The sequence below is a fragment of the Trichosurus vulpecula genome, chromosome 6 (assembly GCF_011100635.1).
Source record: "Trichosurus vulpecula isolate mTriVul1 chromosome 6, mTriVul1.pri, whole genome shotgun sequence".
NCBI classification, from domain to species: domain Eukaryota; kingdom Metazoa; phylum Chordata; class Mammalia; order Diprotodontia; family Phalangeridae; genus Trichosurus; species Trichosurus vulpecula.
The window spans coordinates 36,887,934-36,960,022 of NC_050578.1; the positions used below are offsets into that span (position 1 = coordinate 36,887,934).

A 72,089-nucleotide genomic window follows, 5' to 3' on the forward strand; every position below is an offset into this window, starting at 1 on the left:
ATTGCTAAGGGATATTTTTAAAGAAACAAATTAAGAAAAATCATAACATATTTGAGTGATAATTATGATCATTCATTTAATAGAAATGGTTTCATATATTCCAAAACATCAGTGGACATGTCACCTTGTCAGTGTAAATACTTCTACCAGTGATGCAGCTAAGAAGCTATCAAACTGGGAACTACTGTTCATGTTTTTTATTTGTTTGTTTTTTATTTTGTTTGTGTGTGTGTGTATGTGAATGAAAAGTCATAGTAGCAATTTTTATGCTTTTTTTAAACTTTTATTTATGTTTCTTGAGAGGCTACCAATGAGTATCACTGAAGATGTCAGTGAACATCTAGAAATGCAGAAAATAAATTTAATCATTTTTCCTGATAATAGAACCCTATTGTCTCCAGGAAAAATATCCCCAGGTTAACCATGCCTGGTATTATGGTATGTCCAAGTCTTTTACAATGTTAGTTGCCTTTTGTAGGACATGTACCTCCTAAAATGGGCACCTGAGAATGAGAACAGTTCTTTGAATATGGTACTCCTTTGACAGCAAAGGGCAATGGAATTATCATATTCTGTTTTGGTTTAGCCATTATTCTATTAATCTAGGCTGGATTTGCAGTGGCTTTTTTTTGGCCACTGTTCAATAGGATTATTGAGTCTCGTTGAATTGTACTTTACCAAAATCTCTTAGTATTTGTCAAATAAGTTGTTATTGAATTCATCTCCCTCAAAATCTAAGTCAAGGCTTTTATGCTCTCTTTCCTCTTAAACTTCATTTTTATATATTCAGAATATTATTCTAGGATTTTAGTTTAATCTGAATTCCAATATTGTAATTCAATGTGCTCCCACTTGCTGTCATTTGAAAATATCGACAGAGTCATATTCTTGAACTAAGGACTTCCCCTCCAAATCAACCTAGCTCAACTTAATCAACCAATTACAAGTCTTTCCAACTATATTATCTTCTTTTCCACCTTTTCTCCATTGCCACCCTGCCCAAGCCAGGCATGTATCACTGCTGAAATTCAGATAAACTATTTTTATAGCATTCTTAGATCTAGCCTAAGTCCTATAAGCCTTTGTCCATTGGTATAGCCTAATGCGGGGATTCTGGAAAGTAAGTTTTTAAATGTGGATTTAAAGACAACCATTAATCATTATACCTATTTATGTATGTATGTGCATATACATACACATGCACAAATTTACATACCTAGATGCATAAGTACATATATGTACATAAACAGACATTATAAATGCATATTTATATGTACACATGTGTTAAGATAATATTGTGTGTTTATAATTTTTAATACTTAGAAAATTGCATATAATTTAAAATAGAATTTTTTATGATGTATTTTTTATGATGTACACACAATCTTTTCACAATTTGACCTCTATTTTTTAATATTATTTTTCTAGTAACACAATATTTGTTGATTGTTATAATGGCCAAAATGGGTAGTAGTATATCAAATGATTAAAAAAGGAGATTAGAATTTCTATGCATGTAGATGTTTAGTAAGATTACATTGTATCAATATAAAATAATGTCTTACCTCTTGTGAAATTTATAATTTTAAATGTATTTTAAATGAATTATTTAAAAACATCATTTTTTAATATCATGACTCCTTTTTAGCATGTTTATTTTGACTCCTAAACATCATCAAAGTATTTTTAAAAAATATAACTATTTGATAATTTGGTCAAAATCAGCATTAACTTTAGCATTCTCTAGATTCCAAAATCTTCCTTTTACTTCCTTTTGAAAACCAGTCTTCTAAGACTTCTTCAGTTCTCCCCACTTTTTTTTTTCCAAAAGATTTCTCATAATAACTCTGTAATCACACCTACAAATTCTTTTGAATATTGGGAAATTAAATTTGCCTAGACTTGGCGTTTTCTAATAATTCAAAGCAACTTGGGGCTCTTTTACCTTTTCACCTGTTTGGTACTTCACTTCCCAATTTACCACGTGACTACCATTTTCTTTAAAAAATAAAAAAGAAGAAAATTTGAATTGATTCATTCTGATTTCTCTTTTCTTTTAATTCGTTAATATGATACTATCTTTCTGAAGACATTAATCTATTTCTTCATTGTTCTTTTTGTCTATTATAATGTGTTTTATTTACTTAGTGGAGAGAATCAAAGTTAAATAACTTGCCCAGTATCACCAAGCTATTAAGTGTCTGAGGCTGGATTTGGACTCATGTCCTCTGATTCCAGGGCAGATGTTCTACTTACCACATACCTTGCTGCTCCTTAAAATGTGCATTTATAAAAGCAAAACAAAATACTTTCTGACTTTGGTTAAGATAGTCTGATATACCTTACATCTTTTCCAAATCCTATTATCCTTCATTATCTCAGAAACAAACAAACAAAAAACAAATAAGCCAAATAAAGTGAAAGAACTGCAGATAAAAGAAGGGAAAGGAAAGAAATCTTCAGGAAGATTTTTTTTAACAGAAAAAATGAGTATGAAGAAATGAGCAAATAAGTGAAAGCTCCTTATGTAATAAAAACAAAGATAGTATGAGGCAAAATAATGACTGAACAAGTCTCTAGATAAGAATTACTTGAGAATAACTAAGACAAGAATCTCTGAATACAGAACTGAATGGTTGAAAGATGTTCCAAGTCATTGAGAAGCTTAATAAAATAATTTAAGGATAAGATAATGAATGAAATTAGAGCATTTAATAAAAAAAATACTTAAAAAAGTTAATGGTTTAGAACAGAGGGTAGACACATTTAATCAAATGGTAGACATCCTGAAAAAAGAAAATGAATTTAAAAAATAAACAAAAAAAATTATATCACAGTGAAAGGTAGCAAAATTGGAAGAACAAATAAAATTTCCATAATCAAACAAAAAGCCAGACCATATTTCACAAAATCATAGAAATAGACTTGTCCTACACATATTATGAGAAGAGGGCAAAAAAGAGATCAGGAGAATGCCTATAACACCACTTAGAGAGAATCCAGAGGTGTAATACACCCAAAAATGTGGTTGGAAAGTTCCAAGGCTCATAGGGTAATGGCAGTAGTTGCCCACAATTAGACTTAAATATAATGTCACCTATACAAAGGTTACATTTCATAGATGAGAACACTAGAGACCAGAGGTGAAGTGTCATACACAAACTGACATAATTAGTAAGTGTCCAAGATGGCTTTTAAATATGGTCCCTGGACTATGAGTTTAGCACTTCAATTTCAGTGCAAAAATTTTCACCTCACCTCAATGTCTTGCTGAAACAAAATTAAAGCACAGAAATACATAGGAGGAGACAGCTTAGATTCCAAGGAATTCCCATCAGAACAGCTCAGAATGGTTTGTACTCAATTAGAAAGGATAGAAAATAATGTAGTATTGTAGTATTTAGTATCAAAAAATAAACAAAAGAAAATTATTTTCATCTAAGGGGTAATGTTTTTTTTTAAAGTTCAGTATAATCTTAGAGGGCAAATTATATTTTTCCACACATTTAGCACTTCTAAGTATTCTTTTTGAGAAAACATAACTTGGATAAAAGTTCAGAAATACAAATACAGTTATATACATTATACACACACACACACACAAATAAACATAAACTTAAGAAAGCTTTTACAGAGTTTGAACAGCTTGGAAAAACAAGATGATGATCCAAATACATACAGAAAAAAGAAGAAAACACTATTTTCTCTTCAGACAGAGGCTCTTAAATGATTTTTAATTGACTGGTTTGATAGGATTTCTATGTTCTCTAAGGATCAATGAAGAAACAAACAAACAAACAAAAAACAGTCTCTGGGCTTTAGAGTCCAGAATGAAGTATGCCAGAGAAGCAAAGGAGAAGGGAAGGAAAGAATTTAGAATTTCTTATAACCAGATGACTCTAGAATAAGATAATTGACAGAAAGAGATGGGGGTTAGTCATGATTAATCAAGGGAATGTGAAAAAAATATATTGACTGAATAAATAAACATAGGAATAAATTGAACCAAGGAGGATACAGATGGGTATTTGCATTGAAGGACAGAGTCAGAGAAGGCATTATCTTAAAAAACAACAACATACTACTGAAGGATGATTGATTCTCTCTTTACATGTACACACACACATACACACATTTCTCAATATATCTGTATATGTCCCTCACTGTATATGAAATATGTATAAATTATATAAAATTTATAAATAAATTGTGTAGGCATATGTCTATATATTACATAACATTGTATATAAACACATAGCTGTATGTATATGTATAATAAATGTATATATACACACATATATCTCTGTATGTGAGTGTGTATAATATGTATAATAAGTAAATAGGTGTATGGGGGAACTCAAGTGAACTAACATCTCTTGTGTGAGGGTGTGCTGAGCCCTTTTCAGCACTGCTTATGCACTTTTGTGTGACACTGGACAAATCATTGAACTTATCTGAACCTCAATTTCCTCATTTGTAAAATGCCAGAACTAGAACACAAAGACTCTAGCATCTTTTCTAGGCTTAGATTTTATGACTCTATTATCAACCAATATTTATTAAGCACCCACTATGTGCCAGGCACTGTGTGACTTTGGACAACTCACTTCATACAGTTTCACCCTGTAACCAAAGGTATTAGTATAGAAAACCTCTAAGGTACTTGCCAGTTCTAAATATACGGCTCCGTGATTCTGAGATAAAAAAAAAATTGAGCTGTAACTAAAAACAACCCTAGAAAAAAAAAACGGGGGAAAATCATCTAAACAGATTTTTTTTCTAAAGTAGAAAATTGGGAAAAGGCCAAACAAATTGTAGCATATAGATGCAATTTTATATTATTATTTTTATGAAAGGATCTATCCATAAATGGATGGATAGATAGATAGATATGGATATATACATATATATGAGTCAAAGAAAATTGATATATTTTTAATTTATTTAATATATTTAGTTTTCAGCATTGATTTTCACAAGAGTTTAAATTACAAATATTCTTCCCATTTCTACCCTCCCCCCCATTCCAAAATGGTGTATATTCTGGTTTCCCTGTTCCCCAGTCAGCCCTCCCTTCTGTCACCCCACTCCCCTCCCATCCCCTTTTCCCTTCCTTTCTTATAGGGCAAGATAAATTTCTATGCCCCATTGCCTGTGTATCTTATTTTCTAGTTGCATACAAAAACTTTTGTTTTTGTTTTTGAACATCTGTTTTTAAAACTTTGAGTTCCAAATTCTCTCCTCTCTTCCCTTCCCACCCACCCTCCCTAAGAAGTCAAGCAATTCAACATAGGCCACATGTGTATCATTATGTATAACCCTTCCACAATACTCATGTTGTGAAAGACTAACTACATTTTGCTCCTTCCTAACCTATCCCCCTTTATTGAATTTTCTCCCTTGACCCTGTCCCCTTTTGAAAGTGTTTGTTTTTGATTACCTCCACCCCCATCTGCCCTCCCTTCTATCATCCCACCCCCCCCCCCTTTTTATCTTCTTCCTTCTTCTTTCCTGTGGGGCAAGATACCCAATTGAGTATGTATTGTATTCCCTCCTCATGTCAAATCTGATGAAAGCAAGATTCACTCATTCCCCCTCACGTGCCTTCTCTTCTCTTCCTACAGAACTGCTTTTTCTTGCCACTTTTATGTGAGATAATTTACCCCATTCTATCTCTCCCTATCTCCCTCTCTCAATATATTCCTCTTTCATCCCTTAATTTGATTTTATTTCTATTAGATACCTTCTTTCATCTTCAACTCACCCTGTGCCCTCTCTCTCTCTCTCTCTCTGTCTCTCTCTCTGTCTCTCTCTCCATACATACATACATACACATTCACTTACACATATATATATATACATAAATATATATATATATATATATATATATACACATATACATATTTCCTTCAGCTACCGTAATACTGAGGTTTCATGAATCATACACATCATCTTTCCATGTAGGAATGTAAACAAAACAGTTCAGCTTTAGTGAGTCCCTTATGATTTCTCTTTCTTGTTTACCTTTTCATGCTGCTCTTGATTCTTGTGTCTGAAAGTCAAATTTTCTATTCAGCTCTGGTCTTTTCACTGAGAAAGCTTGAACGTCTTCTATTTTATTGAAAATCCGTATTTTGCCTTGGAGCATGATACTCAGTCTTGCTGGGTACGTGATTCTTGGTTTGAATCCTAGCTCCATTGACCTCCGGAATATAGTATTCCAAGCCTTTTGATCTCTTAATGTAGAAGATGCCAGATCTTGGGTTATTCTGATTGTGTTTCCACAATACTCAAATTGTTTCTTTCTGGCTGCTTGCAAAATTTTCTCCTTGATCTGGGAGCTCTGGAATTTGGTGACAATATTCCTAGGAGATTTCTTTTTGGGATCTATTTTAGAGGGGATCGGTGGATTCTTTCAATTTCTATTTTGCCCTGTGGCTCTAAAATATCAGGGCAGTTCTCCTTGATAATTTCTTGAAAGATGATATGTAGGCTCTTTTTTTGATCATGGCTTTCAGGTAGTCCAATAATTTTTAAATTATCTCTCGTGGATCTATTTTCCAGGTCAGTGGTTTTTCCAATGAGATATTTCACATTGTCTTCCACTTTTTCATTCCTTCCATTCTGTTTTATAATATCTTGATTTCTCATAAAGTCACTAGCTTCCACCTGCTCCAATCTCATTTTTAAGGTAGTATTTTCTTTAGTGGTCTTTTGGACCTCCTTTTCCATTTGGCTAATTCTGCCTTTCAAGGCATTCTTCTCCTCATTGGCTTTTTGGAACTTTTTGCCATTACAGTTAGTCTATTTTTTAAGGTGTTGTTTTCTTCAGTATATTTTTCAGTATTTTTTTGGGTCTCCTTTAGCAAGTCATTGACTTGTTTTCCATGGATTTCTCACATCCTTCTCATTTCTCTTCCCAATTTTTCCTCTCCTTCTCTAACTTGCTTTTCCAAATACTTTTTGAACTCTTCCATGGCCTGGGACCACTTCATGTTTTTCTTGGAGGCTTTTGAGGTAGGCTCTTTGCCTTTGTTGACTTCTTCTGTCTGTATGTTTTGGTCTTCTTTGTCACCAAAGAAAGAATCCAAAGTCTGAGACTGAATCTGTGTGCATTTTCGCGGCTTGGCCACATTCCCAGCCAACTAACTTGACCCTTGAGTTTTTCAGTGGGGTATGACTGCTTGTAGTGTTTAGAAAACTATGTTCCAACCTTGGGGGGATGCACCAGCTCTGACACACCAGCACTCCTCCTTCCCCAGGAACCCCCAACCTAGACTGGACTTAGATCTTCAGCAGGCTGTGCACTCCTGCTGTGATCCACCACTTAATTCCTCCCACCAGGTGGGCCTGGGGCTGGAAGCAACTGCAGCTGTAGTTCTGTAGCTTCCCCACCTCTGCTGCCCCCACAAACTCCTTCCACTCCTGCAGCTTTTCCCACTAACCTTCTCCGCAGTCCTTGGTGTTTGTGGGTTGAGAAGTCTGGTAACTGCTGCGGCTCACTGATTTAGGGCACTAGGGCATGCTCTGCCTGGCTCCTGGTCTGGTTAGTCCACGCTGCTCATGCTGGCCTCTGCTCTGCTCCACTCCACTCTGTTCCCAGTTCCGTGCGGAATAGACCTCACCCAGAGACCATCCAGGCTGTCCTGGGCTGGAGCCCTGCTTCCCTCTGCTGTTTTGTGGGTTCTACAGTTCTAGAATTGGTTCAGAGCCATTTTTTATAGGTTTGTGGAGGGACTCGATGGGGATATGGATATCCCTGCTTTCCAGTCGCCATCTTGGCTCCACCCCCGAGTCATAGAAAATTGAAAGATTTTTATGAAATGATACAGAATAAATAAAACATATATTCAATAACTTGCTATTGTTTAGTCACTTAGTTATGTCCAGCTCTCCATGACACAATGAACCACAGAATGCCAATGTTGCCCATGGGGCAAACAGGGGTTAAGTGACTTGCCCAGGGTCACACAGCTAGTAAATATCTGAAGCCAAATTTGAACTCAGGTCTTTCTGACTTCCAGCCCAACCCTCTATCCACTAAGCCACCTTGCTGCCCCAAAACAATAATGATAATATAAATGAAAACTATATGAAAAGGCAGCTGAAGAGCTGAAATTAAATGACTGATTTCAGTGCCAAATACCAAATTATGAATTCTCTCTTCTGCTCAGTAGGAAGATGAGAAATTACAGATCTAAACAGTGTAAAACCTATTCAACAGAATTATTTATAGACAGTTTATTTATGGATAGTTTACTTAACTATTTTTCTTTGTTACTGCAAGGTTTCAGTGAGGTGATAGTTGTGTATGTAAATGACTGTGGTATTAAAAAAATCAACAATAAAAGCTTTTTTTTTTTGATTAAGCCAAAGATGATGTAAAGAAAATTGAATACAATAAGTCTCTAACATGAGTCAAAATAAGAACTGTTCTTTTAAAGCAGAGTAACATTAATAAAATATTAGCTAATTTGCTTTCTTAAAAGATGGAGAAAATCTAAATTGCCAAGATTAAAAAAAATGAGAAAAAGGAATACATGCAGAGGAAAACTATAAATACTACTCATACACACCTGCAACTGATTATACGTGAGCAAATCTGAAAATTTAAGTGAAATGGAAAAACAGAGAAAAAAAAAATATAAAATACCAACTTAAAACAACAAGGGGTGGCAGAACCAAGAAGGCAACTGGCAAGCAGGGACTTGCTCGAGCTCTCACACAAATCCCTCCAAACACCTGTAAAAATAGTTTTGAACAAATTCTAGAGCTGCAGAACCAAAAAAATAGCAGAGGGAAGCAGGTCTCCAGCCCAGGAAGGCCTGGATGGTCACTGGGAAGGGTCTATTACATGGAGCTGAGAGGAGAGCACAGCCCAGTGTGGGCTGCGCAAGGACAGACCAGACTGGGTGTTGACTGGAGCACTCCTTAGGGCCATGAATCATTGAGCTGTGGCAGTTACTAGACTTTGCAACTCAGAAATGCCAAAGACCATGGAGCAGGTTAGTGGGAAAACTTTTAGATTTGGTTAGAAAGTGGTTAGGCCCCAGCCCTGAGGGTGGCAGAGGTGGTGCGGCAGCAGAGCTCCAACATCAGCTGCTTCCTGACCCTGGTTCACACAGTGGGAGGAATCAAGCAGCAGAGCAGAGAGGAAGTGCCAGGCTTGCTTTGCACTGCTTGGATCTGGGTCACAATACAGTTCTTGGGGGAGGAGGAGCGCTGGTGTGGCAGAACTTGTGGTGACAGTAGAGTAGAATTAGCTCTGAGAAGAGAAGCACAGCCTGGGACAAAGCTTGGGACAAAGCACTCTGTCCTCTATAAGCAGTCATACCCTGACAAAGAGCTCGAAGGTCAAGTAGTTGGCTGGGAACATGGTGAAAAAGGATGAAGACTCAGACTCAGACTCAAGAATCTTTTTTTGATGACAAGATCAAATAATACAGCCAGAAGAAGTCAACAAAGTCAAAGAGCCTACATCAAAAGCCTCCAAGAAAAATATGAATTGGTCTCAGTCCATGGAAGAGCTCAAAGAGGATTTGAAAAAGCAAGTAAGAGAAGTAGAGGAAAAATTGGTAAGAGACATGAGAAGGATGTGAGAAAACCATGAAAAACAAGTCAATGACTTGTTAAAGAAGACCTCTCAAAAATACTGAAGAAAATAACACCTTAAAGAATAGACTAACTCAAATGGCAAAAGAACTCCAAAAAGCCAATGAGGAGAAGAATGCCTTGAAAGGCAGAATTAGCCAAATTGAAAAAGAGGTCCAAAAGACCACTGAAGAAAATACCACCTTAAAATTAGATTGGAGCAAGTGGAAGCTAGTGACTTTATGAGAAATCAAGATATTATAAAATAGAACGAAAGGAATGAAAAACTGGAAGACGATGTGAAATATCTCATTGGAAAAACCACTGACCTGGAAAATAGATCCACGAGAGATAATTTAAAAATTATTGGACTACCTGAAAGCCATGATCAAAAAAAGAGCCTAGACATTATCTTTCAAGAAATTATCAAGGAAAACTGCCCTGATATTCTAGAGCCAGAGGGTAAAATAGAAATGGAAAGAATCCATCGATCGCTTCTTGAAAAATATCCCAAAAGGAAAACTCCTAGGCATATTGTCACCAAATTTCAGAATTCCCAGGTCAAGGAGAAAATACTGTAAACTGCCAGAAAGAAACAATTTGAGTATTGTGGAAACACAATGAGGATAACTGAAGATTTAACAGCTTCTACATTAAGGCTCGGAGTATGATATTTTGAAGTTTCATTGGAGATATGATTAAAACCAAGAATCACCTACCCAACAAAACTGAGTATAGTACTCAAAGGCAAAATATGGATTTTCAATAAAACAGAGGACTCTCAAGCTTTCTCAGTGAAAAGACCAGAGCTGAATAGAAAATTTGACTTTCAAACACAAGAATCAAGAGAAGCATAAACAGGTAAACAAGAAAGAGAAATCATTAGGGACTTACTAAAGTTGAACCATTTTGTTTACATTCCTACATGGAAAGATGATGTGTGTAATTCATGAGACCTTTTTCAGGATTAGGGTACTTGAAAGAAATGTACACAAATGCACACAGACACACATATACAAATATACACATATATATGTATATATGTATACACAGGGAGAGTTGAATATGAAAGGGTGATATCTTTAAAAAAAAAAAAAAAAAAACAAGTAGAAAATGGAAGCCCTAGAAAGAAATAGTGTAGGAGGAAAGAAAACTCCAAAGAACAAAAATTCTATTTCAGATGAATTAAGTAATTTATATCAAATATATTTAGATAGCAATTAACTCTTTCCCTAACTATAATATTTGAAAAAGCGAGGATAAAGCCCCTTGCCAAGTTACTTTTATGAAAGGAGTTTGCTCATTGGCCCAAATAAAGTGAAAATAAAATAGAAAAAAAATCTATATACCTATGCCATGAATAAATATTTATGTAAAATACTTAATTCTTAGCAAAAACAATTATAACAATATATTAACATACTCACTGACCAGGAAACAAATGTTTATTAAATGTTTACTATGTGCCAGGTGCCGTGCTAAATGCTTTACAAACCTTGTATCATTTGATCCTTATAACAACCCCTGGAGGTAGGTGCTATTATTTACATTTTACATTTGATAAGACTGAAACAGTCAGGGGTTAAATGATTCAAGGTCACAGAGAGTACAAGTGTCGGAGGCTTGATTCAAAATCAGGTCTTCCTGACTCCAGGCACAGTGGTCTATCCACTGCATAACCTAAGTGCCCCACACCTATAGACAAGCTGGATTTATATCAGCAATATAGGTATAGTTCAAAATTAGGAAAACCATAAACACAAGCACATAAATGGCATGTAATTAAATCAAAAAAAATAGTACACAAATTAATTCATGCTTTTAATGCTATACTAACCAACTTTTTTAAGTGAAACTTTATAAAACCCAATTAAATAATAATAAAATTCTTTGGAAAATTAATTCAGATGACTGAGAAGGAAAAAAAAAAAACTTTTATAAACTAGAACACTCATAGAAGTCTTGCCAGAGTCAAGAAAACCTGGTTTCTAATCCTGTTCATGATGTCTGTATGATTTTGAAGGGGGTCAACTTAAAAAATTCAGCAATATGACTGTCTTTCTGAGACTAAAAGTTGCAGGGGAATAGCAATTTTCATTTGTAGAAAGCTTTCCTATACCAGACTAGTAAAAACATAGGTAGTGCTGGAAAAAAAAAAATCACTACACCTATAGGAATAAAACTCCTTTCCTTAATTTTATCAGTAGTATTTATCTATTCAAAGCCAATATCTAACATTATTTTGTAGGAAATATCAATGGAAGCTGACTCAGTAAGATCAGGGGTAAAAAAAAGTGGGCTCACTATTTCCACTATTATTTGTCATATATTAGAAATGCTAATTGTAACAGTAAGACAAGAAACAAATGAAACTAAGAGAATAATTAAAGATTAAAAAATGAAAAGAATCTTCTTTTTTTTTTTTTTTTTTTTTTTTTTGCTTCCTTTAAAATGGAAGTTCTGAGAGGAGCAAGCCAGAGAAGGGGGCTAACAGGATGGATTAAATTTCCAACCTGAGGAATGTAAGAGTGGAGCCCAGAGAATCATGAAAAGGTTGTTTTTTGTTTGTTTATTTTGTTTTGTTTTGTTTTGTTTTTCACTTGCTTTTTAAAAAGGAATTTACTGAGAAGTTGTAATAAGAACAAAAGTTAAAAAAAATTCTCCACAAAATTATGAATTATAGACTTTCTCCTCTGAACACAAAATTCTTAGAGAGAGTGGGCTCAAACTTAAGGCCAGATGTAGTATGACATATGTAGATGCAAATTCAGCCCAATAGCACATAACTCCTAACCCAGAGAGTCCTTTTCTTCCTTTCATCCCACCAAGTTCACTTGGAGATATGATATAATGGTAGCTGAGTTTCTCCCTTCCCTAGCTAGGCTGACTCCTTTCTATCCTGGAAGGGAGTGTGTTAGTGGATGACTAAGTCCACTGATGGGACAAGTCCAGCTATGAAGCAGCTGCTTTATTGGCTCCTTACCAGATGTGACTATTGCTACTACTAGGTGTGTTGGACTCTGCTTCCAATTCTGGTTGCTGGTTGAACTTTTGACAGCACTTTTGACTTTTGAAAGCTCACAAGGTTATAACTGGTCATTCACCTAAGATCAGGAAAGAATAGACACAAAAGAAAGAAAAGCACCACCTGTTTACAGACATATGGTACCAGGATGTGTGTATATGTGGAGTGGGGATGGATTAGAGCTTGGTAACGCTAGCTGGAAACTCACAACAGTCTTTTTCACTCCAAAATTGCCAGAAAAGAGAGGACTGAGGATTATGGATCATCACTTTGGAATATTCCTGGAATTCTAGCATGGCAGGTAAATAAAAGTTCAAGCATGGATTGTGGTTGGGAGGAATCACAGCTTCTTCACATCTGTGGAGATCCACTGGAGAGATTCAGCTCAACAACTTGACTTGCTTGCTTCTATTAAATATTTGCTATATAATTGTATGGTACAGATAGGTGGTACAGAGGATAGAGTGTGGAGCCTGAAATCCGGAAGATCTGATTTCAAATCTGGCCTCAGACACTTACTAGCTGTGTGACCCTGGGAAGTCACTTAACCCTGTTTGCCTTAGTTACCTCATCTGTTAAATGAGCTGGAGCAGGAAATGTGACTCCATTATCTCTGCCAAGAAAACTCCAAATGGAGTCATGAAGAGTTGGCCACAACTGAACAACAACAGACAGTTGTATTTAGACATATGTTTCTATATTTCTTTTCAACTAGGTGTACTCTTTCATGGAGAGTTATGAATATCATTCCAAGATGCTGCTTATAAAATCATTTGACATCCTTATGTGAAAAAAATATGTTATTTTGTTCATTACCTATGCTCTATTTATTGTATAAAGACTCTCCCAAGTCTTAAGTATTACTTCTGACTCACTGCTATGGCTGTATTTCTGTGTATAAAAGGTGAATTAAGTTAAGGTTATTCTTTCTATGCCATAACTATCACCCTCCAAATATCTAATTTTGCAGTTTTCTGGGCTGTTTCCCCCCTCCTGCTTAAATTTGAGTTTTAAACACTTGATTAGGTAAATAATTATTTTGCCAAGCATATTCCTTCCAAGCTTCATAAGAGTTAATCCACCCCTTCCCAGGAATCCATATGTTGCTCGAAAAAGAGTGGCAAATTGATCTGTGAAAAGGAAAGGCAGCAGCTGTTGCCAATCATTCTGACAAGGGTACCAGCCTATTTCCCCTCTCATCCTGCGTGTAACAAGCCTATTAAAGTTAAGCTATCTCAGGCTTCTGGGCTGCTATTGCCCAATTGATATTCAACCACAGAATGAACTTATTCTTAGGGCAGAGAGCAAAGTGAAATCTCTGTCTGGAACAGAAGAATGGCTTTGGGGAGATTGACTATATATAGGATTTTCCCTATGTGTCTGTGTTTGTGCTTCATTTTATTATGCCTTTGCTACTGGATAGAATCTCCTTTGGTGGATAAAAGCTGTTGACAGTCTGGAGCCACAGCACATATCATAGACTTTAAGTAATGAGGATGTCATGCCATAAAGTAAGTAAAATCTGCATCCTTGACAATTCCTTGTAAGCCCATATCTATTTCCATGGCTGTGCCTATGCCACAATTAAAGGGCCCCAGGCAGTCAGAAGTCATAGGATACATGTACCATCATTCCTATTCCACAAGTCATGTTATGGAAAACAAAATCCTACTATTTGATAATACTAAAATACCCAAAGTTTTACATTTTAGGTTCTCATTTTTTTCTTTAAATGGTCAAATTTTAATTGAAAAAAGGAGATGGAACACATCTCCTGGACGCATAACTAAGTCCCTCAATTGCCTACTTGAGTCTTCAAAGTCACTGGGTACACGTTGATTTTGGTGGCAATGAAATGAAAGTTGGTGGCAGTTTGTGGGCTTAATGAATCTTGGTTAGGTTTTAGCCACATTGCAGGTACATCTAGGACATCAGCATAACTTAATTAGTCATGTCACACCTACACAGGTCTCATTGATATGCCTTAGTAAAGAGTCAAAAAACACAGCAATGTATGATTTCATTTTGGGGCAGGTTACTGATATCCTCACACCTTAGAGCACCTGGAATAACTTAATCTTGTATTATTTATTTTTACTCCTGTGAGGGATGATGCTATATTTTCTTTAAAAGGTCTGAATTTACATTCTGAGGAATGAGTCAAACTTATTGCATAGCTCCAAAAGTTCAGAATTTATTCCCTTTCCCCTTCTCCTATATGCCACATTTTTTCCCACTTGCCTGCCTGTGTTTTTCTTCCCATTCTGCTTTGTCAGAATTATTCCTCCCACCCTTAACTTTTTTAATGGACTAATAATCATCATAGGAATAGGAATTATACCTGTGATTTTCTTAGTATAACTTCTATTAGGTAGATAATCACATATCATCTTATAGCTAGGTGACACAATCAATAGAAAGTTGGAATAGAGGGCGGTAAGATCAAATTCAACCTCAGACACTAGCTTGTATACCCTAAGCAAATTCCTTTAGCTGTCTTGTTCTCTCAGGGACAGCTAGGTGGTGCATTTTGGAGTAAGGAAGACTCCTCTTCTTGAGTGAAAATCTGGTCTCAGACACTTATTATTTATGTGGCTGCAGGCAAGTCACTTAATCCTAATTGCCTCAGTTTCTTCATCTGTAAAATGAGCAAGAGAAGGAAATGGCAAACCACTCCATTATCTTTGCCAAAAAAATCCCAAATGGGATCATAAAGAGTTCGAGATGACTAAAAATACTGAACATCAACAGCACACTTTACATCTTTATCTCTGATTGGTTTGAACCCTGTGGAGCATGACACTCTATCTAAGATAAGCTGATCGCCTACAGTCTCTTCATCGTGCTCTTCGGCTTTGGATACTCTCCCAGGGGTGGGGAACCTGTGGCTTCAGGCCTTCTAGCTCCTCAAGTGCAACCCTTTGCCCAATGGTGGGATTCAAATAAAATGACAACCAGTTCTCCAAGACACTGAGCTGAGGTGCCGCTGCTACCACTGATGTGGCAGGTGCAGGCTCTGCCCCTGCTAAAAACTGGTTAGCTGAACTCAACCTAAAATTAGGTACCAGTTCTGTCAAACTGGTTCAAACCGGCTGAATCCCATCACTGCCTTTGACTGAATCCAAACTTCATACAACCAATCCCATTAATAAAAGGATTTGTTCTGTAAAACTTGGACTCAGTCAAAAGGCCACACTTGAGGACCTAGAGGGCCACATGTGGCTTTAAGGCCCCAGGTTCTCCACCCTTGGGATTATACCTTCTTAATTCCCTCAGCATCCTCTTCCTTTGATTGGAGGATTGGACAGTGAACCACTAAACTCTGGGATCTGGACTTCTGAGATCATTCTCCACTTTCCATCTATAGCCCCTATACAGAATATAATGCCCCTACACAGAGTACCCCCTGGATCCCATCTTTTCGAGTTTCCTTTCCATGTGTTGTCTTTCCCCATTGGATTATATGCCTCTCAAGAGCAGAGATTGTCTTTTCTTTTTTTCTTATTTGTATCCTAGTACATATTATCGTTCCTGGAACATAGTAGGTGCTTAGTAAATGTGTATTGAATTGAATTGTGTGCCTCAGTTCCTCTGTAAATGATAGGGCAACTAGGCAGCTTAGTTGATAGAGTGCTGGGCCTGGAGTCAGGAAGATTCAGCTTCCTGAGCTCAAATCTGACCTCAGATACTTATCATCTGTGTAACCCTGGACAAGTTTACTTAGCCCTGTTTGTCTCAGTTTCTTCATCTTTAAAATGAACTTGAGAAGGAAATGGTAAACCACTCTGATATCTTTGTCAAGACAACCCTAAATGAGGTCACAAACAGACTTAACTGAAAATGACGGAACAAAAAATAATAGGGATAACAATAGCTTTTATTTACCAGGATTGCTGTGAGGATAAAATTTGTAAAGTGCTTTGCAAACCTTAAAGCATTATACAAATGCTAGCTATCATCATTATCACCACCACCACCACCATCATTATCATCACCATAACCATCACCATCATCTCCATTTTACACATCACAAAAATAAGGCTTGGGGAGACCAAATAATTTAAACAACAAGTGAGTTGCAGTTGGCATGCTACACCAGATTTTCTGATTCAGGATCCATAGTTAAATATTAACTTTTTAAAAAAGTTGATTGATTGTAAATTTGATAGAAATATTTAAAAATTAACTTCATTTTTCAAGCATACTGAAATGAGCTTTACCTTGCATTGGGGTAAGTTCTCATTTGCATATTAATTGATATCTTTCATCAATATTTGTACTTATTTGTAAAAGTACTTAGCAAAGCACCTGACACATAGTAGTAGTTATTACATAAATGCGTATTCTCTTCTCCTTTCCTTCCCCTGCAGAAATGAATGTAGTTTTCACAGACCAGTATATACAATCATGCATACTGGTTAGCAAATAAGAAGTTGATGTGAAACCTTTAACTTTATAAATGTCAGTGCACGATAGTATATCCTAATAATATAGAATACACTAAAATTATGACCAAACATTAAGATTACTTGATCTGCCAGAGTACAAAGCATTACAATTTTATGAGGAGACCATATTTCTGAAGAGGTACTAGCTAGCAATATAAACTATATTTTCTTCATTATATTCACATCGATATATTAAATCTGCCCCAGATTCTATTAGGATCACTAGTGAGTATTTTATTATAACATCGAGACAACAGGTTTGTAATGTCTTTCTTCTTCTTCTTTCCTTTACTTCTCTGTTAACAACATAACCAAAATGCCACCTCCATCTTGAAGTGTTCCATGATCCTTACCAAAGTTGTCACTTTCATTACCACTTTCAGTAGCTCTTCATTGGTAGCTTTCCAATGAATTTATGATATCATGTTTAGGATGTGAGTAGAATCTACTTTCCTTATAGTCAAGTACTTACATACTTTTTATCTTTGTGTCTGTTATATGTAACATAATATCTCATATTTTATAATAGCATTTAGTAATTGTGTGTTACAGTAGATTAAATTAATTTATATATTAATTATATAGTATTTATAATTATATATCTATTATAGTTATAAACATAAGTGTATATACTAAATAGAATTATAAACAATAATATAGATTAAATATAATTATATATATTAAGTATATGTAAAATATAATTTTATATACCAAATATAATTATATATTCTAAATGTATAATATATAATTATATTATAAATATAAAAGTTTCCTATTTTCATATCTGATCCTCAGAGAGAACCATAGATGGATAGATAGATAAAATATTAAGCACCTGCTGTGTCTGACACTGTGTTAAGCACTGGAAATAAAAATAAAAATAAGCAAGATAAATGAATGAGTGAATAAAGTGATTATTAAATGATTATTATATGCAAAGCACTATACTAAACACTGGGGATATAAAAAGAAAACTAAAAAAATCCCTACTATCAAGGCACTCTCATTCTTTTTTTTAAGCTTTATGAATTTTTATTTTTTAAAACTGTTAGTTGACATTCTAAAAATTTGTAATTGATTTATTTTTAACAATCTTTTCTTTCTAAATTGTGAGTTCCAAATCTATCCCTCCTTTCTAGGCCTTCCCCTACCCACTGAGAAGGCAAGCAATATGATAGCAATTATACATGTGAAATCACATAAGACATATTTCTATAATACTATATTTAAAAAAAGCAAGGGAATTTTTGCAAAGTGAGAAAATTGTACTTCAATTTGAACTCAGAGTTCATCAGTTCTTTCTCTGGAGGTAGATAGCATTTTTAATCATGAGTCTTTTGGAATTGTCTTGGATCATTATATTGATCAGAGTAGCCAACTCTTTCACATACAATCATCATTATAACATTGCTGCTACTGTACATAGTAATATCCTAGTTCTTTTCTCTTAACTTTACATCCGTTCATAGAAAACTTGCCATATTGTTCTGAAACCATACTCCTTGTCATTTCTTATGGTGTAATAGTATTCCATCACAACCATATGCCATAACTTGTTTAGTCATTCCCCAACTGACAAGCATCCCCTCAATTTGTAATATTTTGGCACTACAAAAAGAGCTGCTAAAAATATTTTTTGTACATATAGGTCTTTTCCCCCTTTTTCTTTGATCACTTTGGGGTACAGATCTAGTAGTGATATTTTGGGGTCAAAGGTCATACACAGCTTTATAGCTCTTAGAAGGTACTTCAAGATTGTTCTCCAGAATGGTTGGACCAGTTCGCTACTCCACAGCTTATTAATATACATATTTTCCCTCATCTCCTCTAACATTTGTCATTTTTGATAGATGTTTGTTACCTCAGAGTTGTTTTAATTCCCATTTCTATAATCAATAGTCATTTATAGCATTTTCATATGACTATAGATAGCTTTGATTTATTCTTTTGAAAACTACCTGTTTATTTCCTTTGATAATTTATCAATTGAGGAATGGCTTTTATTTTTTATAAATTGAACTCAGTTCTGTACTTGTTATGTATTTGAGAAATGAGGGTTTTATCATAGAACCTTGGTTTTTTGAATTTAATATTTTATTTTTCCTAATTGTATGTTAAAATAATTTTACCATTCTTTTTTTTTCAAATTTTGAGTTCCAAATTATCTCCCTGTTGCCCCAGCCCACTGCCCCCCCATTGAGAAAACAAGCAATTTGACATAGGTTTTACACATAAAGTCATACAAAACATCTCTACGTAAGTCTTTCTGTGAAAGAAAATACAGACAAAAAGAAAGCCAGGAAAAAAGAAAGTAAAGAAAACATATTTTAGGTCTGCATTTAGGATCCACCTTTCTTTCTTTAGAGATGGATAGCACCTTTCACCATAAGTCTTTCAGAAATGTATTGGATCATTGAGTTATTCACAACAGAACATCATAAAATATTGCTTTTGTCTTGCACTATGTTCTCCTGGTTCTGCTCATTTCACTTTGAATCAGTATATGTAAGTCTTTCCAGTTTTTTTTTCTTGAGAGCACCCTGCTTGTCATTCCTTATAGTACAATAGTATTCCATCACAATCAGATGCAAAAACTTGTTCAGCCATTCTCCAATTAATGGACATCCCCTTAATTTCCAATTTTTTGCTGCCACTAAAGGAGATACTATAACTTTTTTTGTGCATGTAGGTCCTTTTCCTTTTTTTATCTCTTTGGAATAGAGACCTAGTAGTGGTATTGCTTCAACAAATGGTATGCATGGATGTATGCCGCTTTGGGGATAGTTCCAAATTGCTCTACAGAATGGTTGAATCAGTATATAATTTCACCAACAGGGTCTTACTGTTTTAATTTTTCCATGTTACCTATCTGATAGGTGTGTGGCAGTAGCTCAGAGTTGCTTTAATTTGCATTTCTCTAATTAATAGTGATTTAGAGCATTTTTATATGACTATAGACAACTTTGATTGCTTTGTCTGCAAACTGCCTGTTCATACCCTTTGACCATTTATCAATTGAAGAATGCCTCTTATTTCTCTAAATTGTCTGTTTCCAATATATTTGAAAAATGTTGTTTTTATTAGAGGAACTTGTAATTTTTTTCACAGTAATGATTAGCAACTATATGTTTCCCTCCATACTACTTTCCCCTTTTTTATACTACACTCTCTCTCTCCTTCCACCCTGTCCATCAAAAATGTTTTGCTTCTGACTTTTTTACCTACCCCTATCTGCTCTCCCTTCTGCTGGCCCCACTCCCTTCTCTTATCCCTTTGTCTTTATATTTTCCTTTATGGTAAGATACATTTCTGCACCCAACTAAGTTTGCATGTTATTCCCTCTTTGAGTCAACAGAGAAACTTGTAAAAAAATTAATATTACTTATTTGTCTATGTTATCTTTTAACACAATGCAGTTTCCCTCATTTTCTCTTTTAATTAGGTCATTTTTGCTTTTGCTTTGTCTGAGATTATGATTGCTACTCTGGCCTTTCTTTTTTTAACTTCAGCTGAAGCATATTAGATTATGTGCCATCCATTTATTTTACCCCTTATTTGTGTATCTTTCTGTTTCAAATGTTTCTCTTGTATACAGCATATTGTTGGATTCTTTTTTCCAAATCCATTCTGCTATCTGCTGCCATTTTATGGGTGAGTTCATTTGATTCACATTCACAGGTATCATTACTATGTATTTCCCACCATCCTATTTTCTTTTGTTTCTTTTTTTTCCCTTCTTATCCTATACATCCTCAAAAGTCTGTTTTGTTTCTAATCACAGCCTCCCTTAATCTGCACCCCTTTTATGATTTTCCCTTCCCTTTCTTTTTTCTCTTTCCACTCCTGTTTCCCAGTTGGATAAGACAGATTTCTATACACAACTGAGTGTGTGTATATGTGTGTGTGTGTATACTTCCCTCTTTGAACAAATTCTGATGAGAGGGAGGTACAAGCATTGCTCACTACTCCCCCATTTTCCCTTTCATTGTAAAAGCTCTTCCTTGTGCACCTCTTTCATGTGAAACCCTTGCCCCTTGCACCCCCAAGTGCTAGCACTTCTCTTTTCCTTGTAATTGAAACCAGAGCCCTTGCTCCCATGTGACTGATCTCCAGCATCCTCTCTGCCCTGGAACTACAACTCAGAAATATGTATAGGCAATAGAATTGCCAGTGAGTGGCAGCTATATCCACCACCAGCAAAGGGTTCTCTGTAATCTCTTTCTGAGGAGTTTTCTCATTCCCTCCCTGTGTCTGGGCTGAGAGCACCCAAAAGTGCTGCTGCTGTTGCAGTCATCATTGGTACTCTCTCTACATGCATTCCAGGCTGGTGCCCATCCAGCTGCTGAGGGAAAGAGCAGATGTGCTGCCTGTGAGTTTGTTGGTGGCAAGGCCCCAACACAGGGGCACATGGCTTTGGGATGGAGTGGTTCTCTGCTGTGATATTGTTTATTGAATTCTTCTCTGCTGTGATGGATTGGGCTCATTGGTTTTGGGATCTGGTCCTCTGGTGTCTGAGTAAATGGTTTACTTCTTCTATCTTCTATGTGGAAAGTCTCTTATGTTTTGTGATACAGAACCAAATAGGATTTTGACAATTATTCATCTCTATTGTGATTATTGCCTTGCTAATACTAGACTTCTCCAGCTGACTTCCTGAGTCATCTTAGGCTGGATAAAATGTTTCATGACCTTTTGTTGGCTGTTTTTAAAAGTTATTTGGAGGAGAATATTAAGAGAGTTCAGCTGGTTTGCTGCCTCTAATTGGCCGTCTTTCCTCCTCTACCAGGAGCTCTCATTCTTATGGGGGAGCCAACTGAACTGGGATTGGAGGATGGGTGAAGTATGGTAGCAGTGACATAGCTGGATAGGTCCAAGAAGCCCAGTGGAGGAATGGAACAAAGCAAGATAAGGTCAAAGTTGACCTATTGAAGCCCAGATTGTCTCCAGGGAAGAGACAGTAGTAATGGCCCTAAGAGAATCAAAGATCCCTGAGGTCAAGGATAATTTATCTTTTACAAGTGCCTAGGACAGTGAGTTCTTAATAACTATGTATTCAATGAATGAATGAGCCAATTAAGTAGCTAGTTAGTTATTAGGGATAGTTGTTGGATCTGCAATTTTCAATGTTATAGGGAACTTCCTGCTGAGGTAGCTCCTTCTACACATGTATATTGGCACTTTTTCTGCAACTGAGAGACTTAATGATCTATCTAGAAACCTAGGAGTCTAAATGGCTTTCCCAGGGTCACCCAAGTATCATGCATCAGAGGTACTTAATGAATAGTATGGGTTATTAAGAAAAAAAGGTATTTTGAACTTAAGATCAGTAGACCAATATTTGAGCATCATTTACTGTTTCTTTAACTAGCTCTGTGACCTGATGCAAGTCACTTTAATTTGATTTTTCCAGATTTAGTTTTCTTATTAGTAAAATAGAGATAATAATGCCTGTTTAATATACCTCAAAAGGTTGTTGTGTTAAAAAAAAGGGATTTAAAGTTTTTAATAGTACACAATTGCCAACTCTAAGACTACAGAAGAAAGATGTCACAGTAAAAATAATGTAAATTTTAAACTTTATATCAGAGGTGATAGGGATTAGACATGTGTCCTTCTCAGCAACTATAGTCTTAGACAGTTCACTAGAACATTGAACATTTAAGTGACTTGCCCAAGATCACAAAGCCAGTATGTATCAGAAGGACTTGAAACATCAGGTGATGCTTCAGACAATTTAATTTTGAAATCATATTGGTATTAGAGTATCCTAATAAGTGAGAAAGTCCATAAAGAAGAATCTATCTTCACTAGTTAGTAACTTGTTTTTGAGGTTGGTAGGGGGAAGAAAAAACAGAACAGTAAAGAATAAAAGCAACTTGTGGTCAGAGAGAAAAAAAAAGTTTTCCACACAAATTGGAATGAAACCTGTATATGGGTAAAAAGTCATTGAACTCTATGAATAGCTGCTTCACAGAGGGTCAGATGAGCAATTAAAATTAAACAAGTTGATTTTAATATCCTTTAGTAACCGTGATTGATCTTACACACTTACTGTTGACTGTACATCAAGAAACAATTTAGAATCTAGTTTAAAACAAAGTTTATAATCCCTGTTTAATGGATTTTAGTACCTCAGGCAGTACAATGCTGTAAAAATGATTAAAATGTGCCCTGTCTCTATGTAATCAATAAAACTTCCCACTCTAAGCTGTGGTTTGGTTCCACAACCTTCTTAACAGACTTGGCAAAGCTGTGTCTGTAGAATTCTAAATAAGACAACTATCATTATTTCTACACACCAAATTCATTAGACATCTCATCCTTCAGCTTATTAGCACTGAAGTCAGCCAAGCAATCAAATCAAAAGGTCACCCTTTAACAATACGTAGTTAGACCCAAATACACATCAAAACCTTTTATAGAAAGATGCTAAAATGTGATGTTAGGAGTGGCTAAAAGGTGATGGCAAGAACATACACATGCACAGAGGGGTGGGGGAGGAGAGAGAGAGAGAGACAAAGAGAGAGACAGAGAGAGAGAGAGAGAGAGAGAGAGAGAGAGAGAGAGAGAGAGACAGAGAGAGTCAGAGAGAAACAGAGAGGAATATGTTTCTGAGTATGAAGTTATAGTTTCACAATGACATGCCACAGGATAATTTAGCTAATGGTCGATTAAGACATGGGTCAAGATGCTAATTAGAGCTCAATGGAGAGAGAGGGAAAGGAAGCAAAAAAGAAATGGCAGAATTAAGGAGGGAAGAAAAAAGCAAAAGCACACTAACTACTCTACTGAAAAGCATTTCTTTATGCTTCAGGAAACTATGTGAGTGAAGGTCAAAATAGATCATTTAGGATTTTAGTTCTTAATTTCTTTGAAGAAGATTTTATGAATCACTCATGTACAAGTTTATAGATTTTGAAGTATAAAGCTGAACTTGCTGGATGTTTTGAAATGTTCAGCCCTTTATTACCAACCTTAAAAAAATTGGTAAAATATTTTATAGTAGGACCCTTACATTTAAAATTGTGAGGTAGCTACCTCACATTTTTAAAGTGCCAATACTTAAAGGGATATTCCAGTTTAAGTAATAAAAAAGAAATTGGAATTTATCTTCATTCAGACACCAAAAAGTGAAAATGACTTCTATTAAACTATTGCATTATTCTTAGCCAGTGATATTTCTATTGTTCTCCAATGTAAGGAAATTCTTTGTAAAGCTGAAGCGCTCTAAAAAGTTAATACCACAAGCAAATTGGGGATCCAGTGTGGAAGAATGCTAAGTGAGTCACATTCAGAGTAAAACGTTCTCAGTTCAAATTCTGACCAAAGTTTATTGCTTTTATGACTTCTCTGGACCTCAATTTCATTATCTGCAAAATGTGTGGATGGGATTTTATGAGGTTTAAATATATAATTCAATCATTCTATGAATTATACCTAATGGATATACAGAATCTTTGAATCAATCTCATGTTTTACATTCATTGCTTAACATTTCTTCCAACAATTCATTTTCCCTTGCTTCAAAAGTAGCAAGGTATATTTAGTGTTCAAGAAAATAATTTATAGGTATTTAATTCTGGAATCTCTTTTACCCAGATTAAATAAAAACATACATGGATGGAGTATGATGCACAATACGGTAGAGAGGACCAAGCCCTGGATATGAGGTCAGAAAATAATAGTTATAATAATAGCAATTATCATTTCCATGCTACTTTAAGGCTTGCAAGGCAGTTTTAATGCATCATTTCAAAATAGCCACACTACAACCCTTTGTAAGGTTTATAATTATTAACTCTTTGAGTGGATGAGAAAACTGGCATAGGAGAGTAAAAATGACTTGCTCAGTCAGATAGCTAATATCAGAAGCAGGATTCAAACCCAGGTCCTGCTGACTCCAAATCTAGTAGCCTTTTACAATGCTATATTGCCTCTTGATTGGTTTGGTTTTATGTCCAGACTCAGCTATTTACTAAGTGTGTGATTTTGGAGAAGTAACTTAGGCTATCCCTAACCTCACATTCCTCACCTGTGAAATGGGGTATTAGTCTATTAAAGCCTCTTACCACCTTAATTGCTGAAATACTGTAACATTCCAGAGAAGCTTAATTTTATGGCATGTGTGTTAATCTTTGCTTTTCAAGTGTTTCCTTTTCAGCTCATAAACCATATGGATGACCATATGTATTAGGGCTTTAACTATTTGGGGCCAGTTGCAGAATATTTCCATAAGTCTTAAATTTCATTATAGATATATTGGTCTTCATTGAATGACTATAGCTGTTCCTTTGACAATCATGCCATTGGAGCTCAAATGATACCTGATACACTAATATGTTAGATGAAATATCAGTTTATAAGGGGATTTCTAAAATATGTATCTTGGAGAGAGGAAAAGAGAATTATTTGTATCCCTTGTACAAAGCCACTAAGTTATTCCTATAAAGTCATGAGGGCCATGAATCTCCCAATGGAGAAGTATCTGATCATATATCATGAACTGTACACATTGGTGACACTAATAATATGTAAGTTGTGGTTTTCCTGCTTGGAGTCATTGATAGTCTCTCTATGGTACTAAAACCTGAAAAAATATATGCCTGGCTTGGTATTGATAGGACACTCTCTCTTCCTCAGTCTTTCTTTCCCCCTTTCATTCCATTTCACTTCTCTGTTGATGGCTTGATGTTTTTGCCTTTCACTGGGAATTCTTTTTGTTATGTATGTTGATAATATAACAAGACATTCCAATCAAACATCTGCTATATATCCAGGGAAGAATTAAATGCATAATAAAATTGAGGGACTTGAAGTGGTGGCAATAATACAGATGAACTTTGAAAATAAGGTAAAGAGCAACACAAAAGAGAGAGAACATATAATCCTAGCCCCTTTGCACATTAGTTGTATTAACTATGCAAATCATATTCAATGCATATCATTTTCCAAATCTTGTAAATAGGCATACTGAGTCCTCACTAGAGGCTTCATGGAGCTGATTTAAGGGAACCATTTTGCAACTGAAATAATTTTTTTCCAATAAGAGAGGAGCTATCATTGTTATTAAAAATCAATGCCTGCAGTAGTAATAGCTAAGAGATATAGTGTGTTTTTTTGTTTAGAAAGCACATTATATGCAGTATCTGATTTGATATCACAAGGTCTTACTTTCCCTTCTAGCCATCACACTATGAATCAGATCAATTTCACTCTCTGCCTCAACTTCTCCTTGTACTCTCTATCTTCTATAGCCTGGCTCCTCACATCCTGTTTCAGCTGAAACTGACTTCTCTAAAGTTACCAATAAGCTTCTAAATGACATTCAAGACTATAAATTCTAAAGCAGTTACTAATTGACTTGGGTAGAAGGAGTTCACTGAGTTCCCTAAATTTATGAATTCGTAGCAATAGTAATAATGATAATAACAAAAATAAAAACAACAATGATGATAGAGAGCTAGCATTTGTGTAATGCTTTAGAATGCGCTTTAAAATATAATCGCCTGTTATGCTCAACTTTGAGAAATAAATCCTACTATCATTCTTATTATACTGATGAAGAAATTGAGGTAGGCAGAAGTTAAGTGACCAGGGTAACACAGCTATCATGTGCCTGATGGTAAATTTGAACTCAGGTCTTCCTGACCACCTCTAATGCTATCTACCGCACCACTTAGGTATTTCTAATAATAACTCATTTATATAGCCCTTTAAAATGTACAAGATGCATTTTATACATTAGCTCAATTGATCAGCGGAAGGCTTGATGGAGAAAATGGCATCTGAGTCCAGCTTCAAGGAGTGAATAAAAACTTAATAGACATGCTGTAGTGGGAGGGAATCTAAGGAAAGAATCCTTTCACTCATTCAGTGAGGCACTACTTAATAGGGGCTCAATATAATGATAGTTCCTAAGAAGCCAGAAGGATACTGCATTGAATTTTTCTTATTCCAAAGGAGATAAGGCCACAATGCATATAATGCGCAAAAATGTTGCTCATGTTCACATAGAACCTTAACGTTTGCAAAGGGCTTAATGTACTTTGTCATAATTCATCCTCATAGCAAAGGAGTTATGATTATCATCCTTATTTCACAGATGAAGAAACCGAATTTCAGAGAGGTAAGTGCCACAGCTGGTAAGCATATAAAGTGGCATTTGAATCCGGGAGGATTCTCCAAGATGAAACAAAGTTTGTGAAAGAAACCCAAGTGCTTTCCTTGCAGAATGGAATTAGGATTCATTTTTAGGGTTAGAAAGATAAATCCTAATCCAGAACTCATTCATGTTTTATGAGAAACATTAAAGGATTTTCAAAAAAAATGTTTACATCTGATTTTCAGAACCACTTGGGCAAATACATAGTTTCAACATATTAGCAGCAACAATATGCAGATTATATCCCAAAATGTATCCTAATACTTAGGGAGAAGAATTGCCATCTCTGCTGTTACTACTACTATTAAATTGTATAGCATTTATGTGGTAAATGTGTCAGACAATGTGTTGAATGCTTTACAGGTATTATTTCATTTGATTTTTACAGTAGCCCTAGAAGATAGGTTGTATTGTTATCTTCATCATACATTTGAAGAAAGTTAAGCAAAGGTAAAATGACTTGCCAAGACCACATATCTAGTAAGTATCTAAGTTCTAATTTGAACTTCCTGAGTTCAGGTGCAGTACACTGTGTCACCTAGCTGATATCAATAGAATGTCAATATTTTTTGTCATTCTTGGTGATCTAGGGCAGAAAAATATTTCCATACAAAGTTAATCCACCCTCTTCCAAATATGTGTATTTGTTTGTGTGTGTGTGTGTGTGTGTATTTCTGTGATATTGTGGGAGGAGATCTGGAAGAAGTATTTTATTCACTGGGTCATATATTTATCTTGTTGCCAAAAAATATATCTATAAGGTTGTCAAGGTACTTTTCATATAGTTATCTCAATTGATCAGGGAAGGCTTCATTGTGATGACAGCATTTGAGCTTTAAAGAATGAGTCAAGGTGGGGCAGCTAGGTGGTGCAGTGAGTAGAACACTGGCTCTGGAGTCAGGAGGACCTGAGTTCAAATCTGACCTCAGACACTTGACACACCTACTAGCTGTGTGACCTTGGGCAAGTCATTTAACCCCAATTGCCCTGCCTTCCCCTCCCCCCCAGAAAAAAAAGCATCAATAAAAAATGTGTATAAAAAAAGAATGAGTTAAGGAAGTCAATCTCTCAAGGCAACCAACTCAGATTTCCCAGGTAGCTACCAGTAATTAAGTTTGGATAGTTTCCATGTTTCACAAGTGACTCTTTCACACTTATTAAAATAATGACCCAATGGATAAAATGCCTATACCCCATGGCGTCTTAAAAACTAGAAAAAATGAACTCTAAACCATGTAATTTGAGGTTTTCATTATGAAAAACAATCACATTGCCATATTTTCCTTTGACAAAGGCAACAATACAACCACTGTTAATCTATATCTAACTTATGTTCATCCTCAGTTCTTATATTTAAATGTCCTTTTATCTTTTTCAAAAGGGTAATTACTGAAATAAGAGCACACACAAATAATTTAAGGAATTTTATAACAGCTTAGTCAGCAAGCATTTATTAAGCTCTTACTATATGCCAGGTGTTGCGCTAAGTGCTGGGGCAATTATTTTTCTCTGCCCTCAAAGAGTTCAAATTATAATGAGAGGAAATAGCATATAAGTAACTAAGGACATTCAAAATATACAGAGTAAGTGGGGTATAACTTCATGGGGAAGGCACTGGTATTTATGGGTACTGATAAGTTTCCTATAAATGGTATGATTTGACCTAAGTCAAAAAGAGGACAGGGAAGTTAAATGCCACAGGTGAGAGGTCAGAGCATTCTAGGCATGAGGGACAAGCACAGAGATGGCACACAAAGTATTATATTTGGGGAACAGAAAATAGCTGGGTCTTTATATATGGTAGTTAAGTGTATGAAGACTAGAAAGGTAGGAAGGAGCCAAGTTATGAAATAATTTAAATCTAAATACAGGAATTTGTACTTCATCTGGGCAATAACAGGAAGTTTACTGAATGGGGGAGCAGACCTGGTCAGAGCTACATTATACAAAAAAATCATTTGGCACCTAAATGGAGGATAGATTGAAGTGGGAAGAGACTTGAGGCTGAGAGACAAGGTAGAAGGACAATCCAGATGAGATGATGTGAGTCTGATCCAGAGTGGTGGATATATTAATGGAAAGAAGATTTGGTAACAGACTGACCATGTGGGATTAGAGTAAGGAGTCAAAAATTATAGAGAGTCTGGGTGACTGGGAGGAAGCTGGAGTCCTAGATAGTATTCAGGATTTCAGAAGATGAAAGGATTTGGGAGGAAAGAATATTTTAGATATGCTAACTTGAGATATGTATGGGACATAAAGTATGAAGTAACTACACGGGAGAGAAACTAGGGCTAAACTTGTAGAGTTGGTAATCATTTTCATGGAGAGAATAAATGATGCTATTGACAACAAATATATCACCAAGTAAGACAGTATAGAATAAAAAAGAGACAAAGAGACAGAGCCTTACAGAACAGTTGATGTAAATTCATGCAACATGGATGAAGAAACTGCAAAGGAGATGAGAAGAAATGATCTGAGAAAGGAGGAGAACTAGGAGAACTAGGAAAGGAGGAGAACTTGGAAAGAACAGTGTAATTGAAAACATAGAAAGAAGAGAGCATTCAGGAGAAGGTTATCAATACGGTCAGAAGGATGAAGATGAACAAAAGGCCATCAGATTCATCAATTAAAAAAATTAATGATAACTTTGCTGAGGCTAGTTTCAGTTGAATGATCAAAGTTAAACATGAAACATGACCAAAGTAAAAGTGCAGTCTGCAGAGGGTTTAGAATACAGAACAAGAGGAGAACAAATGAGTCATTGAAGATTTAGTTGTTCTTGATATCAAGAAGCTCTCACTATGCCATTTTAAAAAGGTTAAGAAGGTGCCATTTTAAAAAAAGCCGCACAACTAGCATATGAAAGGGCTGGGTTTATAAATTTTCTTCCCAGGCTACTATGTCACCTCTGTATCTTAGTTTCATAACTCATCTCTAATTCAGTGGCACCACTTAAAGCTCCCAAATTTTATGATTTACTCAAATCTCTCCTGGATACAGTGTCTGATAGGGCTGCCTCATTGTCTTATGTAAGAGAATCCCCAGTAATATGCCAATAGCCATCAATCTATTAGCACAAGAAAGAAAGGGACAAGCATTCTTTAAGCACCTACTATGTGCCAAGTTTTGTAAAGTACACTCAGCACTTTAGAAATATCTCATTTGAGAAAAATGTAATGAAAAGGAGAAAGAAAAACATTAAGAAAGAGAGAGGTCTATCAAAACTAGACCAAGCATATCTTTTTCCAACTTCGATAGCACACAGATTCAGCATATCATAGAAGCCAAGGCAAAAAAAATACCATTAATATATTATTAGTTCCAGTTATGTACATATCTTAAGTCATAATATTGGATACATCTCCTTTGGGGGATTTATTCTTCTCATGCACATATGGTTGAACTGGGCCAACTTCATAGCTTCACTGAAGAAATATATTTCAAATTTCCCTTTAGTAATTGATATTTCATAGAATTTGTTAGTGACTTGAACATCGTTTTAACAGCTATGGTATGGCAGACAAAGGAGTAGTTATGGTCATTCAGGTTATTCAATGAAGGCTATTATTTCTGTATCACAGTTCAAGATTTATGGAAATGTTTTGCAAGTGGCCCCAGTTGGAGCCCAAATAGGTATAGCCCATATTTCCATATGGTTTGGAAACTGAAAGCAAAACCCTGAAAAGCAGAGATTAAAGCACCTGCCATAAAATTAATCTTCTTTGGAAGATCACAGGCTTTCAGTAATTAGGACGGGAAAAGACTTTTATAGGCATTTAGAACAAGGGTCAGCAAACATTGGTGGAAGGGCCATAGCTGACTGCCTGTTTTCATATAATGTTGAGCTAACAATGATTTTTACATTTTAAAATAAAATTTTATTTTATTTAGAAATGTCAAAAGCATTCTTAGCTAACAGCCCTTACAGAAACAGGCAGTGACTGGATTTGGCCCTCTCACTACAGTTTGCCAACTCCTGATCTATAGATTAACACCCTTATTTCAGAGATGAGGAACTGGAGACTGAGGATAGGTTGAATAACCTCTTCAGGATCACACAGATAGCATTTGAAACCAGATTTATCAGGAGGCAGCATAATTTAGTGCTTAAAGAACTTGTTTTGGAGTTAGAAGGACCTGGGCTTTAGTCTTCCTTCCTCTGGAAAATTCCCTTAACCTCACTAGCTCTCAGTTTCCTCATCTGTCTAATGGGAGTGATAATAACTATAACATTAATGGGTCATGTTGTTAAAATGAAATGATATAAAAAGTGCATTTCACTAGTATGACTAATATGGCAGAGAATTATTAGGTGGTCATTGTAATAGTCCTTGCTAAAGGTTAACAAAGTCTGAAATAACATGGGGCAGTGAGAGTGCACGGGAGGGATGAATATATGAGATTTAAGCTAGAATTCATAGAATTTGGTGTTTATTTGTTTTTAACAATTCCCTCACTTGTAATATGACAAAGCTGGACTAGATGATTGGCAACTCTAATATTTCATGAGGATATTTGGCTAAATATCTCTTGAGTACTTATTTTTGATCATGGCTTTCAGGTAGTCCAACAATTTTTAAATTATTTCTCCTGGATCTATTCTTGGGGTCAGTGGTTTTTCCAATGAGATATTGCACATTGTCTTCCATTTTTTCATTCCTTTGGTTTTGTTTTGTAATATGTCAATTTGTCATAAAGTCACTAGCTTCCACTTGCTCCAATTTCATTTTTAAGATGGTATTTTCTTCATTGGTCTTTTGGACCTCCTTTTCCATTTGGCTAATTCTGCCTTTCAAGGCAGTCTTCTCCTCATTGGCTTTTTTGGAACTCTTTTGCCATTTGTGTTAGTCTATTTTTTAAGGTGTTATTTTCTTCAATATTTTTGAAGTCTCTTTTAGCAAGACATTGACTTGTTTTTCATGGTTTTCTTACATCTCTCTCATTTCTTTTCCCAATTTTTCCTCTACTTCTCTAATTTGCTTTTCCAAATGCTTTTTGAGCTCTTCCATGGTCTGAGACAAATTCATATTTTTCTTGGAGGCTTTTTATGTAGGCTTTTTGACTTTGTTGACTTCTTCTGGCTGTGTGTTTTGATCTTCTTTGTCATCAAAAGAAGATTCTAGAGTCTGAATCTGAGTCTGAGTCTGCATCCTTTTTCACTACCTGGCCATGTTCCCAGCCAACTACTTGACCTTTGAGCTTATTGTCAGGGTATGACTGCTTGTAGAGTAGAGAGCGCTTTGTCCCAAGCTTTAGGGGCTGTACTGCTGTTTTCAGAGCTACTTCTACACAGCAAGCTCTGCCACACCAGCACTCCTACTCCCCCAAGAACTGCCACCCAGGACCACCACCCAGATCCAAGTAGGGCAAAGCAAGCCCTGCACTCCTACTCTGGTCTGCTGCTTGATTCCTCCCAATGTGTGAGCCAGGGACTTAGGAAGAAGCTGACACTGAAGCTCTGAAAGCAGCCACAGGAGCTTCCTGCTGTTGCTGCCACCATTGCCACACCACCTCTGCCACTCCCAGGGCTGGGGCCTAACCACTTTCTAACCTGATCTAGAAGTTTTCCCACTAACCTGCTCCATGGCCTTTGGTGTTTGTGGGTTGAGAAGTCTGGTAACTGCCACAGCTCCATGATTCATGGCCCTAAGGCATGCTCTGGACTGACTCCCATGCTGGTCTATCCTGGTGCAGCCCATGCTGGGCTGCACTCCACTCCCAGCAACCATCCAGGCCATCCTGGGCTGGAGACCAGCTTCCCTCTGCTATTTTGTGGGTTCTGCAGTTCTAGAATTTGTTCAGAGACATTTTTTACAAGTGTTTGGAGGGATTTGTGTAAGAGCTTAAGCAAGTCCCCGCTTTCCAGCTGCCATCTTGGCTCCACCTCCGTGCTTTCTCCAGTACTTATTTTTAAGTGTTCACAAATGTATAAGACCCTGTAGAAGACACAGAAATGACAATGATGGTCTCTGCCCTCAAGGAGATTATGATCTCTTCAAACATAGAGAAAAGACTATACATAAAATTACTGTGAATAATAGACTCCAGCAGATAACTAATTGAAGAATTATTTATTCTTGACTAAGTTCTAGAAAAAAAATAGCCAGAGAAAGGAAATTGGAATAGATTGGAACAGATTGCAAGATTCAGGGCAAAGGAAGCACTTGAAGGATGGATGTCATCTGGATAGGTGTGAGATAAATTAGAGAGTTCCACTTAAAAGGAATAAAGTATGAAGTAGTGAAAGTGAGAATGCTCATACAGTCATCCTTGAGTATGACTCTAGCAGGGAAGTGGTGGAAACAGTGTGGATAAATATGATGATATTATTGCGGTTGAGAAGGTAGGACAGAAGGGTTCATATTAACATGGTAAGAAATAGGGGGACACTGAAGGTTTCTTTGGTAAGGGGATGACATGATGGTAGAAATATTAAAACTAGTTATCACATTCTCTGTTAAGGTGGTCCTTTCAAAGCTACAGGCGCAGTGGAGTGACTATATGTCCAATATACAATACTTCATAGATTTTGCTCTTATAGAGTATACTCTGTAAATATTGTCCCTTTCCTGCCACCAATGTTTTAATCAACTAAAGTGTCTAGGTTTAATTTTTGAGCACTTTCAGTAATATCCTACTTATGCTTTTCTGGAAACTGGGAAAAAATGTTATAGATAACAAGCATATATGAATTAAGGTGAAGTAATCAATCAGAACAGGATATTGCCTTTCCTGCTTTCAACTTACAACAACAATAAAATACATTTCAAATGCTTAGTAAAGTGGTCATTATGGACATTACTCATTCTACACAACCGACAAAATGCCCTCTCAATGAGCAAGTGATTAAGCTTTCTGCTCCCTATCAGCTTGATCATCAGCCCAGGAGGCCTCTGTAGTGTTTTTCTAACTCATTAACATCTTGTATATGGATTTTTGTATGTGAAGTTGCTATAAAAAATCTAAGAATCTCTTAAGAAAGTACTGAACAGTCATTAGACTGGATAGATAACCCTAATTTCTTAGTAAATGGGGAGAGGAGAATATTTGTGAGGCTTTTGATAAAAGGAAAACGAGGTGTCAAAAATCTGTATATTTTCAACTTAGACGGAAAGTGTATACAATACAGGAAATGTTATTTTTAAAAAATTGCTTTAAATAGTATTTTATTCTTTTCCCCACAATTACATATCATGAAAATTCTTGTCATTTATTTTTACAAGATTTTGAGTTCTAAATTTTTCTCCCTCCCTCGGCTCCCATCTTCTGAAAATGGTAGGCAGTTTGATGTAGTTTGTATAAATGTTTTCATGTAAAACGTATTTCCATAGTCATCACATTTCTGAAAGAAGAGACTGACCAAAAGTAAAGAAAAAAATGTGGAAGAATAAAGTAAATGAAAAACAATATGCTTCTATCTGCATTCAGAGTCCATAAGTTCTGGTTTTCCGTCCTGAGTCCTTTGTACTTTTCTTGAATCATTGTGTTTCTGAGAAAAGTTGTGTCATTCATAATTAATCATCACATGATGTTGCTGATAATGTGTATAGTGTTGTCCTGGTTCTGGTCATTTCACTTTGCATCCATTTGTACAAGTTTTTCTAGGTTTTTCTAAAATGTGCCTGTTCATCCTTTCATATTGCACAATAGTATTCCATTACATTCATATGCAAAGCTTATTCAGCCATTCTTCAATTGATGGGCATCCCCTCAATTTCCAGTTCATTGCTACCATGAATAGGGCTGCTATAAATATTTTAGCACATATAAATCCTTTTCTTTTTTTTATGTTTTCTTTGGGATATAGACATATTAGTGGTATTGCTGTATCAAAGGGTATGCACAGTTTGGTTGCCCTTTGGACATAGTTCCAAATTGCCTGGCAGAATGGTTGGATCAGATCTCAACTCTACCAACAGTGTATAAGTGTCCCAATTTGCCCATGTCCTCTCTAACATTTATGATTTTCCTTTTTTTTTTTTTGTCATATTAGCAAATCTGATAGGTGTGAGGTGGTACCTCAGAGTTATTTTAATTTGCATTTCTCTAATCAAAAATTATTTAGAGCACTTCTTCACATGCCTATAGATAGCTCTGATTTCTTCATCTGAAAACTGCCTGTTCCATTTATCAATTGGTTAATAGCTTGTATTCTCATAAATTTGACTCAGTTCTCTATATATTTGAGAAATGAGATCTTTATCAGAGACACTTGCTGTAAAGATGGTTTCCCAGCTTTCTGCTTTCCTTCTAATCTTGGTTCCATTGGTTTTGTTTGTATAAATGCTTTTCAATTTAATATGATAAACTTTATCTATTCTAAATTTTCTAATGGTCCCTCTGGTTTGGTTATGAATTCTTCCCTTCTGCATAGATCTGACAGATAGATTATCCCTTGCTCTTCCAATTTGATTGTTTCATTGTCTGTGGTACCTTTTAGCAAGATGTAGTATCCTTCTTTACATCTTTTAATAAGCTCTATTTTTGCATTTACTTTATCTAATATAAGTATTGCTACCCCTGCATATTTACTTTAGCTGAAGCATAATAGATTCTGCTCCAGACCATTGCCTCTCTGTGTTACTCTACTTCAAGTATGTTTGTCATAAGCCATATATTGTAGGATTTGGGTTTTTGATCCACTCTGCTAATCAATTCCATTTTGTGGGAGAGTTCATCCCATTCACAGTTATGATTACTACCTGTGTATTGGCCTCCATCCTGTTCTTCTTTCAGTTTGTCCTCTCTCCTTTCACCCTTTCCCACATCACCAATGTTTTGTTTTTGTCTGCCACCTACCCTGGTCTGTCCTCTCTTCTGTCAGTCTCCACCTATCTCCTCCCCTCTTTACTTCAGCTCCTCCCCTCCTACCCTCCCTGGGTAAGATAGAGTTCTATATTCAACTGATTGTGTATATTATTTACTCTTTGAGCCAATACTGATGAGTGAGATTCAATCAACCATCTTCCTCTCCACTGTCATAGGTCTTTACTCTTCATGTGAGATAACTTACACCATTCTACTTCTCCCTTCCTTCTTCACCCAGTACACATGAGAGTGATGTAAGATAATTATTTTTTTTTATTTTTTATTTTTAGGAAGACTCAACATTTATTAAGCACCTTTAGTGTGAAAGGCATGGTGCTTGCACCGTGCCAAGATACAAAGATAGACACAGACAAACATTCTGCCCTGGAGAGGGCTTAAAGCCTAATATGGGTTTATGTAATACAAAAAATGATGTAAAATAAAGAAATAATGACCTCCATTTTTTTACTGTTCCAAGCCTTGACCAGCTGTCATTTCACCCACCCCTAAAACACAATTGATAACAGTTTTCAGTTAACAGGCCATCCCTTCAGATATGGGAAGTCACTTGACTAATACTCTGAAAGCAAGGTACAAATGAGTTTTCAATTAATAGGCCATCCCTTTAATGGCCAGGCAATTCAATCATTATTAATTTCCACAAAGAATCGTAACAACCCAAATAGATATGGGAAACTACTTCATTAATATTTAAAAAACAGGGCAATCCCTGAAGGTGAATTACTTCTGATTTGCTGGTAGCCTATAAAATAGGGGCTAGCTATCCCTATCTTTATTACTTTGTATCCTTAATTTCCCCACTCCCAATTTGTCTGGGAATCCAGGCTGTCAGTAACGATTTTAGCCATAGTACTAATAACCAAGGCCCCCAGGCCCCCAGAAATGTCCAGCTGGGCTCTCTCTCCATGACACAAATCTCATTAAGTAGATGAGTAAAGTTACAACACTCAGTCACATCCTCAAGAACTTTTCCCACATGGGAAAAGCTTCACATAGTAGAAGACTTGGTTTTACTCAAGCCTCTTCCTTTCCAAGACAGAAAACACAAAACCAAGGAATGGAATGGAATGGATTTTTCCTAATAAGACAAAAACAATGAAATTCAGAACTGGATCACTTGGCCCTTTCTCTTCTTATCTCCTCCCAGTTCAAAATGCTTACACCTCTTAATGGCAAGCATCCTCTTAGACCTGCAGTTGGGTTCCACACATTCAAGCCTCAGTACAATCTTTTTTGTGGTCTTTGCCTTTTTGTGGAAAATTGGTTTTGTTTGACCACCATAGCCACTCTGCTTCCGATGGTATCGCCTTTTCCCCTGCGCGTACAGGGAATCCTTGCCTTTCTTGTACTGCGTCACTTTGTGAGGCTGGTGCTTGCCGCACTTTTGGCAGAAAGTTCTGCGGGTTTTGGGGACGTTCACTGAAGAGCAGCGCTGCGCTTCTGACCGGGCTTCTCTGATGTCCAGGCCGCTGGGATCCCTCGGCCGAGCGCTCACGAGCGAGCGCTCGGCCGAGGACGACGACGAGCCGGAGAGGACGACCGATTCCCAAGGATGACGGCAGAAGACTGCGAGTCGTAAGATAATTATAAAAAAAAAAGAGTCAATAGACTGGAAAAAGCAGAATTGGCCAAATGGAAAAGGAGATACAAAAATCCACTGAAGAAAACAACTCCTTGAAGAGTACAATTGGCCAAGTGGAAAAGAAAGTACAAAAGTAAAACATCACCTTTCTCATTCTTTATTTTTTATGTCATTCCCTCAAATTTACCTTATACTCACACCCTCAATGTATATCCCTTTTATCTTTACTGTTTTTGATACAATTTTTAAGAGTTACAAGCATCATCTTCCCATGTAGCAATGTAAAAAGTTTAGCTCTACTGAACCCCTTATGTTTTCTTTCCCCCTTTTCCCTTTTTAGGGTTCTCTTGGGTTTTGATATTGGAGGACAATTTTTGGGTTAGTTCTGGTCTTCTCCTTAGGAAGGTTAGAAATCCTTCTATTTTGTTGAATGACCATTTTTTCCCTTGAGGTATTATGCTTAATTTTGCCAGATAAGTCATTCTTGGTATAGCCCTAGCTCCTTTGCCCTCCAGAATATCATGTTCCAATCTTTTAATGTTGCAGCAGCCAAGTCCTGTGTGGTCCTGACTGTGACTCTGTGATATCTGAATTGTTTGTTTCTGGCCAGTTATAATATAATTTCTGTGACCTGGTATTCTGAAATTTGGATATAATGTTCCCTGGAATTTTTTTTTTCTTTTGAGATCTCTTTCCTGAGGTGATCAGTGGATTCTTTCAATGCCTATTTTGTGCTGTGTTTCCGGGGTGTCAGGGCAGTTTTCTTTGATAATTTCTTGAAAAATGCTGTCTAAATCCTCCTTTTGATTATGGCTTTCAGGTCATCCAATGATTCTGATATTGTCTCCCATTGATTTCTTTTCTAGGTCAGTTGTTTTCAGATGAGGTATTTTACATTGTCTTCTATTTTTCATTCTTTTGAATTTGTTTGATTGATTCACCATATCTCATAGAGTCATTAGCTTCTACTTGCCCAATTCTAATTTCTAAGGTGTTATGTTCCTTTTGTACTTTCTTTTCCACTTGGCCAATTGTACTCATCAAGGAGTCGTTTTCTTTACCACTCTCCTTTTCCATTTGGCCAATTCTACTCTTTAAGCAGTTTTCCAAGCTGCTGACTCTTTTTTCATAATTCTCTTGCATCTGTCTCATTCATTTTCCCAATTTTTCTTCTACCTCTCTTATATGATTTTTAAGTTCCTTTTTGAGTTCTTCTATTGGTTCTTTCTGCGCTTGAGACCACTTCCCATTTTAATTTGAGGTTTTGCCCATAGGCATTTTGCTATTTTTGTCCTCTTCTGAGTTTGTGTCTTGGTCTTTCCTGTCATAGTAATAACTTTCTATGGTCAGATTTCTTTTGTTGTTGTCGTTGTTTTACTCATCTTCTTTTGGCCTTTTACTTTTCTTTTAAATTTGAGCTCTGCTCCCAGGGTGGAAGTGGATCTGCCTCAGTCTTCTTGTACTAGTGGCTACAAGCCCTGGCTGTTTGCTGGTGCTGCACTCATGTTACCCTGAGGCCCCTGGGGGATTCTGGGTGCTGTTTTGAGGGGATAGGGTGGGAGTGGCTGGTGCTGCTGAAAGCTATAGAGGTCTAGTGGCTCACCTGGTGCTGAGCTGGGGCCTTAGTGGTGATGTCTGGCATGCGCTGAGGCCAGGCTGGGTTTTTCTGTATTTCCTGGGGGCTACACTGAAGCATGTGGAGGTCCAGCCACCAGAAGATATCATTCCATCCTGGGCTGGGGGGAAGCAGATGAGGTCTGACAAGCTGCAGGATGCCTGCCTGCCCAGGGCTACACTGAAGCACCTGATGATCCTTGGAGCTGGACTCTGCTGGTTCCCCTGGCTATTCTAAGGCACATGGGGGTCCTGGTGATGGCATTTGCCTGATCCATCACACCGAGGATCAGGATCTTCCACTGGTTTTCTGAGGTGGGCTTGCTGCTGGCTTGCTGGGATGCTTCCTGTCCTGGAATGTGTTCTCCTTTTACTCAAATGTGATGGACCTTTCTTGATGATCCTCCTAGTCTCCCAGGCTAAAAGACCTCTCTACCCTATCTTCCTGCTGGCTCAGCTATTCCAGGATTTGTTCTAGGACACTATTTTATGGTTGTTTGGAGGTCAACATTAAAGAACTACAGCATTTACTGCTTACTCTGCCATTTCGGCTCCCAAGAGCCTCGTAGGAAATGTTAAGTTATAATAATATTAAGAGCTCCAATTTTATCCTCATGGTCCCACCAATGTCCTTTACAGGCAGTGTTACACAGCAGATATGTGACTGCAATCAGTGCCACAAATGTATGGGTTCAAGTCCTGCTTCTGACATATACTGTCTGTTTGTAACCCTGAGCAAGTCACTTAAAATTTGTGAGACTCAATTTGTTTCATCTATAAAATGGGGATTATGACAGTATCTACCTCACAGAGTTGTTGTGAGGACCAAATGAGATCAGGTACATAAAGCACCTTGCAAACCTTAAAGAGCTTTATAAATATTAGTTATTATTAGCACTATTATGCTTGTTGTTATTCCAATGAAATAAAATCCAATTAGATAATTTTACTACTGAGTTAGGGGAAAAAGCTTCTTAAAAGATATAAGGTTAGAAGAATGATTTGAAAGGGAAGGGAAATGCAGCTTTAAGGCCTAGATCGAGGAGACTTTAAAAATATTAAAAGTGTCTAAGAAAAAGTGCCAAAAATTGGTTGAGTAGAAGAGAAGAAAGCATGGGGGGGGGAACAGACAAGATAAAAGAAGAGATATAGTCAGTGTCAGAGTCATAAAGAGCTTTGAAAGATGAGAAGCTTTACCTTCTTAAATTTGATTTAGACAGCTTTGAAGGATCTCAGCATGGGGAAGAATGAAGATATCAATAAACCCTAAGTGTGTACCTTAATCAGTTTAAAAATAAAAATGATATTTTTAGAATTTTGAAAATCTTTAGGCTTTAAGGAAAGTTTTAAGAAAAATGGGATGATTCATAGTTTTGTCTAATGCTTTGCCACTGGCCTAAAAGACTAAGCTAGAGGAGGAGGATGGAATCTCACTGAATCAAGGACTTTGAATGTTTAAGATGATAAATGCCTATTCTTAAATGACATTTCATATTGGTTTCTGAAGCTGAGCTATTTGACAGTGCCTAGGTCTTTGGTCACAAGAATTTTCTTTTCTGGGTCTTCAGCATCTGTGACTATAGCACATCCAGGAATACTTGCCAGGCTACATTTGCACAGACATTGTTTGCTAGCATGATGTCTAAGGGCACTGGCCTGGGAGTATTGCTGTTTCCAAGGTTCTTAGGTTCAGGGTCTGAGGGTAAATGGCAATCAGTCATAGCTTGACGTGCTTGGCATGAACTGCTGCCTGCCTCTGCAGCAGGGCACCTTGCTTCTTTAGTTAGGCTGCCTTGCCTGCCCAATGGGGGCAATTGATTTAATTGGCAGTTAGTGGAAATGACTGGACCTTTCTCCACAAGAGTTGCTTCCACATATTATCGTTATGAGGGCTGGGCTGGGAAAATAATTGATGAGGTGGGGTGTGTGGCTACTCTAGAGCTCCTATGCCCTCCTGCCTGGTGGCAGCATTTGTTCAACAGTTGCTGGTGGTGATGATGAGGAAAGTGTGCTTCTTTTCACAATGATTTCTCAATGATGACTACAGGGGCTAGGTGGGAAGCAAGTTTGATGGTTTGGAGGATAGAGTGCTGGGCCTAGAATCGGGAAGAGGTGAGTTCTAATCCAGTCTTAGACACTTACTAGCTGGGATCCTGGACAAGTCATAATAACCTTTACCTCAGTTTCCTTACCTGTTAAATGGAGATACTAGTATATACCTTTTTAGGGTTGTTATGACGCTCAAAATGTATACAATTGTAAATTAGCACATAATAAAACTATTATCATTACTCCTATTTCCAAAACTCTAGTAGCATTTATTTTAATGTCTCATTTGCCTGTACATTTCTATCTTGTTACTTCAGTAGATACACATCTGCAAGTGTGTTCTTTCTCATTTACATCTACTAAGTACTTTTGGAAAAAAATTACTAGCAGTATACTTACTTCTGTCTATTCTCAGTAATATTTGTTTATGGTATATAGATGAGATATTTTGCAACATTGATAAATAAGTCCTCAAAGTATATTGATTTACAGTAGTCATAATAAAAATATCTTTCTGACTAAGTATGAGTAGCAAACTGATAAAATATTGCCTACCTTTGATAACACACTCTCAGTTATACTTCACCCCCCTTAAAGTGCTGCTCTGGAAGCTAATTATGACAAAGAGATAACCTTTCTTTTTCCCAGTGGAAATCAGCTTCCTCTAGCCTAGAAATGCATATAGGCTGGGCTCAGCAATGAGCTACTTGTGTGTTGTCCAAGGGCCCTAACTAGTAATTTTTGCAAGTGCCTCAGGTAAGGGGAATGAAATATATCTGCAGATAATTCTGAGATAGCTGTGGCATCAGAGGCAGTATCACCAGAAAATGACTTATCTGAGTTACTATTGATGTAGTCAGTCCAATTGACTCATTTTACAGTTGAAGGTACAGAGGGCTAAGAAGGTTAAGTAACTTGCCCAAAGACATATAACTAGCAATTTTTGCAAGTGCCTGAGGTAAGTAACATACCCTCCACAGATTCAGGGATGGCTATTATGGTGACAAAGGGAGTGAGGTGCCAACAGAGAATAACTTATCTGAGGTACCAATGCACAGGCTAAAAATGATAGTTACCTGGTAGCTTCCTATTTTGGTTTACGATCCCTGCTCTTTAGGTGCTAAGTTCGGTTGTTTTTCAGCTGCAGAAGGACTGCAACTGCTTCAAGTAGCCTCTAAATTTTAGTGCCCTGAGATAATGCCCTTATTTCACAAGGTTAGTTATACCACTGCTAGATAAGGGAAAAGAGACATCACCACACTGGCTGCATGGTGACCAACTTCATAATCAATGCAATTCTCAAAGACTGTCTTAAAAGTCAATAGTGATGATGGGGGAAGTACTCACATCTAAGAAATGACAGCTAGTTGAGCAAGTCCTTAAGGAAAATTTGAGTCACTAACTGATTAAACATGTTATCACAATATAACATACTATCTACTGTAGCAATAAGACAACCGTGGTAAACTTTCAACATCTCAGTAACCCTCAAGTCTTATTTTGAACTGAGAAGAATTTTTATTAAAGAAATCAAGAAACTTTTTACTTTTATCTGGTTGAAAATTAATAAATTTATATACTGCAATATCAGTATAGATAGTCTTCTACTTTTTTTAGAAAAAGGACTATATGTACTAGATTTATTCTATAAGTCTTGTAAAGGTAGAATTTGAGAATGAGGATGAGGCCTCCTCAGACCTTTACTAGCTTTGTTATCTTCTCTGAGCCTCATTTTGATCATCCGTAAAATGAAGGAATTTAGCTCAATGGTCTCTAAGCTACAGAATCTCTTTTGTATAAACACTTACTAAACAATATTATATTTGCAACTGGCACACTAATCATTCCTTCTTTTTTCCTTTCTTTCAAGAATCCAATGATTGGCCAACCTGTTTTCTTTTCTATTGTATCTATATATTTCTTCTAGTTATGGCTTCTATTTTCACTGATGCACTATTAAGAAATAAAACAACACAAAACCAAACAAAATACAAACCAAAACAACAACAGAAAATGTAGTGATGCAGAGTTCTGCCTCTTGTCTTTTCCATGAAGTGACCATACATCTATTATGATGGTTTCTGAGGGCTTTATTCCTGTCAATAATGTAACTTCATCCCCTTCCCTCCAACACTCCCCCACTAAAATAAAAGAACAACAAAAATGAAGTTAAGAAAGATTTACTCTTATTTTTCTCTATCCTTACCCACATACATATATTTCTCATCACTATATACATAAATGTATGTGTGTGTGTGTGTGTGTGTGTGTGTGTGTGTGTGTGTGTGTAGATAGGTAGATAGAGATGGATAGACCTACTTGAAGTGATCATAATGTGTTTTCAGGTACTCAAAGGCCTGAAGTGAGACTAGTTTCCTGATCAGAGGAATAATTAACATTTCATCACAAGAACCAAGAAGGAGCTGTGCAGTAGGAAGTGGGGTGGGATCTCAAGCAGGTTGTTAAAGAAATGGGACAGGGGCTAAGGACACTGTTGTGATGGAAGTTGAAAGGTTGATTCACAAGGAATAAACCTTAAGGTAGAAGAACACAGGGAAGAATCACTCTGTGGGTTTAGTTTCTCTTCTTCTTTCTCTTTCCACTTTAACTTTGCTAGTTCTTCCACAGAAGCCCTGAGATGGCATTGGGGGAAGAAGAGAAGCAGTGATGATACCTGAGTAAGTCCATACCTGGGAGTTATCTATGCACTGATGAGGAGGGAAGGGTAGTGGCAGGTATGGGGTAAGTAATGGAGAGTCACTATGGGTGCCAGCTGCTGAGTGGGTCAGCAATTCTTGCATGACTTTTTGTATCCAAGGGACACAAATTAGGCTACTGTCAGGGCTTTTATTACCATGTGAGTAGCAAGGACAGCAACAGAAATCAAGATGCCTTGAAAATGATTTTGTTATTGTAAGCAAGTTAGCCAACAAATATTTATTAAATTCTTACTATATATCAGGTACTGTGGCATGCTCTAGATATGCAAAGAAACATAGAAACAGGTCCTACCTTCATGGAGTTCCCATTCAAATGGACAAAACCATATGCAAATAATAATTACATAGCAGAAAAGTAAAGTGTAATGATAGAGCCCAAAATAAAGCCTTTTTTTCCTGAAGCAGAATCACGCTCTTGTACAAGATGAAATAACAGCAGAGAAAGGTTTAAATATTAAAGAATATATTTCAGGATTGAAGAGGAAATGAAAAAAAAAACTCTTGGCACCTAGCTTGAGGCAGCCATGCAGCATGAATTCTAGTGCAAGGAAAAAAAAAACATTTAGTTATACTGCTCTTGAAGCTTAGAAAGGGAACAAAAAAGCTCTCTTAGTTTGAATGGGCAAAATAAAATACACATCACAATGTAGATATCAACTTCTTCCTCGGGTTAATAGTAAGATTCAAGAACTCTCAAATTCAAGAATGTTGGCCAGGGTTAATATCAATTTTCATTGTTCATAAGTTTTCACATAGCATGCAACTTGAGACTAGGTGTCTGATTAAATCGGGAAATGTTTTTGGTTTCTGCAGTGAGAATATTCTCCATCTTGACTTTGGAACATTTCCTGCATATGAGCAAAGTTCAATCAAATTGGTTCCATTTTCTGATCTGCCTCCCTCTTTTTTTAACTAAGTAAATGCCTTTTAAAGGAAGAGGAAATTCATATTGATTTTAACGTAAGGAGAATAGCACAGTGAAATGGTGGCAGAGTTCCATAGATGCCTGTGCTAACTGCAGCTAAAAATAAAGTTCTTTTGTAGAGTGAGTAAAGTTTCATTTCCCAGAGCACACTCTCTTATTTCTTTACTTGTGTGATGCAGTAATACCCAATGAGTATCCAGGGATTCTCATGATTCAGAAGAGTATGCTTTATCTTATGGAGCATAAGTTTTCAATTAAGCTCTGAACTTTGGTATCCCAGGTGAAGTAGTTTAATGCCAGTGGAGAAAACATCCATGCTCCAATGGGGGGGGGGCGGCGAATGAGGAAGTTGTTAATTTGTAGTAAGCATTCAACTACATTGACTAGAATTCAGGAGATAAGGGCTCTAAGCATTAACTGCATGTGTGATCTTGATAGCTCAAAAAAAACTAGATTAAAAGTTATTTGAAGATGGAGAAAATATAATAGCATGGAAAATACATCTTTCTTAGAAGGGATTAATGCTTCAGGTCACAGATGGATTACATCATGTATTAGATTTCTTCTAACTCCGAGATTCAGTGAGTTAGTGTTTCTAATTTATTAAAAATCACAGCTGCCTCAAAGGGGAACAGACTATTTAGAGGTATTGAATAACCACTGAGGTTTTCAACTGAGGGATTCATGAACACTTGTTGAAGATATTGTGGAGGATATTAATGGTTCTAATACAGGTTATATTAGATGACCTTCCTCACCTAGTAAAACTCTTGTAAACTGCATTATGGCATCACCAACTGCTTTTTGTTTATCTTGACTGGATGTCAAAGAAACATCTTAAATTCCGGATGTCCAAAACAGAACACGTTACCTTTCCCCACAAACCTCCCCTCTTCTAAGCTTCCTTATTATTCTTAACAAGTATGGTTATCCTATTCATTAACCAAGTTCACAATCCTTGTATCATTCTCATGTCTTCATTCTTGACTCTTCTGTATATTCACAATATCTCTGTAATATATTTCATTTTCTCCATTCACATAGTTGCTACCCTAATTCAGACTCTTCACAACTTTCAGCTAAGTTTTTTTACATTTTATTTTTTTCCAATTACATGTCATTCATTCATTTTTAAAACTGGGTTCAAATTATCTACCTATCTACCTACCTTCACCCCTCATTGAAAAGGCAAACGATTTGATATAGGTAATACATGTGCTGTCATCCAAAACTATTTCTGTATTAGTCATGTTGTGAAAGGAAATACCGCCCCCCCCCCACACACACAACAGTGCAAGAAAAATAAGGTTTTAAAAAAGCATGCTTTGATCTGCATTCAGACCCAATAGGTTCTCTCTCTGGGAGTGGATAGCATTTTTTACCATAAATTCTTTAGAACTGTCTTCAATTATTGTACTGCTGAGAATAGCTAAGTCATTCACAATTGATCATCACATAACATTGCTGTTACTGTGTGGACTGTTCTACTTCTGCTCCCTTAACTGCATCAGTTCACACCATTCCAGGTTTTTCTGAAAACATCTTGCTCATCATTTCTTATAACACAATAGTATTCCATAATAGTTGTGTACCATAACTTTACTAGCCATTCTCATATTGATGGACACCCCCTTAATTTCCAATGATTTGTCACCACAAAAATACCTGCTATGAATATTTTTGTACATATAGATTCTTTTCCTCTCCTCTCCTGTTCTTTCCTTTTTTTCTCTTCTTTTCTTTTCCTTTCTATCTCTTTGGGATACAGACCTAGTAGTGGTATAGCTGGATCAAATAGTATGCATGGTTTTATAGCCCTTTGGGCATAGTTCCAAATTGCTCTCCAGAATGCTTGAATCAGTTCATAACTCCACCAAGTGCTTTGGTGTCAAAATTTTCTGACATTTGCTTCCAACATTTGTCACTTTAGTTTTTTGTCATAATAGCCAATCTGGCAGGTGTTGATTTGCATTTTTCTATTTCAGTACTTATTTATAGCATTTTTCATGTGGATATAGATAGCTTTAACTTTTTTTTCATTTAAAAATTACCTGTTCATATATTTTTGATAATGTATCAATTGGGGAATGACTTGTATTCTTCTGATTTTGTGTCATTTCTCTATATATTTGAGAATAAGGCCTTTATTAGAGAAACTTGTAAATTTTTTTCACAGTTATGATTATTATGTTTCCATCTATCATATTTTCCCCTGTATTTATTCTTCTCTTTCTCTCCTTTCCCCCTGTCCATCCTCAAAATTGTTTTGTTTCTGACCTCCCCTCAATCCACTCTCCCTTCTAACAACTCCTCCTCTTCTCTTAGCCTCTTCTCCTCCTACTTCCCTGTAGGGTAAGATGTTTATATAACTGACTCAGTGTGGATGTTCTTCCCTCTTTGAGCCAATTCCAAAGAAATTCCTCCTCATCTCCCTCTGCATTGTAAAAACTCTTTGAGAATCCTTTTATGTGAGATAATTTACCTCATTCCATCTCTCCTTTTCTACTTCTCCCAATGTGTCCTTTCCCACCCATTAATTTTATTGATTTATTTGTTTATTTATTGATATCATCTCATCGTGGTAAATGCCAATCTGTACTCCTATGTGTGACCTCTGTCTCTGTATACCCTAATAATGATAAAGTTCTTAGGAGGTGCAAGTATCTTCTTCCCATGTAGGAATGTACACAATTTAACATTATTTAATCCCTTTTAATTTCTCTTTCCTATTTACCTTTTCATAGTCTCCTTGAGTATTGTATTTGAAACTGAAATTTCCTATTCAGCTCTGGTCTTTTTATCAGGAATGTTAGAAAGCCCTCTATTTCATTAAACAACCATTTTTCCCCCTGAAGGATTATACTCAGTTTTTCTGGGTAGGTGATTCTTAATAGTAATCATTTGCCTTCTGGAAATTTCACAATCCAAGCCCTTTGATTCTTTCATATAGAAGCTGTTAAATCTTGTGTTATACTGACTGTGGCTCCCCAATACTTTAATTATTTCTTTCTGGCCATTTGCAGTATTTTCTCTTTAACCTGGGAGCTCTGGAATTTGACTATAGTATTCCTGAGAGTTTTCATTTTGATCTCTTTCAAAGGAAATCTCTTAGTTTCTATTTTACCCACTCTTTCCAGAATATCAGAACAGCTTTCCTTGATAATTCTTGAAAGATGATATCCAGGATGTTTTCTTATCATAACTTTCTGATAATTGAATAATTTTTAAATTATTTCTCCTCATTCTATTTTCCAAGTCAGTTTTCTGATGAGATAGATCACATTTTCTTCTATTTTTCTCATTATTTTCATTTTGTTTATTGTATATTGATGTATCATAGAGTCATTAGCTTCTACTTGCCAGATTCTAATTTTAAGGAATGTTTTTCTTCAGTGTGATTTTTTTAAAATCTTTTTCCCATTTGGCCAATTCTTTTAAAGTAGTTTAGTTAATTTTTGTGCATCTGTTCCTATTTTGCTATTTTTCGAGGGAGTTCTTCTCTTCAATAAATGTTTATACTTTTTTTTTTCCATTTGGCTAATTATGCTTTTTAAGGAGTTCATTTCTTCAATGGATTCTTGTGCCATTTTTTTTTTTTTTTGCATTTGGCCTATTCCGTTTTTTAGTGTTATTTTCTTCTGTATTTTTTTGCACCTCCTTTACCAAGTTGTTGACTCTTTTTTTTCTGATTTTGTTTCATAACTCTAATTGGTTTTTTTTTCAATTTTTCTCTATCTTTTTTATCTAGTAATAATGAAAAAGAGCTCTTTCAGACATTCTTTCTGAGCTTGAGACCAATTCATATGTTTCTCTGAGGCTTTGCATTTAGCTCTTTTCATATTGCTGTCTTTTTCTGAGTTTGTGTTTTGATCTTCCCTGTCAGCACAGTAACTTTTTATGGTCAGGTTCTTTTTCTGGTTTATTTTTTTGCTCATCATTCCATATTTCTTGACTTTTAACTTTATATTAATGTTAAGCTTTATGCCTTGTGTGAAGGGGACACTATCCCAAACTTCAGGTTTTTCATACTGCTATTTTCAGAGTTATTTCTGGTGGTTTGTAAGTTTTCAGTCCTTCCAAGTGGTATAATCTAATGAGGGGTGTGGTCACTGCTCTCGTAGACTGTTCTCTGGTCTGTGAATGATCACAAACGTTCTTCTCAGCCTTAGAACTGTGATCAGGATCCCCACTCTCCTGTAGCCACACTCTCTAGTGCTCTTCCCCACCCTGTGAAATCTATCTAAGGGAGACTCTAAGATTAAATAAATAGACCTGGGAACCATGAACATTAATGAGTTCATCAATTAAGAATGTATTATTAGGAAAAATAATGGCCTCAGACAGCTTGTTAGATCTGCACAACTTATAGGTGAACACACTAAGTGATTTGCATATGGTTAAACATCTATTATTTGTCAAAGGCAGGATTTGAACGTAGTTATTTCTGAATCCAAGGCCAACCCGCATTGTCTTTTCGGTTTAATTTGATACAGTTTGATTCACTCTATGATGTTAGAGAGGAAGTAAGAGTAAAGATAAACCATAGAGAAGTTGTTGTTGTTCAACCTTAATTTTCAAAGTGGACCAATAACATGGCAGGATGATGTCTTGACTTACCGGTGAGTTAGATTTAAGTGAGGCAGAGTTGTCAGCCTCACTCTCTTCCAAAGTCATTGAAGTCTCATAACAAGACAAAAATAAGGACGACTGGCAATGGCCAAGGATGCAGTGGATAACCTTGACATTTTTGATATCTGAATAAGCTCTAAGGGCTCCACAGCATCTACTTCAGCCACTTTGGTGGCCACTGAAACAAATCATTCTCATTCACTCATTCCACTGGGGGAAATCTTCACAAGCTTAGGGCAGGCATTACTCTAACTCCCCAATGGGTTTGAAGTCTGTGAGTTACCCTCAACTTGGTTTAGCCTATCTGCCAAGATGGTTTTGCCAGGGTGTGGCTGTTGCACACACTATAGCTTCTTGGAGGAGCCACAAATGAGAATTGGGTGAAAGGTGGACATGAAAGGTAGATGTTGTTGAGTTGTTTCTGTCATGTCCTACTCTTCATCTCCCCATTTGGGGTTTTCTTAGGAAAGATACTAGAGTGATTTGCTATTTCATTTCCCAGCTCATTTTGCAGATGAGAGACTGAGACAAATTGGATTAAGTGACTTATCCAGGATCACACAGATAGTAAGTATCTGAGATTGAATTTAAAATCAGGTTTTCCTGACTCTATCCATTATGTCAAGGTAGATAAGCAGCCCTAAAAAGGTCTCAGCAAGCCCTCACACCAGAGGTGCTAGTGCTCCCTGAATATGACATACGCACGGTATATACTAACTATAAGAGTGAGTGAAATAAAGGTAATGATTTTATAAATGTATCCATATCAAATTATTTGAAAGCACTATGCATAGAGAATTCATCACCACCATGACACTTTGCTATCAGATTACAATGAGCTTCCATAACATGTATTATAGGTGGGGATTTTAGGGTAGTTTGTACCTAGCCCATTCTCCCAAAGACCTTGTATTTATTGTGTGCTACAGCTTCTTAGTAGAAGAATATGTTTCCTGATGTCAGGGACTGTTTTTCTTATTTTTATTTTTATATCCTAAGTGCTTTGCATATGTATATAAGTTTTCACAGATATTTGACTCAATTTAATGTAATCCAACAAGAAATTAATATGTGACTAGTGTGGTTTACATAGTGGTCAAGGTGCTAAAGCTAAAAAAGACAAACGAACCATATACACATAATATGAATATGTATATATGTATGTGTATATATCTATCTATCTGTATGACTTTTAATAAAATAAATTTTATGCCTTTTAGTGAAATCTTTATTTACAAATATGTTTATGTATCTATACATATATATATGTGTATGTAGATACACATACAGATGGGCAGATGATTAGAAAGATAGGTAGATAGATAGATAGATAGATGGATGGATAGATAGATGGATAGATAGATATCTCTGGGTAAAGGTAGGGGAACAGATAGGGGAGAGTGTTTATAACTATTTGTCCAAATAAAGAGCCCTGCCTCAGTAAACACCTATTTTTGGCAAATGTGTGTTGTTCCATGAAGTGAATTTATATAGATTATTTTACAAAGAAAACATTCTTTTAAATGTCTCAATAAAAATGTTTTGTTTTTTGATGATGTCTCTTTCTCGGGAGAATTGCTTTCCAGCATAATTTTTTGGTTATTCTGAATTTTTCCTTCAGAAAATTGATTGGTTAGTTCTAAAATATATTAGCATAAAGTGTGTTTTTAACCATATTAAAATTACAATTAATCTTTAAACAAAAGAATCTGTAGATACAGTGGAACCTAGGTTTATCAGTAACTTGGTTTACATATGCTTGGCTGGATGAGGAAAAATTTGTCACCAGATTTGTCTTGCAGGATCAACAAAAGTGTGCAGTATGAACATCATGTTTGGGTTTGAATGGCTTGCGAAGGGATGACTGTCAACTAGTGCAATTTTTTTTGGCTTTCATCTGTCAAACAAAGGAACCTCAGGTCTCTATATCGCCTAATTGGACTCATTTGTGTTGACCCTTTTGAAAGGACTGGAGGTGGATTCTGAAGACATTCAAAACCTTGTGGAAGAACATAACCAGGAGCTGACAATGGACAAACTGATGAATCTATGTGAGGAGCAACAGGGAGAGGATGAGAAGGATATCTCATCTGAGGAGGTCGAGAGGTCAGAGAAATCTGTCATGTCAAAGTGAAATTAGGGAGATTTATCAAATGTGGAAAAAAGTGCAAAATTTTGGTGAAAACCATCACCCAAATAAGGCTGTAGCAATGAGAGCCACAAATATTTTTTAAAATAATTCAATGTCACATTTCTGTGACATTCTTAAAAAGGACTTCAAAAACAAGTGTCATTAGATAGATACCTAGTCAGAAGTGAAGGTAAAGAAAAAAAAATCAGTGAGTCAAAACATGAAAGTGATTCTAAAAAGCAAAAAATAAATAAAGGTAGTTAGTCTTACTTTTAGTGAAAGTAGCGTAAGAGAGAATACTCCCAAAGTTGAAATTCCCAATGTTCTCATGGAAGGAGATTCTCCTTCCAAGCAATAACCCTCCTCCCTCTCTCTCTCATATCCTTCACGCCAGCCACAACTCTTCTCAAAGGCAAAGTGCAGGTTAATTTGTTTTATTTTCAGTTTATATTGTGTGCTAATCATTGCTATTGTATTTCCAGTGCATTAGGGACAAAAAACTTACTTAAAATTATAAATGATTCTTTTTATATGACTATTTTTAGGGATGTGGTACCGATCATCCAACTTCACATTATTTCCTATGGGAAAATTTGCTTTGCAATACAAACAAATTGCATGATGAACAGAATCTTGGAATGAATTAAATTCATAAAATGAGGTTCTACTGTACTTGTATTAGTAGCATAAAGATTGTAGAAGCCAAAATGGGGGGGGGGGTGGTTGAAGAAAAAATAGTTTCTGCAGGAACAAAATCCCATCAGTATCTAATAAGACAAGTCAAATTGATACGTACCCTCTTCAATTTATGTCTCTGATTTTTTTTTGAAAAGGCAAATTTTGTGCATGCCCTTTCAAAATTGATTCTATTCACAAGGGCCTCAAAATGAAAAATCCCATTTTCCCCCCTCTATTGTCATCAATGAATATTTGTGGCATGCACCATGGGGAAGGTGTGGTCTCTGCCTTTAGGGAACATGCAATTTGAATGTTCCAGACAATTAAGCCCTTTCACATAGAAATAAAATTACAGGCATTGGCATTAGAGTTTTTAATACTTGTTCATGACAGTCTGACAAATTCATTTTGTGTGTCAATGACAAACTCCTCTAAAGTACTTATTTTCAAAAGAAATTACACAGGAAATTGTTCATGTGTAGCTCATCAAGATTTCCTCATGCTGGATATATTTGGAGCTCATTATGGTATTTCCTGTTCTTATTTTCTGTGGCCAATTACTTACTGTTCTCTGCTCCCCTCCTTTTCCCCCCAGTGTTTTCTTCAAAATCATGACAAAGAGGAAAGGTATATGGCATTGGATATGTGCAGAACTTTCTTGAAAACCTTAATTGGTTCTTGTTTTCAAGGTTTTCAGGGTTAAAGATATCACGTCTCTAAGTCTACATGAAGCCAAACATCCTGATGAAATCTGACTATTTGAATCAGGATGAATGAAAGGAGGATTTAAGGGTTCATTTTGGGCAGAGATGGTTTAATTAGGAAAAAGCTTCCTAGAGGAGGTAGGATTAGAGTTGTAATTTGAAGAAAGGGAGAAAGAGCTTGGCACACGACAGTGGCAAAGATGGAATGTCAAAATGGCAAGACAAGAAAGAAGCAGTCTAAAATAGAAGTAATTGTTTTTAATTTTTCACTCAGTATTTCCTTCATATTATTGCATTGTGTATAAAATATATTGGAATGACTGTAATAGACAATACACCTTTATACCTGTGGTAGCTATTAATTTATTCTTCATTAGAAGATAGCAAGGAATAAGGAGTGAAAAGATCCAGTAATTTAGTGGAAGATTCACTTACCGCTTATCTTCCACGGGGAGTAGAGGAGACGTGTTTTTCATTTCATCAACATAGGGAGCATCCAGTAAAAACAAAACAAAACAAAAAAAACCCATTTATCTACAAATGCATATTGCCAGTTTTCTTATTTTATACTCTTAGAGAGTCCTTAGGGGAATTGGGAGACTATATCACTTGTCAAAGTCACACAGCCAACAATTGTCAGAGGCAGCACCTGAACCAACATTATGGCAGCTCAGATACTTCCTCTATATCCACTAGACTATACTGCATCCTGGGACATCTCCAGTTGTCCTGATCTATATCTGGTCACTGCACCCAGATGGCTCTAGAGGAGAAAGTGAGAGTGGTGACTTTGCACAGTCCTCCCTCTCTCAAACCCAATTCACTTCCAAGTCATAGCATCATCTTCCTGATGTCATAGTCCTCTTCAAGAATGAAAGACAAACCACAACTATACTATACTGCCTCTCCACAGACAAAGTGCCAAGTGTTAAAATTTCCTTCTGATGATGCTTTGGACAGCAAAATAGTCAGGAATAGTTAGGAGAGTTGGAATAGAATTAAAGCATAATAGTTTGTTTTATGAGCCTTAGAGAACCATATGGTCCAAGCCCTCTTATCTATTGTCATTTATTCATTCTTTTGTTTATTGGTTTTAGAAGAAGAAAATAAAGTCTAGAGCAATTAAGTTACTGGACAATGTTCACAAACTTAAATGGTAAAAGAGCTGGCTACAGAATCCAGGTCTTACCTTCATCTAATGGTCTTTACACTACATCATACAGTATTGGAAGCATTTTTTGAGAAATGATATTCTTGAAAAATCAGTTGGGAAGAATTTTTTTTTTTAAATAAAGGAGCAGGAGCAGTTAAAAGAATTCAGTAAGGAGACATTTTTGGAATTTGGTTCCTAACGAAGTTTGATGTCAGAAAGAAATGATTGGGTATTAAATAGAAAGTAGTTTTAAAGTCTACTTAGTTGATATTAAGTATTGTAACTGGTATACCATCCTTGAGTTCAGGAAATGTTTAATATCCTGAAAATCACCATTTAAACATCTTTTTTCTTGTTTTCTTAAGGGTTTGACTTTATTCTTTCACATCTAAAATGTCTTTCCTGTAATATCTCTTATAGTTTTTTCCCCACTAGATTACTATGTTAACTCAGGAAATTATTCTTTCTTTCTTTTTATCATTGAAAAAGTATTTCTCAGAGAACTCTGACTTCTACAATATTAATTTCAATTCACATGTGGAATCAGTCTCAGAGATGAAGAAGACCTCAAAGGCCATCTAGTTCAATTGATATATGAACAAAATTCTCCTCTGTAGTTCTTCCAAATGTTCAACCAGATTTTGCTTGAAAACCACTGGGAAGGGGGAATCCATTATCTATCAATGAAATCAATCAATTGATAAGCATTTACTAAGCACCTATGATGTAACAAGCACCATGCTAGGTTTTGGGATGCAAAGACAAAAGTGAAACAATCTCTGCCTTCAAGAAGTTTACATTCTAAAGCATTTCTTTCACCTTTTAAATAGTTGGAATTGTTAGGTGTTTTTTTTAACTGAATATTTGTTTTCAATTTTTTCCCTTAAATCCTTTGACTGGCAAAAGCACATTTTTGAAATCTCAACTGTGGGCTAAAATGAAGCTTCTTACAGGTCTCCATTGATTTATCCTACTCAAGTTTAACTGTAAATTTAATGAATTGGAGTGCCAACTCTTTCAAAGAACCTCTATTTAGCTCCAAATTAAAAGAGATGAGTAGATTCTAGATACAGATCTGGAAGGAACCCTAGAATTCACTTACTACAGCCCTCTCATTTTACATATAAGAAAACTGAGACCTAGAGAGATCAAATGATTTGCATATAAGAAAACTGAGACCTAGAGAGATCAAATGATTTGCCCAAGGTATTGAGGGAGAGAGAGAGAGAGAGAGACAGAGAGAGAGGATTTGAACAGGCTTTCTGAATCCAAATTTAGCTCTCATTCTAGTACACTTAACTCACTTCCTAAGGTCTTGCATCAATAGAAATATGCAAAAAACAAAATAGTGTAAGGTTGAAAGATATAAATATTTCTGGCTCACCATGTGATTTGTTTTCTTCTTTGATTATCTTATATTGAATTCCATTTATGCAGTTAAGTGAAGGTCTATCAAAACCATCTTTTTTTCTCCATGCCATGAAGAATGCTAACTGAACTCTTCTGAACTTGCTGTGCAGAACAATTCATTTTCTCCTTTTACTTCCTGGGAGTTTGTAAATATATCAAATTTTAGATCACTATTCCTTGTGATGAGGAAGAAAGGAAATATTTATTCAAGTTTTAAGTCATGGTAAACTATATTTGCTACATTTCTGATGTTTTGTTTGTATAAAAGTGTAAGGATTAAAGGATGATTTAAATTGATCTTTCCCATTATAGCCTCAGAAGGCAGTTGCTTCAGCCTTTGCTTACTAGAGAAATGCTGTGATTTTCATAAAATTAAATCATGTAGCTTTAGATTTAATGAAATCTTTTACTACATCCCACATACTTTCTATATTTGAACAAAACCTTCATTGCAATGACTAGCCTTGACAAGTATAATTATTGAAGTTTACATGATTTTTCTCAACTTATATGTGTGCGTGTAATTTTTTTGGTTTTTTTTATTTCGTATTTTATTTTTCTCCAGTTACATATAAAAACAATATTTAACATTAATTTTTTAAAACTTTCAGTTCCAAATTCTGTCCCTTCCTACCTCCCCACCCCACCCCACCCCTACTGAGAAGACAAGCATGTGTATTATGCATGTGTAGTCATGCAAAATATTTCCAAAAGAGTCATGTATGAAAGAAGACATAGACCCCCCCCAAAAAAAAACTCAAGAAAAGTAAAGCAAAAAAAGGATGCTTCAATCAATATTCAGACCCCATCAGTTCTTTCTCTTGAGATGGATTCCATTTTTCATCAGAAGTCCTTCAGAGTTGTCTTGGATCACTGTATTGATAAAAATAGCTAACTCATTCATAGCTGATAATCTTACAATATTGTTGTTACTTTGTACACAGTGAATTTCAATTTGCATCAGCTCATGCAAGACTCCTGTAACACCAATGTTACTAGCAGCTACTGCGGAGGTATAAGACCAACAACACCAGCACACATGAGGGCTGCTAGCACAGGTTCTTTGATCTGCTTTCCTAAAGGAAAGCAACTTAAAAGGGGTAAGCAATCTTACCTTAAGCAAACATACATATACCATGCACTTAGTTCAGGGGAAAAGTCAACACCCTGAAGTTGAGAGAAAAATAACAACAGAAATTACAAGCATAAATTATATAAACAGAGCACATAACACAAATCAGCCGACAGGGCTTCTAACTGTCTATCCATAGCAATGCATACATAGTTACCAGAGACAGAAGTACAATATCTGGGTTTTCAAAGCTGAGGGGCTCCTTAACAGCTACCCAGAGTCTGGTCTGACCAAATCACAAGAACGCTCTTCCAATGAGTGAGCTCCCAAAGCAAATGCTAACCTCTGAGTATATATACATGTCTTCAGGGTTAGAGGGAGTTGCAACTATGTGACTCAAACTCTTGTGACTTTAGGATTTATTGTGACTTAAGCAGGTCATCAAAAACTCTTGATTCAACCAAAGGCAAGGCTAAATCAAAGGCACTTGATTGCCTTAGTGCTGAGAAGCATTCCAAAAGAAAAAAAAAACAGCAAAAAGTCCCACTTTGCTTGCCATTACAACTCCCCAGGCTTTTCCAAGAACACACCACTCATCATTTCCCATAACACAATAGTATTCCATCACAATCACAAACCACAATTGTTCAGTCATTCTCCAATTAATGAGCATCCCATCAATTTTCAATTCTTTGTGCCATAAAAAAGCTGTTATAAATATTTTTGTACATATAAGTGTAGCCAGAATGGCCTTTGTTTTCTTTGAATGACTCAGCTTACCTCATTGAGCCTCTGGACACTGTGGCTTGCTCTTCCGGGGCAGGAAGCCCAAAGAGCATTCCAGGAAGCAGACAACTTCCTGTGTGATGAGTCATGGGGCTGGCTGAGGGGAGGTGTTAACGGCTACGCTAGGGGGAGGGGCCAAGTCAAGAACCAATTGGCCCTGGTAGTTCAGGCGGTGCTTGATGATGTCAAAAACTCTATAAGAGGGGAGAGGACAGCTTGAAGATCCTCTTTTCCTTTTCCGGTTGGAGCCAGAGACAGTTACAGCGACAGTTACAGCGACAGTTACAGCGACAGTTACAGCTACAGTTACAGACACAGCCACAGCTGAAGCAGGAGCTGCCAGTAGCAGAGCTGACCTACGGGAGAAAGCTGAACAAAGACTTCAGGCCAGTGGGTAATCTTATTACCATAGAGGGGGAAACATGATTTTGCTTTATGCAATCATGCTTCTCTGTAGCCTCCTGGTTACTCTTTCAAGGCGTACTTATTGGGCCTGGAAGCTTTTGATCAATATATCAAAATGGGGTTGCTGGTTCATGGGTTGGTTACTGTGGAGCCTAAATAAATGTTTTGATTCTTCTGCCTTCTACTTTGAGAGTTTCTTATATCCGGCGGTTCCGAACGTTTCAGACATGTTTATGATCCTCTTTGAGATTATAAACTCTGCCCTCCTAATACAATAAGTCATTTTCTTTTTGTTAACCTCTTTTGGGATATAGAACTAGTAGTGATATTGCTAGGTCAAAGAGTATTCATGGTTTTATAACCCTTTGAGCATAGTTTCAAAATGCTCTACAGAATAGTTGAATCAGTTCACAAATCCAGCAGCAGTACATTAAAGCACAATTTCCACCATATCTCTTCCACCATTTATTATTTTCCATTTTTGTCCTATTAGCCAATCTAATGGGCATGAGGTAGTAACTCAGAATTGTTTTAATTTGCATTTCTCCTATCAACAGTGAGCTATAGCATTTTTTCATATGTCTGTCGATAGCTTCGATTACTTCATCTGAAAACTGTTCCTATCATTGGATCACTTATCAACTGGGAATGACTTTTATTTTTTTTATAAATTTGATTCAGTTCTCTATATTTTTGAGAAATGAGGCCTTTATCAGAGAAAATTGCTTCAATTTTTTTCACAGTTACTATTGCTAACTGTATTTCCCTCCATCCTATTCCCCCATTTAGTCTATTCTCTCTCTTAGCCTGGCCCTCCTCAAAAGTGTTTGTTTCTGACCTCCCCACCCTTACCCTTTTCTGTCCTACTTTCTGGTAGGATAAGATAGATTTCTATATCCAGCTGAGTGTATCTTATTTTTTTCTTTTAGGCAATTCTTATGAGAATATGGTTCACCTGCTCCCCCTCATCTACCCTTTCTTCCCCTCCACTATAAAAGTTTTTCCTTGCCTCTTTTCTGTGAAATGATTTACCCCATTCTACTCCTCTCTTTCCATTTCTCCCAGTGCATTCCTCTCTCACCCCTAAATTTTATTTTTTTAGATATCATCCTATCATATTCAACTCACACCTGTGCCCTCCTTTCTGCTCTAATAATGAAAAAAAAAGTTTTTTATTAGTTCCAAGTATCACCTTCTTGTGTAGGAATGTAAACAGTTTAATCTTATTAAGTCCCTTATAATTTCCCTTTACTGTTTACCTTTTTGTACTTCTCTTGAGTCTGGTATTTGAAAGCCATATTTTCTATTTAGCTCTTGTCTTTTCATCAGGAATGCTTGAAAGCCCTCTGTTTGATTCAAAGTCCATTTTTCCTCTGAAGAACTATACTCAGTTTTGCTGGGTAAATGATTCTTGGTTGCAATTCTAGTTCCTTTGGTATCAATATTATAATCTAAGCCCTCTGATCCTTTAATGTGGATACTGCTAATTCTTGTGTTATCCTGATTATGTTTCCACAATACTTGAATTGTATCTTTCTGTCTGCTTTCAACATTTTCTCCTTGACTTGAGAACTTTGGAATTTGGATAGAATATACCTGGGAGTTCTCATTTTGGGATCTATTTCAGGAGGTGATAGGTAGATTCTTTTAATTTCTATTTTACCCTCTTGTTCTGATATCAGGACAATTTTTCTTGATAATTTCTTGTAAGATGATATCTAGACTCTTTTTTGATCATGGCTTTCAGGTAGTCCAATAGTTTTTAAATTATCTCTCCTGGATCTATTTTCCAGGTCAGTTGTTTTTCCAGTGAGATATTTCACATTATCTTCTATTTTTTTTATTCTTTAGGTTTTATTTTATTTCTTCTTCATTTCTCATAGAGTTATTAGTTTCCATTTGCTCAGTTCTAATTTTTAAAGAATTATTTTCCTCAGTAAGCTTTTGAACATCCTTTTCCATTTGGCCAATTCTATTTTTCCTTCCGCAATTTTTTTTTTCCATTTAATCACTTCTGCTTATTAAGACAGTCTTCTCTTCATTGGCTTTTTGTACCTCATTTACCATTTGGCCTAATCTGTTTTTTAGTGTTATTTTCTTCAGTATTATTTTATCTCCTTTACCAAGCTGTTGACTTGTTTTTCATTATTTTTGCACATCACTCTCATTTATCTTCCTAATTTTTTCCCTACCTCTCTTACTTGATTTTCAAAACCCATTTTGAATTTTTCCAAGGCCTGAAACCAATTCATATTTTTTCTTGGAGGCTTTGGATGTAGGAGGTGTAACTTTGTTATCTTTTTCTGAGTGCATGTTTTGATCTTCCTTGTCATCATAGTAACTTTCTATAGGCAGAATATTTTTTGTGTTGTTTGCTCATATTCCCAGCTTATTACTTGACTTTTAAGTATTTGTTAAAGTAGTGCTGTGCTCCTAGGAGGGTGCACTGAACTAAGCTTCAGGGGTTTTGCGAAGCTGTTTTCAAAGATATTCTAGGGATCTGTAAATTTTCAGTTCTTCCAAGGCGGTATGATCTAAGGCAGATGTTGCCAAACTTATTGGCCTACCACCCCCTTTCCAAAAAAAAAAAGAAAAATTACTCAGCACCACCCTGGAAATTAACTTTCTTTGACTCTTTAATGTTTTTTTTTAATTGACATCATTTCAAAAAAAAAACATATATATATATATATATATATATATATATATATATATACATATATATTTTTAAATGACACATCTTAAATTTAATAATTATTGTAAATTTGTGGTTTTTTTCCTTCATCTAAATTTTAATGACACAGTACTGTGTCATGTATCTGTAAAATATCATATTATAAACAAGTCATTATGTACACACACTCCTGCTGATGCATGCTAGACTTCCTGACACTGTTTGACATGCTCACTTGCCAACATTTGCTTGGTAAGACCTGTCAGCAGATTTGATCACTGATTGGTTATAACTTGCATTTTGTGTGTTTATTTGAAAAATAATGTAATCACCATGACTTTAATTCTGTTATACAACAGATGAAACATGTATGAATGGTTTTTCAAATTTTCTTATCTTCTTTTCTTTCCTTGTGTTCCACTGCCCCCTTATTTTTATTCAACATCCTCCCCTCCAATTGCCCCTGAGGCTGCTACTGCCTCCTGGATCATTCCAGCACCCCCAGGTGGCAGTACTGACCACACTGGGAACCCATGAAGAAGAGGGGTTTCACAATCTCCTGGCCTGTGCTCTGGTCTGTGAGTGACCACAAGTACTCTTTTCTGACCTGGAACTGTGAAGAAGGTCCTGCTCCACTGTGGCCGCAAGCTGTGGTGTGTTAATGCTCCTCTTTGCCCTGGGACTGCCACCTAGGATCTCAACCTGGATCAGAATATGGGCAAAACAACAGAGTCCTATCTCAGTGCTAGCAAAGAGATTTCTACAATCTCTTGATCAGTTGTTTGACCTCTTTACCATCTGTGGGCTGAGAGCTCTGGAAGCAGCTGCTGCTGCTAACTGCTGATTCAGTGACTGCCAAGGCTGCTCCTGGTTTGCTGAGGATGATTATGCACTGGATTGTATTCCTTTCTCACTCTGCTGCAACATACCTTTCCTGTTGACCTTCTAAGTTGCCTTGGGATGGAAAATTGTTTCACTCCATCTTTTTGTGGGTTCTGACACTAGAATTTATTTAGAGTTATTATTTAAAGGTATTTGAAAGGGTTTGGGGGAGAGCTCAGGTGAGTCCCTGCCTTTACTCAGCCATCATGGCTTCACCTTGTGTGTATGTGTGTGTGTGTATGATTTTAAACAGACTTTTCTTTTTCGAATGAGAGAAGATTTATTTCTTGTGCACCATTTTGATAATATCTTTTAGGTACCAAGTTTTCACAAGAATCAAGTGGTTATAAAGATATTTTATGATATTTGACCCATTCCTATGTATCAACTTGCCTTTATCTCTCTCTCCTGGTCACCAAAGCTACACAGAAGAGTGAGAGTTCAAATTCAGCTGATTTATTCCATGGCTGAAGGGTCAAAGTAAACCTTTGTCTGTCAGTCACAGACAGAAAGCTGTTGAGATAATCATGCTGTGAATGTATTGCTAAGATCTAGGGAAAGTAAAAAAAAAAATAACAGGGAGAGGGCAAATAAATAGTTTTCATTATCTGAAATAAAAGAAAGCAAAGGTGAAAAAAATGAGACATTTCTGCTCTAATGGCCAACTGGAATATAAAACAGCTGATCAAGGTAAATCTAGAAGATCTGCATATTGAACTTTGGTTCGAGTTACCTGGGTATTTAGACAGTTCTGTATGAAACAATTGCAGTTAGAACTTTGGGAGGAAAGAGCCAGGAAGTTTCCTCTGATAACCAGAACACTGAACGAGTATGGCTAGTTCAGATGATGAGAATGTGTATTGTGTTACTGAGAGACAGAGATTAAAAATGTAGATATGAGAGATTCCCCCCATTTAAGCCCTCCCCCCCCACCCTGTTTCGTGAGAGACTGATGCTTGTTACCCTAGATGCACTTGTGTCTATGAGTACATCTAAGACTAAATATTACAGAGAACTTCTGGATGAGGATACTCCTTCTCCTAATGCAGATTGGTACCTTTTTATGAAATATATAATGTTAGAGAGTCATCTAGATCTGTGAAAGGTTAAAGGACTTGCCCACATTTACTCATCTAGTATACATGAGAGGCAAGGCTTAAAATCTCATCTTTCTGCCTCCAAGGTTCTCTTTCTATCGACACTGCTTCTATTCATTATCATTAGGACACAGATTTGGAGATGAAAGAGACCTTTGAGGTCATCTACTCCAACTTTCTTATTCGATAGAAAGGAAAATGGAACCCATAAAGATTAAGTGACTTGCCAAAGGTCACACAGATCTAATTAGTGGCAGAACCAGAAACTGAATCCAAGGTTCTGACTCCAAATCTTTCAGGCTTTTGATTGTAATATCCATCCAACTGCACACATTTTCCGCAAAATTCCTCCCCACCTTTCTACAGTTGACAAAGAAAAATATTCCTCCAACCCCCATAACTCCACTAGCCATTCTGAGACATGGGAAGTGTGGTTATAATTGAAACACCCTTCCTTTTTTCTAAATTTTAGACACAAGGAGCAGAACACAAATACAGAATAGAGAAAAGAAATGAAACATCATAAACTTAGCACTCTTTCACATAGGTCATGTTGCCCACATCCTTCCTAGGAACTCTTTTTTTTTTTAAAGTAGAATAGAAATCATAACAACCATTACTAAAGTTAAACATTCACTACTTACACATTGTCTACTCCCTTCTGTCAGACAAGACCAAAAAGGAGAGGTTTTAAACTAAGATCACCAGGAACATATTTGTAGCTGCTGCTACATTATAATTATAATTAAAACTATAATTATCTTCCATCCTCACCAATACCTCACCCCCCCAATTAGTGCATCTGATATCATCCCTTGTTCATTGATTTCCACCCACCCACCATTTCCTCACCTCCAAATGCCATTTGCAAATGGATAGCCAGTAATCTTTCTAAATTGCTCAAGTTTCCTATAAAATGGAAACCATATAAGGCCATAGAAAAGCCATCAGAAATTCTCATAGTAGCAACTTAATTAAAACTAAATTAACATTTCAATGAAGGAACACTGCACTGAATAAAAGCAGCATACTTTTATTCACATACATTAAGAATGCCTAATCCTTTCAACCTCAAGTGACTAGCTCTCCCATCTAAATTGAATATGTCATTTCTCTCTAGGCCTGAGTTTCCTCCTCTATAAAACATGAGGGTTGAATTAAATGACCTTTTAGGAGTATCCTGCTAAGCCAGCCTTAGTATGACTATTATTTTAAGCTGACGCCACTTACAGTAGTTGTTTTTAAGAGGTATGTGGGGTAGAATAATTCACCCCTTCCTCTTTCAGCTCCAACTAGGAAAATGAGCCTACAGAGTTAAGTGTACATGATTAAAGAGCAGGGTTTGTCTTTTGAATTGGACCCTTTTTATCCAAAGTGGACTTGTCCCTCGGAAAAGACGATACCCAGAGACCATCAGATCTGATAGTTTGGAATGTAGTTAATAAGGTTTTGCCTAAAGTAATAGTAATAATAATAATAATAATAAAGTTATATAATATTTTATGGTTTGCAAAGTGCTTAAATTCATTGTCTCATTTGAACATACTACCACTACTACTGCTACCACCACCACCACCACTACCACCACCACTGCTACTACTACCACTGCTACTCCTCCTCCTCCTCCTATTCCTTCTTCTACCAACACTAATATTGCTGCAGCTGCTGTTTCTGGTGATGTTGCTACTACTACCACTTTTTATAGTTCAGAGTCATAGTAGTAAGTTAAGTAAAGTAAGGTCATAGAGGTAGTAAGTGTCTAGGTAGGCTTTAAACTCCCATCTTAGTGACTCTAATACTCTACACAAGATCACAATGCCTCAAACCATTAAGACTTGGAAGCTAAAGAGCAGGTCTCTACTGGAGTCATATGTGCCCATTCTCTTTACTTCTGCTTGGGTATGAGAGCAAAGCTTGCAGGTTCTTCTCTCTATCTCCTTGCAGGCAAAATGGGAAGAACTATTTATATGTCTTGTTTCCTTGACGCTCCTATTGGGCCATGGCACACCCCCCCCACTGGTGGGGGGGATTGATGTTATAGTTTCCCCTCTATCATGTAATATAGTGCCTTGCCCTTTTAGGCATGCAATATGTATGTTGAGCATACTTAGCAAAACTGAATTGAATTGTTTAATTGATTATCGAAACTTTTATTTCCGTTCAGCTTAACCAATATTTGCTAATTGTTTACCATGTACAGAACATAAAGGAAACATAAAAAAATGCCTGGTCCTCGTAGAGCTTACATTCCATTAGGTTCACGTTTTCTGAATGTTTCACATGTTAATTTTTGCTTTGAAATAACCATTCAGGCATGTTTATAGTACATACATGGATGCTATTGTTTATGTTGTCTTTATTTTAATGTTTTGAATGATTCTCTTGGTATCAATACATCAAGTAGGCATCTATAAGGTGATGACATTTAATTGGCTCATAAACAGAAACTTCTCTAATATCACTTTACCACTTCTACTTCATCCCCACTACTGGTCATCAAAAGGAAAACCCATGCTTACTTGTACACAGTTTCTAAGAATAAAAAGAAAATGAAAGCGTTAAAATTATACAGTAGCACCACCTGGCTTGTCTAGTAGTCCCCATACTTCTCATTAGAGAATTAAACAGTCCGATAATATTTTTTTAAGACACAAATGCACAATTTTGCAACAGCATGTTTTTTCCCCCAATTGTCAATCACATTGACATGATGTAGTAAATATTGGCCTAAGGGAGTAGTATGTGTCACAATAAAAACCTGCAACAAAGAAAAATTGAAGTACAAAATACTAAGCATGATCAATTTATTAGTACATCTTTTGTTGTTCATTTGCGCCCATTCATTTGTTGACCTATAGCATGAAGGCAGAATTCATGATTTCAAAGAAAATCATATATATGCCTGAATGGTTCAGAACCACAGAATATACGCAATTATTTAAGTAGAAGACAGAAGAATTAAAGCATTTATTCAAGCTCCAAAGTAGCAGACCCATGGAACAGTGTCCCCAATTTGATATCCTGGCCAAAAGCTTCCAGCACCAATAAGTCTGCCTCATAAGAGTAACCAGGAGGTTACAGAAAAACATTATGACATTAAACCAAATCATATGTGCTTCCCCTCTCTGGTAAGAAGATTACCCACTTCCCTCAAGCCCTTGCTCAGCAGTCTCGGCTCCACACTGGAGTCAGCCCTGCTCACAGCAGCACCTGCTGCATCAGCTCCTTCTGCTTCAGCTTTGGCTTTGGCTACTGCTGTTGCTGCCACTGCTGCCACCACTGCTGCTTTTCCTGCCTTTGCCATGTCTCAATATCTAAGCTGTGTTTTCTCTTTTTATACAGTTTCAGACATCATCAAACTTCATCTGAGTGACCAGAACTTAAGCTCCTATGTTTGGCTCTGGTCTTAGCACCTACCCTTGGGATCCTGGGGGATTCACGCCCACATAGGCTTAACATCTAGTAATTAGGGGTTTGAGGCAAACATAGGAGCAAAGATCTAATCAGACCTCCTTTAGTTGGCCCCACCTGGGCTCCCACCTTAAGCCTATTCAAATTGGTGGGAAAGATCTTCTCATTTACTGATTGCCTTAACACTTGGCCCCAAGATCTTTCACATCCATTACATAGGCAACTTGTGTCTAAATAGGTAAAAACTCTGTTTCTTCCCTTTTTTGTACAATAGGATCCCCCCTGAAATAAACACATCACTTTTGCAAAATACTTAATATAATATCTCACCATCAGAGTGGCCACATGACTCAATTGTCAGCCTCTAGATCTTTGTATCTATTACATAGGTCAATGGAAAACAGGTGTAAATAATACCATAACCATAAAACAATAAAACAAGAATAATACAAAATAAGTACACAGAACAATACCATCATTCCCCCCCCTTGAACGAATGAGGCTCAAAATCTTGGGGTAAAGGGTCAAGGTCTCATTTTCCATAGCTTCTTCTTGCTGAAATTGGATGTAGAATTGTCCCTGCCCCTGCCCCAAGAGACCAAGAGTCCCATTCGAGAGGTCAGTTCTATACTGTCGGCCTTACCAAGTAAAAGCAAACTGATCCCATTGCTTCGGGTCTATTGGGATAGTAAAGAAGGCATTGGCCAAATAAATAACTGCATACCAAGTCCCTTCATTTTTCTGTATTCTCTCTATTAAAGTAACCGTGTCTTGAACAGCAGCACACAGGGGAGAAGTCACCTTGTTCAGCTGTCTATAATCTACTGTCATCCTCCACATTCCATCTGATTTTTGAACTGGCCAGATGTGTTGGCAACCAAAAATGGGCTCCTTAGCACTTAGTCAACAAGTGCCCTTGACTAGTTTGGCTTTTTCCCCTGAACTGAATGCTGTTTGTATGTTGGACTGGAGTAAGCTTGTCGGCCCCTTCACCTTGCTTCCCTTGCTTAAGCTGATGGAAAGAATCTGTGCTTTCCTGGTCAACCCCTTCACCTTGCTTAAGCTGATGGAAAGAACCTGTGCTTTCCTGGTCAAGCCCTTCACCTTGCTTAAGCAGATTGAAAGAACCTGTGCTTTCCCGGCGTACCTTACACCCCCGCAGAAGCCGGATGGCTAAAAGCAGCTCCCGTTGGAGCCTGAGGCTGCTATAGCCATAGCTACAGCCACAGCCACAGCCACAGCCACAGCTGAAGCAGGAGCTGCCAGTAGCAGAGCTGACCTACGGGAGGAAGCTGAAAAAGGACTTGAAGCCAGTGGGTAATCTTTTTACCATAGAGGGGGAAGCATGATTTTGCTTTACGCAATCATGCTTCTCTGTAGCCTCCTAGTTACTCTTTCAAGGCGTACTTATTGGGCCTGGAAGCTTTTGATCAATATATCAAAATGGGGTTGCTGGTTCATGGGTAGGTTACTGTGCAGCCTAAATATATGTTTTGATTCTTCTGCCTTCTACTTTGAGAGTTTCTTATATCCGGTGGTTCCGAACCTTTCAGACATGTTTATGATCCTCTTTGAGATTATAAACTCTGCCCTCCTAATACATTTGGCGACGAGGATGGGATCGCTAGGTATAAGATCTCTATTTAGAAGCAGAACAATTTCAGAGGAAGAGATGAATATCCCAGGATAGGAGGATCCATTTTATTCCTCCCTAGCAAAAGAATTGGCTAAAAAAGCTGGACCCTGTGAAAACTGGGAACCAAGGCTACGGAGAGGAGCTCCTAGGGATTTGGAAAAGTGTTTACAAGAAGTTGGGATTCAGTCAGGGGCATCACTATCTAGGCAAAGCTGGATAGTGTTATCAGCCTACCAGCTAGTATACGAAAGATTGAGATTAAGTGAAAGACATGGGGGCACTCCTACCCTACAGGAAAAAGGGGAATCTCAGATAGCAGGAGACCAAACTGACTCAAATGAGAACTTTTATATTAATGTGGCTAGGAGCAACAGGAGACCAAATAAGCCAAGAGTGCATTCCAACCCAGCCCAGAAAGAGCCTGACTGCCTGCTTCGTCCTAGCCATGGTGGCAGAGGAAGTGAGTGGGGGGAAAATGAGACAATGTTAGGGGCTGAGGCACAAAACACTACTGGGGTTCAGGATGTCCCTCACACAGAGAATAGGAGATGGTTAAATGATCAGACAAGGGCTCGACCCATACAAAGGAGGAAGATAGAAACCCGAGGTGAAGATTCAGTTACAAGGGAAATTCAGGAAGATTTCTCACCGCAAGAGGTCACAGATATTTTGAGTAGATTCAGCCAAAGAATAGGAGAACCATTGATATCTTGGATGGTAAGACTCAGTGATCAAGGGGCCAGTGGAATATCAGTAGATAGGACAGACTGTATGAGATTCATAGGTATCAGCCATGATCCTCTAGTTCAACAAGCTTTTAGGGAACATCATCAGCAAGGAGATGGTGATAGCAGGACTACTCTGTTGGCGTTAGCCGCTGTGGGATGCAATAAGAGATATGCTACTGATTCTATGTGGCCCACTGAGCACAGACCCTGGTATTCACTTAGAGATTGTATCATGAGACTAAAGGAGGAGGTGATGAAGACTGCCATTATGATAGGAACCACAGACAAATATTACAATGATCCAATGGGACTGCCTCATAGGAATTTAATAATTAGGACAGCTCCCCCTGCTTATAAACAACTAATTTTGAATTTATTACTTGGAGAAGTAGGGAGCCGTCTTACAACAGTGATAAATAAGATTTTACAGTTACATGACTTAGGTGACTGGGGAAGGGATAGATCTCCTTGAGAGAGAAGGGTGAATAACCAGCAAACTTGGCGCCAAAGGAGAGTAACAAGGAAAGAAATGTTTACTGCTCTATTGAGAGCAGGGGTAGGTTTCGAAATGATAGATGGCATTCCAATCAATGAATTATACAGAATGTATAGAGATAAAGGACTTGATAACAGGAGAGATAGGGAAATAAGAACTGCTCCTGCAAATGCTACAGATGTTGAACCTTCAAACCCAAGTGAATCACATGAAAGGGAATACTAGGGAACAGGCCGAGCCCCAGTCCAAATTAAGGAAATATACAGGCTGGATTGCAGACCTCACATTAACTTGACCATATATTGGAAAAATGGGTCAAGTACGGTAACTGAGGCATTAATAGACACTGGGGCCGAGGCCACCCTTATTTATGGAAATCCAGACAAGTTCAGCCATGGAACTCCTATTACCATTACAGGACTAGGAGGGACTGAAATATCAGCCAGGCAAGTTAAATTAATGATGAAAATTGGACAGTTGCCCAAGAAAGAATATAGTGTGGTTATTGTGCCTATTCCCGAATACATCATTGGAATAGACATATTGAAGGGTATGACCTTAAATTTACCTGAAGGGAAATACCAATTTGCTGTGAGGAAAATGGGCATTAATGCAGTCTTAGTGGGGAAAATCAAGATGGATCCAATCACTTTGCCCGAACCTTCTAAAATAATTACTTTGAGGCAATATCGTGTGCCAGGTGGGCAAGATGAAATTGCCAACACTATAAGAGAATGTGTTGAGGCAGGAGTGTTAGTCCCTACAACTACTCAGTGGAACAACCCTGTCTGGCCAGTCCGAAAGTCAGATGGGACATGGAGGATGACAGTAGATTATAGACAGCTGAACAAAGTGACTCCTCCCTTGTATGCTGCTGTTCCAGACACGGTTACTTTAATAGAGAGAATACAAAAACATGAAGGGACTTGGTATGCAGTTATTGATTTGACCAATGCCTTCTTTACGATCCCAATAGACCCCAAGCAATGGAATCAGTTTGCTTTTACTTGGCAAGGCTGACAGTATACATTTACACGCCTGCTGCAAGGATATATTCATAGCCCAACTATTTGCCACAGGATTGTAGCTGAACATTTGGATGAATTAAAGTTACCTGGTGTACAGCTTACACATTACATAGATGACATCATGATACAGGGAAAGAATATAAAGGAGGTGGAGAGTTTAGCATTATTAATTGACCATATGAAAAACAAAGGATGGGAAATCAACCCCGCAAAGGTTCAAGGGCCAGCTCAAACTGTAAGATTCTTGGGGATACAGTGGAATAGAGGACTGCGAGAAATTCTCCCACAAGCTCGACAAAAAATCCAGGATTTTCCCACCCCTACCAATAAGAAAGAGGCCCAAAAGTTCATAGGGCTATTTGGTTATTGGAGACACCACATCCCACATTTGGGACAGATTTTAAAACCCTTGTATAAAGTCACCAGAAAGAAATATGAATTTGATTGGGGACTTGAACAAAGTAGAGCTTTTGAGGAAGCAAAGGCTGCTATCCAATTAGCTCTAGACTTATGGCCTATGCAAAATGGGCCAGTGGAGTTACAAGTGACTGTACAAGATGACTATGCAAATTGGAGTCTGTGGCAAAAACAACAAAGCCGAAGTGTACCTTTAGGCTTTTGGTCAAGGAAACTGCCCTCATCTGGAGTGCAATATACACCTTTTGAGAAGCAGCTGTTAGCTGCATATTGGGCTTTAGTAGAAACTGAGCAACTAACTCTGGGTCATGAAGTGGTATTAAGGCCTGGAATTCCAATTATGACTTGGGTAATGAGTACCCCAGCTTCTCACAGAATTGGACATGCACAAGAGGCAAGCATAATCAAATGGAAGTGGTATATTCAGAATAGGTCCAGAGCAGGCAAAAATGGAGTTTCTGCTCTACATGAATCTGTGGCAAACATTGATACTGAGAGCAATGAAAAGCCCCTTGAATCTAAGCAACAGATGGTACCATCCTTAGTGAAATGGAATAATGGATATGACGGACTAAATGAAGAACAGAAGAAACATGCTTGGTTTACTGATGGGACAGCAAAATATTTAGGACAGAAGAGACATTGGAAAGCAGTAGCCTATAACCCCTGTACAAGGAGAACTCTGGAAAGTTCTGGGATAGGTGGAAGTAGCCAATATGCTGAACTGATGGCAGTGCATCAGGCCATCAGAGCAGAGAAAGGAGGACAGTGTCATATATTTACTGACTCGTGGGCGGTAGCTAATGGATTAGCTACGTGGATGCCTATATGGAGGAATCAGAATTGGGAGACTCATGGCAAACAAGTTTGGAGTAAAGAGTTATGGGAAAATATATGGGACATGTCTTTGGTTACAGATCTGTCAGTTTTTCATGTTGATGCTCATGCAACCCTGACCACACCAGAACGTGAGTACAATGCACATGCGGATCGACTAGCAAAGATTGCTACTGAATGTTTTGTCCCTACTCCGACTCCAACTGATGACCCAGCCTTAGCAAGATGGGTCCACCAGACTGCTGGCCATTTAGGGGTCCAGGCCACCCATCGATGGGCACAGGATCGAGGTATCAGTATTTCTCATGCGTTGTTAAAACAAATAACAGAGGAGTGTTGTATATGCCAATTAGAAAAAGAACGAACTCTTCCTAGGATAGTTACTGGAGAAATAGCAAGGGGAAAAGTTCCAGCCCAAATTTGGCAGATAGATTATATTGGCCCACTACCCCAGGATAAAGGATGTAAGTATGTATGTACGTGTGTTGACACCTATTCAGGTGTACTAGTGGCTTGTCCTTATAAAGACGCAACTCAGAAAAATACCTGTAAAACTCTAGATATTGTAAGTTTATACTATGGAACCCCAATGCAGATTCAAAGTGACAATGGGTCACATTTCAAGGGCAAAGAAGTGAAAAGATATTGTGTGTTGAATAATATAGAATGGATATATCATATTCCATATTACCCACAAGCATCTGGGCTAATTGAAAGAATGAATGGATTGTTGAAAGAACAGCTGAGAAAATTAAGCTCTAATAATTCATATCGACATTGGAAGGATAATTTGTCTATTGCCTTACGTAATTTGAATAATAGACCCTTAGGGGGGAGTACACCTCTAGCCAGAATGATGACCCCAAATCTGCAGATCAGAGAACAGCAAACATGTGAGATCAAAAACATTGAATTTTGGACTGTGAGGGAAGATGTCCCACTACCAAGTCCAGGAACACCTGGT

At 36.9% G+C, this 72,089-nt stretch overlaps 1 protein-coding gene across 1 annotated transcript; it reads right to left on the reverse strand.

The window, feature by feature from the left end:
• Nucleotides 1–36,807: 36,807 nt before the first annotated feature.
• LOC118854590 (60S ribosomal protein L36a-like) lies at nt 36,808–39,535 on the reverse strand. The gene is made up of 2 exons (XM_036764941.1): nt 39,448–39,535; nt 36,808–37,627 (listed from the first exon to the last, which is right to left on the reverse strand). Exons 1-2 carry the CDS (start codon nt 39,533–39,535, stop codon nt 37,164–37,166), a joined length of 552 nt encoding a protein of 183 aa, XP_036620836.1. The 3' UTR covers nt 36,808–37,163.
• Between the last annotated feature and the right edge of the window lie 32,554 nt (nt 39,536–72,089).

What these genes read in the sequence shown, in the direction of transcription:
- LOC118854590 (XM_036764941.1), bottom strand. Translation starts at nt 39,535, where the DNA reads ATGGATCAGGCAAATGCCATCACCAGGACCCCCATGTGCCTTAGAATA. An exon ending in CCAGCTCCAAGGATCATCAG is followed by an intron (nt 37,628 to 39,447) that starts GTGCTTCAGTGT and finishes TACGACTCGCAG; the next exon opens with TCTTCTGCCGTCATCCTTGG.